Source organism: Piliocolobus tephrosceles, chromosome 19 (genome assembly GCF_002776525.5).
Source record: "Piliocolobus tephrosceles isolate RC106 chromosome 19, ASM277652v3, whole genome shotgun sequence".
NCBI classification, from domain to species: Eukaryota; Metazoa; Chordata; class Mammalia; order Primates; family Cercopithecidae; genus Piliocolobus; species Piliocolobus tephrosceles.
Genome location: NC_045452.1, coordinates 6,785,335 through 6,841,339, shown reverse-complemented (window position 1 = coordinate 6,841,339; position 56,005 = coordinate 6,785,335). Strand labels below are relative to the sequence as shown.

At 44.8% G+C, this 56,005-nt stretch overlaps 1 protein-coding gene, 2 pseudogenes and 4 gene segments (V, D, J or C); all 7 read right to left on the bottom strand.

Moving 5' to 3' along the window:
• Positions 1-3,113: 3,113 nt before the first annotated feature.
• Positions 3,114-3,903, bottom strand: LOC116418543. The segment is given in 3 exon segments: positions 3,114-3,220; positions 3,368-3,715; positions 3,838-3,903. Coding segments are annotated over 3 exon segments (501 nt in total).
• A 6,186-nt stretch (positions 3,904-10,089) lies between these two features.
• LOC113223387 lies at positions 10,090-11,049 on the bottom strand (annotated as a pseudogene).
• Positions 11,050-11,264: 215 nt separating this feature from the next.
• LOC113223385 lies at positions 11,265-28,486 on the bottom strand. The segment is given in 3 exon segments: positions 11,265-11,287; positions 27,821-28,219; positions 28,330-28,486. Coding segments are annotated over 2 exon segments (537 nt in total).
• A 3,452-nt stretch (positions 28,487-31,938) lies between these two features.
• On the bottom strand, positions 31,939-33,924 carry LOC116418542. The gene is made up of 3 exons (XM_031934655.1): positions 33,356-33,924; positions 33,119-33,206; positions 31,939-32,054 (listed from the first exon to the last, which is right to left on the bottom strand). Exons 1-3 carry the CDS (start codon positions 33,875-33,877, stop codon positions 31,939-31,941), a joined length of 726 nt encoding a protein of 241 aa, XP_031790515.1. The 5' UTR covers positions 33,878-33,924.
• A 10,069-nt stretch (positions 33,925-43,993) lies between these two features.
• On the bottom strand, positions 43,994-44,668 carry LOC113223386. The segment is given in 2 exon segments: positions 43,994-44,421; positions 44,545-44,668. Coding segments are annotated over 2 exon segments (459 nt in total).
• A 6,511-nt stretch (positions 44,669-51,179) lies between these two features.
• On the bottom strand, positions 51,180-51,809 carry LOC111529234. The segment is given in 2 exon segments: positions 51,180-51,545; positions 51,633-51,809. Coding segments are annotated over 2 exon segments (390 nt in total).
• Positions 51,810-53,506: 1,697 nt separating this feature from the next.
• On the bottom strand, positions 53,507-54,705 carry LOC113223388 (annotated as a pseudogene).
• Positions 54,706-56,005: the final 1,300 nt, after the last annotated feature.

Genomic DNA, 56,005 nt, shown 5'->3' with positions numbered 1-56,005 from the left:
AAAGAGCAAAGATGCTCAGTCTTTGAAGATGGGAAGAATTAAAACTTTAACGTGGTTTGACCAGAGTCTGTCCTCAGGTGAGCCTGATATGTGGCAGCTCTTAGCATCGAGCCCCCAACTAGGATTTTTAGGGAAAAATTATGGTTCACATTTAGTAGTGAGTATTGCAGGGCTGGGGGCGGGGGGGGGGGGGGGGGGGGGGCGGGGTGGTGGAACTTAAAGATGATAGAAATTATTTATCTTTGATCTGTAATGACATCTAGAATCTAATAAGCTAAAAACAACCAGCTTAAGAAAAAACGTAATTCTGTTGATCAAAATGAAAAATGAAACAGGTTATGTCTACGACTGCATGAGTTCTAGCATGATACATCCTGGACTCTTAACAAATATTTGTTTGGGGAATTTTATGGGGATGGAGGAAAACAGCTGGATGGTTATGTTGATGTTTCCACTGGTGAATGTATCACCAGGCAGTTGCAATAGAATGAGATTTTAAATGCTCCATTTAAAAATGGAACAGTGAGATTTATTACAGATCTTTAAATAAAACCAGTCCATATATGGAACTGAAATATAATGTATGCTTTGTTTTGGGATTGCATTTCTTTTTTTTTTTTTTTTTTTTTTTTTGAGACAGAGACTCGCTCTGTCGCCCAGGCTGGAGTGCAGTGGCCGGATCTCAGCTCACTACAAGCTCCGCCTCCCGGGTTTACGCCATTCTCCTGCCTCAGCCTCCCAAGTAGCTGGGACTACAGGCGCCCGCCACCTCGCCCAGCTAAGTTTTTTCTTTTTGTATTTTTTAGTAGAGATGGGGTTTCACCGGGGATTGCATTTCAAGCGTGTCATTACTTTAAATGTTCCTTTTAGTGTAAGCCATGTTCCTTTACATAATTTTTATAGTTTTTAAAAAATGCTTATTGCATTTACATAACACATCAGGCATATTAAGTTTTATTTATTTCCAAATAGAAACAAACTGTTAGATCTGGGCTTCGCTTCCTGTTTCCTTCTCATTACTGTTTCCTTGGTGATGCATAGATGTCCACAGTGAATTTTGTTTTCCTTTCCTCCCACTGTAATGAACAGGGGGTCGCCGAGGCTGAGCGGTGTCTCACATACAGGACAAGGCTGCCCATGGCCCCCTCCCTGCCCATGGATGTGCTTCCTGGTGGGTGCCCCATCAGCTCTTAGGCTGAGGACAGAGAGAAGAACAGGTCCACAGCTAGGGAACCTGGACACCCAGAGAATCCGGGAGGGACCAGCTGGGACAGTGAGCCCTGGACAGAGGACTCTGACCATGGATTTTGTATGTGATCCTCCTCAGGGACCCTCAGAGGCAGACCAAAACCCCAATCCCCATGTGTCTTTAGGGCCCAGGTCCTTCCAGGTCTTCGTTTTACCACCGCAGTAGGCCCCGGGCCACCTCCTCCCATGAGTTGCAATGTACAGTCTCCTCTTCAGGCTGCACCCTCCTTATCACATCTGACCCCACACCGGTCTCCTCATCCCCCCTATAAACCATCCCCTGTTCACTTCCATTAGCATTTTTGCATCACTCTGGGATCACAGCCTCCCCAAGGATGTCTCTGCAGGATATCCATGTTGCAGAGAGTGCAGCCCCTTGACAGGACAGCTGGGCCTGGCCCACCCAAGGCTGAGCATCTCTCTTGCTTCTCTTCTACACCAGCTCTAGACAAAGCCAGATCCAGAACTTTCAGAATGCTGAGCCCACGTTTTCTTAAGCATCAGACTTCCTCTCTCACATCTGTGGGTCACACAGGCTGGATTCTTCATTCTCGTCATTTCTCCCAGTTTCCGAGCTCAGGAAATGGTCAGCATACCTTCACCAAGAGGAGGGGATACCTATGGGACCAGGCTAAGGGCTCCTGGGCCTCTGGGTCACACAGGCTGGATTTTTTCTTGTCCCTACCTCATCCGCACCCACCATGTGTGGGAGGCTCCTTTTGTTTCTAGAAACAAATTGATTCTGTTTGCACTCGGAAACCAGTAAGAAAAGGAGTTATTTTTACTGAACTTTGTGGTCTGTTTCAGTAACACAAGTGACAGCAGAAGCCTTGGCATGAACTGCCATTGGTCACAGGCAGGGATAAAGGAGGGACGGGGCAGAGAGGATGAGTGGGGTGGATCTTCTCTCATTTCCCTGTGGAACAGGAACCTTTGGCAACATGGAGTCAGGATGCAGCTGTGTGACACTGATAACCAGCCAGGTCCTCAGGCTGGAGCCCAGAGGTGGTCTGGGAGGCTATGGGAATAAACCCAGAGCAGGAGGATCAGGCTGGGACCCCTGAGGGACCATCACTGCTGTCCTAGGTCATAAACTTAGGGGCTGTCTCTGGAAGGCCTCCATAGCCATTTCCATAGGAATGCCCAATGGTTTTGCTGCTCCCTGTGCAGAAAAAGGAGACCTTGAGATGGGGACTCCTCAAGAATTTTCCAGGGAGGAGTCACTTGAAGCAAATATTGGGCGGTTTCTGTTCCCAGATATTCCACAGACTCACCAGTAGACCCTGACACAGCGAGAAGCTTCAATGGTGTAAGAGAGGAGGAGAGAACACAGTCAGGCCCTGAAGGATCAGGAAACCCACCCTCAGCAGTTGCCGTGGTACTGAGTGCGATGAGCTGCAGGAAAGTCGCATCCCTGGGACCTACTTCCCCCATGGCCAAGGAGCAGCCTCAGCCTTGTCTCAGCCATGGTGGAGCCTCCCCTTGATTCTCTCATGTCCTACATAGGGGTTCAATGGCCTCAGGTCCACAGTTACCCTCAGACCTAACCCCATCTCCTGACACTGCCGCTGAAATGCAGGCACCCAGAACTGAGCCAGGTCAGCTCTATATCCAGAATTCCTCCCTGACCTGTGTTCTCAGGCAGCATTTCATATTTGAGTGCCTTATTCCTGAGACATAGTGAGCCTCAGACAGACCTGAGAACAGACTACTGGGGATGGAAGGGGAGGTCTCTGCTTGTACGCTGGAAGAGCAGAGTCCATACTGCAGGGGACTGTTCACCTGCTAGGATGTCCCGTTCACCTACTAGGATGTCCCTGGGCTTCAACCATGATGTGAACTAAAAAAGGCTCATTTTGCTTCTTTCAAGAAAAATAGTCCAGCTTCACAGGCACTGGTGTCAGCACACATGGACATGCAGCCAACACTTCAGGGTCATCAGATGCTTTGGCTTTGTTTTGTTTTACTGAGACTTCAGAAGAATGAATGGGAAATTGACAGAAGAGCCTTTTACAGCTATAAAGTACTTCCAAATGTAGTTTGTGCCTAGGCCAGTTATTTTAAAGTTTAAAAATTGTTACGGAACAAGACCTAAAGCAGGGTGAGGTTTTTGTCCCACTTCCCCATGTGTGTGTGTCACTGTGAGAAGCATTGCTTGGCCAAATCATACAGTAATAGTCAGCCTCATCCTCAGACTGGAGCCCGGAGATAAGTAAAATTCCTGTATTGGCCGAGGCATCTTTGGATCCAGAGAAGCGGCTGGGGACTCCAGAGCCCTGGTGCTTATCTGAGTCTGAGTAGTAGTACAGGAGATACCTGGGAGGGCTCCCTGGCTTCTGCTGATACAAGTATATGTTGTAGCTACCAACACTGATGTCACTGGACAAGGTGCAGGTGAGTCTGGCAGATTCTCCAGGAGATGCAGAGAAGGAAGGTGGCTGAGTCAGTACAGGCTGGGAGAGGGAACCTGCAAACACAGACACTCATGGTTGATGGGCAGGGTTCAGGTTGAAGTTTTTCGGGGATCCCTACCAGAAAAGCCAGAATCAGGCTGGGTGGCTGGCCCTGGTCTCTGAGGCCTGTCCCTACCTGTGCAGTGAGAGAGAAGCAGGAGAAGGAGAGGAGTCCAGGTCATGGTGGACACAGCCTGACATGCACAGTGGGGCTGGGCTGCCCCAGGCCTCCTTTTCTTCCCACCCTCTGCAGAGGAGGGGCTGCTCATGCAAATGTGTTCCCACCCAGGGACTGCCCAGCCCCTCCCTGAGCCCTGGGGATGCAGCTCAGCTCACACTGCAGCCTGAGGAGGAAGATGTTTTGCTTTTCCCCTTGGGAGGGCTCTGGAAGAAAACACCTACTGAAACCATCCACACGTTCCTGCTCAGGAGACTCTGCCACACCATGGGAGGACATAGATGCTAAGTCCCCATCAGTGAGCACAGGGTCTTAGCCCCTAGTCTTGGATTTCTTTGAGTGAATGGTCCTTACTGAGCAGCTGTGCAGGGACCATAGGGCAGTCCCCTGCATCCCATGCTGGTTAGAGGACACTCACCTCCCCACGGCCCAGCTGATCTCTGTAGCTTATTAGTCACTGTCTCTATTCACACCTCCGTGGTCTGATTGCTAGACACTAATTCCACAAGGCTAGGCATGATTATTGTGATTTCTCACTCCCAGAATGAGCCTTGGTCCATGGGATGTAGACATGGACATATATAACTTTTAAAATCTAGAAAAATCTAACTGCCCACATGTGCCATCAGCGTGGGCATCATGGAGAAGGGGCCAGCTGAGGATCTGGGTTGAGGGGCAGCTAGGGGCTGTTCAAAAGGATGGTGAATAATGAGAATTTTGCAAGAAGAATAAAAGATCCATGACATGTTAAAGGCAGCAATTCAGCAAAAGTTATCTCTACAGTGGTTTCATACGTTTTATAGAGCTTTTTACTCAATGTAGTGACATAGGGAAATGAATAGCATTGGTAGACTTACTTTTACCAGTGAATAGTGTGACATATTTCTCATTTTATAAAGCCAACCATCATCTCCATAAGTAAAACTTGTTGTTTTCTGCACAGTTGTGTCCCTGCTTGCCCTGAACAATTTTGGCTCTGTTCCCAGGGCAGCCTGTTCCAGGAACCAAGGACTTTCTGATTTTTTTTTTTTTTTTTTTTTTTTTTTTGAGGCAATTTGACAGTGCTGTTGCTGTGGGCTTTCTCTAAGGGCTGACTCTGAGGAAACAAAGCTGCATTCTCTCAATCATTGTCCCTGAACTGAGACCTGGGCCCTGGTTAGCAGCAGCCCAAACAAACGTGAACACAAATGGTAAACAGCCCAGTTTTCCTGGTTGTAGGTGGTGCTGTAGGGTCGTGCTCCTAGAAGACCTGAAATATTCCTGTCTCACTTCCCCACAGACTGCAGAGGACTGTCTAAATCCAACATTAGTGACCAGCCTTGTCCTCAGCCTGGAGCCCAGATATGCTCAGGAAGGTCTCCTTTACGGACCGATCACTCAAGAATCAGTTCTGGATCTGCAGGTGGACATTTACATCTATGGATCAGAGGTTTAAGAGCACTTCCTGGTCATTGTTGGTACCAGGACACAATCCCAAGACCCTTATTGCTGCTGTTTCCAGTGCAGGTGACTGGTTTAGCCACAGACAGACTGTGCAGGCTACCAAGTGAGCCCTGACTGCCCAGGACTGTGACAGCCAGGAGAGAGACACAGGTATGGCAGGTGACTCCTTGAGCCAAGGGAGAAAGGCAGAGCCCTGGTCCTCCCAGTGCCAGCCCCTGCCTTTCTATCTCCAGCCTCCTGTGCAGACGCTGAGGAGGGTGAGCAGCAGAGGGATACAGGGCATGGTAGAGAAGTCTCTGGAGCTCTGCTTCCTGAGCCACACAGATTAGGGGGAATAGCCGCTTTTCCCTGGCCCCTCTTAGAGGAGGGAACTCAATGCAAGTCTAACCTGTCCCCATGGTTGTTCCCCTCACATAAGATGCTGAGTCTGATTATACTTCTTGAGGACTGGGTGGCTGAGAGGTAGCAGAGCATGCTCAGTGACTCTTCAGGCACCCTGGGAGGATGCAGCTGCTGGACCCTATGAATACAAAATAGAGACAGGGAGACAGGTGTCTGGTGTCCCAGCCAAGTCCAGCCATGAACTCACTTTCCAAGCTGCACAGAAATCCATGGATCTCTCTTCCTTCTTGATTCTCACTACATTAGCACATAAGGCAGAGTGGTGAGGATTGGGGAGAATAAATTAGCATGCTTGTGTGGTTCACTGGGTTCACTGGAAAAGGAGAGGACTCCAGGAATCAGAAGGAGAAAAGAAAGGAGAAGGAAGAAGTGCTAGCTGAGGCAAAACAGGAGAATCAGCTAATTCTGGGCTACCTCAGAACTAGGGTATCAGAGAAGCTCGTAACAGAGAAAAAATAGGCTGGGCACAGCAGCTCATGTGTGTAATTCCAGGACTTTGGGAGGCTGAGGCGGGTGGATCAGTTGAGCTCAGGAATTCAAGACCAGCCTGGGTAACATGGGGAAACCTCATCTCTACCAAAAATATAAAATATTAGCAGCGCGTGGTGGTACGTGCCTGTAGTCACAGCTACTTGGGAGGCTGAGCTGGGAAGATTGCTTGAGCCAGGAGGTGAAGGTTGCAGTGAGTTGAGACCACAGCCTGAGCAACCAGGGTGAGACCCTGTCCCTACCTCGTCCACCATCCCCAACAAAAAAAAAAAAAAAGAGAGAAAATGTATGAATGTCCAATTCCAAGAAAAAAAATCTGGAAAAATACCAGTAGGTTTCCTGTTATAAAGCTCTTGATAATTCACTCAGGAGGATAGAGGGGAGAAGTCATTGACAGGAAAAGGAAGAGACCCAAGAAGGGAATTCAGGAATCAGAGATGTGGGAGGGGAGAGGGTAAGGATGGACCACACTACAGAAAAGACTGGATGAGAAGCCAGTAAGAATGTTGAACAGGAGCCAGAGTGGAGGTCAGGTTTGTTGTTTGTTTGCTTTTGTTTCCTTTCTTAAGAAAGGGTAGCCTCTCCCCACTTTGCAGCTGTCCTCCCTGGTCATATTCCTGCATGGAGTGTGAGTTCTTCCATCTTGGCTTACCGCAAACTCCCCTTCCCGTGTTCCAGTGATTCTCCTGCCTCAGCCTCCCGAGTAGCTGGGATTACAGGCTGCGCCACCGCGCCTGGCTAATTTTGCATTTTTAGTAGAGTCAGGATTTTTCCATGTTGGCCAGGCTGATCTCGAACTCCCCACCTCAGGTGATCTGCCCGTCTTGGCCCCCTAAATTGCTGGGGTTGCAGGCGTGAGCCACCGTGCCCAGCTAACTGTGGGGTTCTTCTATCATCCAAACACATTAGTTTCCTATGTCTGAGATATATCTTAGGTTATTGCCTGCCAAGGATTCTCCTTATTTTATACTATTCTTATGAATTTGTTATTGCCATTTTGTTATTAGAGGCAAGGTCTCACTTTGCCACCCAGGCTGGAGTGCAGTGGCATGATCATAGCTCATTGCAGCTTTGAACTCCTGCAGTGAAGTGACCCTTCTGCCTCAGACTCCTGAGTATCAACGATGACAAGCATGCCACACTATGTCTGGCTAATTCATTTTTTATTATTTAAAAACATGTTTTGTAGAGAAAAGATCTTGCGATGTTACCCTGGCTGGTCTCAAACTCCTGGCCTCAAGTAATTCTTTTGCCTCAAACTCCCAAAGTGCTAGGATTAGACACGTGAGCCTCTTCTCCTAGCTGGACTTGTTATTATTCAAACATATGTGGATTTTGTGTGGTGGGAACATTTTAGAAATGCAGAGACTGTGTCCTCACCCCAGAGCCACTGAATGAGAATCTGCATTTTGTAAAATCCCCAGAAGATTCATATGCGCAATAGAATTTGGGAAGTGCTGTGCCAACACATGCATGGAGACACTGGTGTAGTTTTGGATATAAATTATTCCTCATGCCTTAATCTGTTATGCTCCTTCTTACATGAATCAGAAACTCTTGTTTCTGTATTTAGTGCATTATGAAGTCAGGTATAATGTACTCAAGGCTTTCCATTGGAAACTTCAGGCATTTTTTTTCTGACCTCACAAAATCCACAGAAGTTACAAGGAGTGTTTTAATAATAAGATAATATCACATCTTTTTTTGAGTAGCAAACAATGAGAATTACCTAAAAGTGATAATATTTCACTGCTATTCAAATAAAAATAAATTTAGCAATTATTCAAGTATTTTATCCCTTTTAAGAAATGGAACACTACTTACATTAACCTGAAATGACAAGAGCATAAAGGGGTGTAAAAGCAGATGAAAAATCACAAGGCTTGATCACTATTTTGGAAATACTGAGAACAAAAATGAAAGAATGCATCCAAATAAAAAGAAGTAGTCACATTGATTGTTTGAAATAAAGAAGCTTTGCAGAGAACTTGGTGATTTTTAAATACTTTCTGATTTTATGTAATAGGCATGTATTGCTTTGAATGTAACTCAATAAATAAATTTTAGTAAGTTTAGAAAGTTTCTTCTCATTGCTCTCAGCTCAGAAAGCCCATCCTTTGAAGATGCTACTGAGATCCCTGCATGAAGGGGGTGTGTCATGTGGTGCTTTATGCAAATCTTTACCACATTCACCACCTTTAGCACCACCCAGGTTCTCAGCCCTGCGAGCAGCTACACTGTGAGGGGACAGCCCATAGTGGCTGTGTGTTGCCAGAGGAAGCAGCTGCTCTAACATTTTACATGACCCAGTGAGCAACTGTGCAGGATTCATTCAGTTTGAACCCCTTGAGCTTCTTATGATGCAGAAGACCTAGACCGCCCCCTGGTGGCTTTCCTGGACTGAGCATGTATTGTCAAATAACTTGATTTATCTTTTTGACACTGTCACTGTAAATTTCCCAGGTCAATTCACACCCATTATTTGTCTGTTTTTTGCTCATCACTATGTGTACTACTTTCTCTTCCTGTTGTTGAAATCCAACCCCAGTGACTATAATTTGAGTTTAGTGTTACATGGTGTTAATTTTTATCTGAATGTCTTGAATGACTAAAGGAATTGTTTCAATGACCCATTGGCTTTTCGACACTATTTTTGTTGAGTCTCATATTGGATAAGCAGCTAGCTAAAGTGAGCATTTCCAAAATAATTTATTTTAAAGAATTTATTAAAAAGAAAATGACCAAATATTTAAGGTTGAAGTTTTATTGTCAATTCAGTGGAAATTCAAGTCAGCCATAAGGATGATCAACAAGGTCTACATAAGCAACCTCATCCCCAACTCACACCCCCAAAAAAACCTGCCTGGACACCAAGCTTCGGTGAGCTTTTCTGACTGGCAATAATTCATGCATAGAATCACACTGCCAGGAGAATGCAGCATTGTCTATTACTTTACTGGGAGGGGACAACTGGATGCTTGTGCTTGGAATTCTCCTGAACTCTGCCCATGTGCCTCTTCCCTTGAATTATTTTAATCTGCATTCTTTTGTTGTAAAAAATCATATCAACAAACATCACAAGTTTCAGTGAGTGATGTGAGTCCTTCTTGGGAATCATAAGAAGTGAAGTGTTGTTGGGGGAGTCCCTAGCTTACAATTAGCATCAGAATTGACAGTGCTGTTGGGAACTCTTAGATTTTGCAGGTTCTAATGTCACATTATTTTTAACTTCAAAACAGATTTTATTTGGGAAGAGTTTCTCATTTTGTTAAAGCTGCAAGCAACCTTCTTTCACAATTATTCTTCTAGAGATCTAGTAGTTTCAGAGATCTCAGTGTTCAAAGATATATTTCAAAATTAATAACAAAGCCAAACCCACCCCAAAAAGAAATCACTTTTAGAATGATTTGGAATGTACATTGATTTCTGGTATTCTCAGAAACAAGCTCACCAATTCCTTGGAAAACGGGTATCATAGAGTCAGTGCCCACCGAAGGAAATGTCTTTAAGTAAGTTAGTTACATGGACAAGATTATTCACTCCTTAGAAAATACATCAATGTAAGAAGTCCCAGCTGGCAGGGCATGCAGTACAGCACCAATTTCCCAGAGGGCTTAGTGGATCTTGGGATGACCAGTTGTTGGTTTAAGGCCCACAGAAGAAGAGCAGTCACCGAAAGTGGAGAAAGAATATCGGCAGGCAGGGAACCTCTTGCAGTCGTACCCAGACTTTTAACTTGCTCTAAGGAGAGGCTGTGTTCCATAGCATCTTTGGGAGAACATTTGAGACAGTTAAAAGCAACAACAACAAAAGCCCTACAGTATTATTCCCCAGAAAGTCCGTATCTGAAGAGAAAGAGGGACCCATTCAAGATTCCTATGGAGGACTGTGTTTCCCATCCATTTCTGTCTCCAGCAGGTACAAGATATCAGCCAGAGTGTGCTCTACCACAGCGTCCCATCCCATGTCACTCAGGGCGGTAAGTGATATCATTTTGAGGATACTTGAAGCACAGTCCAAAGTTAATGAAAACCATGCAGTTCTTGTCCAGTGTGATGGCTAGAAAGTAGACACCCTCAAAAGTATTTTTGTAAGTCACACCTTGATTGATACCTTTTTATAAAATATTATCTCACTACCAGGAGTCTGTTTTAGGTTCTTCTCTGCTTTAGCAACAATGTCTTTTTCTTCAAAATACAAATAATTCTTGTACTTTATCAAAGCCTTACGTTCATAAGTATTAGGTATGACTTAGCTGTTTCCGTGTCTTCAGAAAGAGTAGTACAAAATTTAAGATGTCTCCCTTCCATAGCTTGAAAAGTAGTGTTTGCCAAGGGACTGGTAAAACTTGAATCTTTTTTGCTCTGCAAAGAATACCTAAATTTACTTATTGTTTAAACAATGTTATTTAGCCAAGTAATTATTCCAAGTGTCTGAATGGTCATCATGCACTCCCCGTATTTATCAATAAATGGTATAATACCCTTATCTTTAGAGAACATTGCCTTTAAACATTCGTCCCATGTTTGGGACTGCCATGTCAGGTGGGACAAAGCAGTAAAACACACTTCCTTCTTGTTTGCTTGCTACTGGAGGAAATAGATACTACTGCTATGATAGCATACATTGCAATGAAAACTGTAGTTGGTCATGAGATAAACAGGATGAGGTATCTATGCAAGACTTATCAACTGTGAGCCATTTTGTACAGAAGCAGATCCCCCTCTCCAGCTGGAGGGGCTGCTACCTTGCCACCAGCTTCATCTCCCCTTCTTTGGCCACTTTTGCATTTGTGGCTGCTCCTGGGCTGGGTTGGGCACCCACCACTAACATCATGGCCACCCCTAGACTTTCTCATATTATTCTGAGTCACCTGTAATGAGGCACCTCTGACTGTCTTAACTTGTTAGGATGCTGCAGGGCTGGCATAAAAGGAAGGGTGTCCTGTGTGCTGTGGGGCTGGAATAAAAGGAAAGGTGTCCTGGATACTCATGCACACTCTCCTACTCCTCTATGTATCCACTGTTCTTGGAAGTAGAGAAACGGCACCAAACATAAATCTTCCTCTTTTTTACTGTGGTAAAATAGTCAAACATAAAATACATTATTTTTAACAATTTTCAAATGTATACTTCAGTGATATTAAGTAAATTAACACTGTTGTACAACCACAATACCACCACTCATCTCCACAAAATTTTTATTTTCCCAAACCAAAACTTCATATCTGGGAAACATCATTTTACTTCTTGTCACTGTGGAGTTGACTCCTCTAGGTACCTCATATAAGGGCTGGCAAACAATTTTTGTCCTTTTGAAGTCAGCTTATTTCTGCTGGCATGATGTCTTAAAGGTTCATCCATGCCATCACATGGGTCAGACTTTCTTTTTAAGGCTGAATAATATTCCCTTGTGTGTGTATGATATATCTCGTTTATTCATTAGATGGACACTCGGGCTGCCTCCACCTTTTAGCTATTGTGAACAATGCTGCTATATACAAGGGTGTACAATTTTTTCTTTGAGATCTTGCTTTCAATTTTTTCAGGCACATTCCCAGAAGTGAAAATTCTGATAAAATGGTAATTCTATGGTTAATTTTATAAGGAACAGCCATAAGGCATCCACAGTGGATGCATCATTCTGCAGTCTCTCCAGCAAATGGTAACAGTTGCGATTTCCAAAAGTCTTTGCTGGAACTTTTTATTTTCTATTATTTGTTTAATGTCATCCTAATGAGTGTAGAGTTGTATATTATTGTGATTTGATTTGCATGGTACTAATAATTAGTGATGCTGAACATCTTTTGATGTACTTATTGGACATTCGTAGGTCTTTTTTTGTAGTAATATCTACTCAAGTCCTTTGTCATTGTTTTATTCAGGTTATTCCTATTTTTGTTGTTACTGTTGAGTTGTAGGAGTTCTTTCTATAGCTTTGATGCCTTATCAGATATAAAGTTTGTAACAATCTTTCCCATTCTATTATTTGCATTTTCACTCTGTTGGTAGTGTCCTTTGATGCACATAAGTTTTACAATTTGATGACATCCAATTTATCTATATTCTTCTTTTACTATGTTTTCCCTGTCTTTTTTGTGTCATATCCAAGAAATCATTTCCAAACCCCATGTTGTGGACCTTCTTCCCAATGTTTTCTTTTAAGACTTAGTTGTGGCTCCTCCATCTGCATCTTTGATTCTCTTCCAGATTGCATGTGGATATCCAGTTTTCTCAACAGCATTTGTTAAAAAGACTGTTATTGCCCCACTGAATGGTCTTGACAAGCTTTTTAAAAATCATTTGAGGTCGGGCGTGGTGGCTCAAGCCTGTAATCCCAGCACTTTGGGAGGCCGAGACGGGCGGATCACGAGGTCAGGAGATCGAGACCATCCTGGCTAACACGGTGAAACCCCATCTCTACTAAAAAATACAAAAAACTAGCCGGGCGAGGTGGCGGGCGCCTATAGTCCCAGCTACTCGGGAGGCTGAGGCAGGAGAATGGCGTAAACCCGGGAGGAGGAGCTTGCAGTGAGCTGAGATCCGGCCACTGCACTCCAGTCTGGGCGGCAGAGCGAGACTCCGTCTCAAAAAAAAAAAAATCATTTGACCATATAACTGAGAATGTTCTCCAAGGCACTCAATTCTATTCTATTTGTCTGTATGTCTGTCTATATGTACCACTCTGTTTTGATTAGTGTATCTTTTTAGTATGTTTTGAAATCAGGAAGTATCAGGACTCCAACACTGTTCTTCTTTTACAAGATTATTTTGGCTATTTTGGGTATCTTGATATTCTACACAAATTTTAAAATTATATCTATTCTTGCACCAAGTAGTATCGGAATTTTGATAAATATTGTGATGACTCTATAGTATATTTTATTTTGGTTTCTACTGGTATCTTAACAATATTGAGTTTTCCAATACATAACCAAAAACATCTTTGCATTTATTTGTGTATTCTTCAATTTCTTTTAGCAATGTTTTATTGTTTTCAATGTGCAAGTGTTTTACCTTCTTAAGTTTATTCTTAAGTATTTTACATTTATTTATTTATTTTGGACAGAGTCTCACTGTGTCACCTAGGTTAGAGTGCAGTGGCACCATCTCCTCTCACTGCAAACTCTGTCTCCTGGGTTCAAGTGATTATTGTGCCTCAGCCTCATGAGTAGCTGCAATCACCGAGTATGCCACCCACCCAGCTAATTTTTTCATCTTTTTTTTTTTTTTTTTTTTTTTTGAGACGGAGTCTCGCTTTGTTGCCCAGGCTGGAGTGCAGTGGCCAGATCTCAGCTCACTGCAAGCTCCGCCTCCCGGGTTTAGGCCATTCTCCTGCCTTAGCCTCCCGAGTAGCTGGGACTACAGGCGCCTGCCACCTCGCCCCACTAGTATTTTGTATTTTTTAGTAGAGATGGGGTTTCACCGTGTTAGCCAGGATGGTCTCAATCTCCTGACCTCATGATCCACCCGTCTTGGCCTCCCAAAGTGCTGGGATTACAGGCTTGAGCCACCGCGCCCAGCCTCATCTTTTTTTTTTTTTTTTTTTTTAGTACAGACAACTCCTGACCTCTGATGATCCACCGTCTCAGCCTCCCAAAGTGCTGGGATTGTGGGCACGAGGTACCGTGCCTCCCATATTTTACTCATTCTAATGATAAAATTTGAATTGTTTTCTTTTTTTAAATGTATAAGAATGTTCATAGCAGTTTTATTCCTAATAGCCAAAAAAACAAACCAACCAACAAACAAACAAACAAAACAGAACTGGAGAGAATCTACATGTTCCTCAACTGGTGAATGGTTAAACAAGCTTGATACAACCGTACCATGAAACATTACTCAGCAATAAAAAGAAACAAACTATATAATTGATACAATGCAACTCAGATATATCTCAAGAAAACTGTGCTCCTTGAAAAAAACCAGTGTTGAAAGGCTACATAATATATGATTCCATTGTTATAATATTCTTTTTTTCCCATAAGTTATTGGGAAGATGGTGTTTGGTTACATGCGTAAGTTCTTTAGTGGTGATTTGTGAGATCCAGGTGCACCCATCGCCCAAACAGTATACACTGCACCATGTTTGTTGTCTTTTATTCCTTGCGGCTCTCATGCTCTTCCCCCCAAGTCCCCAAAGTCCACTGTGTCATTCTAATGCCTTTGTGTTCTCATAGCTCAGCTCCCACATATCAGTGAAAACATACGATGTTTGGTTTTCCATTCCTGAGTTACCTCACTTAGAATAGAGAATAGTCGCCAGTCTCATCCAGGTTGCTGCAAATGCTGTTAATTCATTCATTTTTATGGCTGAGTACTATTCCATAATATATACATACTACAGTTTCTTTATCTACTCGTTGACTGATGGGCATTTGGGTTGGTTCCATGATTTTGCAATTGTGCTGCTACACACATGCGTGTGCAAGTATCTTTCTCGAATAATGACTTCCTTTCCTCTGGGTAGATACCCAGTAGTGGCATTGCTGGATCAAATGGTAGTTCTACTTTTAGTTATTTAAGGAATCTCCGTGCTGTTTTCCATAGTGGCTGTAGAAGTTTACATTCTCACCAGCAGTGTAGAAGTGTTCCCTGAAAGCTGCATCCATGGTAGCATCCGCTGTTTTTGATTCTCCAATTATGGCAATTCTTGCCGGAGTGAGGTGGTATCACATTGTGGTTTTGATTTTTATTTCCCTAATCATTAGTGATGATGAACATTTTTTCATGTTTGTTGGCCATTTGTATATCTTTTTTGAGAATTGTCTATTCATGTCCTTAGTCCACTTTTTGATGAGATTGTGTGTTTTTTTCTTACTGGTTTGTTTGAGTGCATTGTAGATTCTGGATATTAGTCCTTGGTCAGTTGTATAGATTGTGAAGATTTTCTCCCACACTGTGGGTTGTCTGTTTACTCTTCTGAATGTTCCTTTTGCCATGCAAAAGCTCTTTAGTTTAATTAGGTCCCAGCTCTTTATCTTTGTTTATAATGCATTTACTTTTGGGTTTTTGGTCATGAAATCCTTGCCTAAGCTAATGTCTAGAAGCATTTTTCCAATGTTATCTTCTAGAATTTTTATAGTTTCAGGGGTCTTATGTTTAAGTCTTTAATCAATCTTGAGTTGATTTTTGTGTAAGGTGAGAGATGAGGATCCAGTTTCATTCTCCTATATATGGCTAGTTAATTACCACAGCACCGTTTGTTGAAAATGGTGTCCTTTCCCCATTTTGTGTTTTTGCTTGCTTTGTCGAAGATCAGTTGTCTATAAGTATTCAGGTTTATTTCTGTGTTCTCTATTCTGTTCCATAGGTGTATGTGCCTATTTTTATACCAGTACCACACTGTTTTGGTGACTATGACCTTATAGTGTAGTTTGAAACTAGTGTGTGATGACTCTAGATTTGTTCTTTTTGCATAGTCTTACTTCGGCTCTGCGGGCTTTTTTTTTTTTTACTGGTTTCATGTGAATTTTAGAATTGTTTTTTCTAACTCTGTGAAGAATGATGGTGGTATTTTGATGGGGATTGCAGTGAATTTGTAGATTGCTTTTAACAGTATGGTCATTTTCACAATATTGATTCTATCCATCTATGAGCATGGAATTTGGTTCCATTTGTTTGTGTCGTCTATGATTTCTTTCATTACTGTTTTGTGGTTTTCCTTGTAGAGGTCTTTCAACTCCTTTGTTAGGTATATTCCTAAGTATTTTATTTATTTATTTATTTATTTATTTTGCAGCTATTGTAAAAGGAGATGAGTTCTTAATTTGATTCTCCAGTTGGTCACTGTTGGTGTATAAAGAGCTACTGATTTGTGTACCTTAATCTTGTATCCAGAAACTTTGCTGAATTCCTTTATCAGTTCTAGGAGCTTTCTGGAGGAGTCCTTAGGGTTTTCTAGATAAGTGATCATATTATCAGCAAACAGTGATAGTTACACTTCCGCTTTACTAATTTGGATGCCCATGATTTCTTTCTCTTGTTTGATTGCTCTGGCTAGGACTTCCAGTACTATGTTGAAGAGAAGTGGTGAGAGTGGGCATTTTTGTCTTGTTCCCATTCTCAGAGGGAATACTTTCGACTTTTCCCCATTCAGTATTATGTTGCTGTGGGTTTGTCATAGATGGCTTTTATTACATTAAGCAAAGTCCCTTGTGTGCCGATTTTGCTGTGAGTTTTAATCATAAAGCAATGATGAATTGTGTCAAATGCTTTTTCTTCATCTATGTAGATAATAATGTGTTTTTGTTTTTAATTCTGTTATCTGGTGTATCACATTTATTGACTTGCTTATATTAAACCATCACTGAAGCCCACTTGATCCTGGTGGATTATCTTTTTTATATGTTGTTGGATTCGGCTAGCTAGTATTTTCTTAAAGATTTTATCATCTATGTTCATCAAGGATATCGATCTGTAGTTTTCTTTATTGGTTGTGTCCTTTCCTGGTTTTGGTATTAGGGTGATGCTGGCTTCATAGAATTAATTAGGGAAGGTTCCTTCTTTCCCTATCTTATGGAATAGTGCCACAAAGATTGGCACCAATTCTTTGAATGTCTGGTAGAATTCTGCTGTGAATCCGTCTGGTCCTGGATTTTTGTTGTTGTTGTTCTTGGTAATTTTTAAATTACGATTTCAATCTCACTGCTTGTTATTGGTCTGTTCAGGGTATCTAATCTTCCCTGATTTAAGCTAGGAGGGTTGTACTTTTTCAGGAATTTATGCATATCTTCTAGGTTTTCTAGTGTTCACAGAAGCCTTGAATGATCTTTTGTATTTCAGTGGTATTAGTTTTACTATCACCTGTTTTGTTTCTCTGTGAGGTTATTTGGATTTTCTGTCTTCTTTTCTTGGTTACTCTTGCTAATGGTTTATCAATTTTATTTATTTTTTCAAAGAACCAGCTTTTTGTTTCATTTATCTTTTGTATTGTTTTGGCTTCAATTTCATTTAGCTCTGTTCTGATCCTGGTTATTTCCTTTCTTCTGTTCTGTTTGGGTTTGGTTTGTTCTTGTTTCTCTAGTTCCTTGAGGTATGACCTTAGATGCGCTCTTTCAGACTTTTTGATGTAGGTGTTTAGGGCTATGAACTGTCTTCTTAGCACCACTTTAGCTGTATCCCAGAGGTTTTGATAGGTTGTGTCATTATTGTTGTTCAGTTTAAAGCATTTTAAAATTTTATCTTGATTTCATTTTTGAGCGAGTGCTCATTCAGGAGCAGGTTACTTAATTTTCATGTGTTTGTATGGTTTTGAAGGTTCTTTTCAGAGTTGATTTCTAGTTTTTCCATTGTGGTCTGAGAGAGTACTTGATATAATTTCAATTTTCATAAATTTATTGAGGCTCATTTTATGGCCTATCATATGGTCTATCCTGGAGAAAGTTTCGTGTGCTCTTAAATAGAATGTGTATTCTGCGGTTATTGGATAAAATGTTCTATATAATCTGTTAAGTCCATTTGTTTCAATGTGTAGTTTAAATCCATTGTTTCTTTGTTGACTTTCCGTCTTGATGACCTGTCTAGTGCTATCAGTGGAGTATTGAAGTCCCCCAATATTATTGTGTTGCTGTCTATCTCATTTCTTAGGTCTATTGGTAATCATTTTATCAATTTTGGAGCTCCAGTGCTAGGTGCACTTGTGTTTAGCATTGTGATATCATCCTGTTGGAAAAGGCCTTTTACCATTACATAATGTCCCTTTTTGTCTCTTTTAATCACTGTTGCTTTAAAGTTTGTTTTGTCTGACATAAGAATAGCTACTCCTGCTCGCTTTTGGTGTCCACTTGCCTGAAATGCCTTTTTCCACCCCTTTAAGTTTATATGAGTGTTTATGTGTTAGGTGAGTCTCCTGAAGGCAGCAGCTAGTTGGTTGGTGAGTTCTTATCCATTCTGCTTTTCTGTATCTTTTAAGTGGAACATTAAAGCCATGTACATCCAATGTTTGTATTGAAATGTGAGGTACCCTTGCATTCATTATGCTCTTTGTTGCCTGCATACTTTGTCTTTTCTTTTTTGCATTTTGCTTTTTAACTTGTAATTTTGCTGTATAGGGTCCGTGTGATTTATGCTGTAAAGAGATTCTGTTTTGATGTTTTCAGGATTTGTTTCAAGATTTAGAGCTCCTTTTAACAGTTCCTTTGCTGCTAGCTGGGTAATGACAAATACTCTCAGCATTTGTTTGTCTGAAAATTGCTATATCTTTCCTTCATATATGATGCTTAGTTTCACTGGATACAAAATTGTTAGCTGACAATTGTTTTGTTTAAGGAGGCTGAATATAGGGCCCCAATCCCATCTAGCTTGTGGGATTTTTGCTGAGAAACCTGTTAATCTAACAGGTTTTCCTTTATAGGTTACCTGGTGCTTCTGCCTCACAGCTTTTAAGATTCTTTCCCTCATCTTAATTTTGGGTAACCTGATGACAATGTGCCCAGTTGAAGAGCTTTTTGCGATGAATTTCCCAGGTGTTCTTTGTGCTTCTTGTATTTGCATGTGTAGGTCTCTAGCAAGGCCAGGGAAGTTTTCCTTGATTACTCCCCCAAATATGTTTTCCAAGCTTTTAGAATTGTCTTCTTTTTCAGAAACACTGATTATTCTTAGGTTTGGTCGTTTAACATAATCTCAAACTTCTTGGAGACTTTTTTCACATTTTCTTAATCTTTTTCTTTGTCTTTCTTGGGTTGGATTAATTCAAAGACCTTGTCTTCCAGCTCTTAATTTCTTTTTTTTACTTTTCAATTCTATTGCTAAAACTTTTCAGAGCATTTCTCATTTCTAAAAGTGTGTACAAAGTTTCATGAATTTTTGATTGTTTTTTCTTTAAGCTATCTATTTTCTTGAATATTTCTCCCTTCACTTCTTGTATCATTTTTTTGGATTTCTTTGCATTGGACTTCGCCTTTCTCTGATCCCTCCCTGATTAGCTCAATAACTAACATCCTGAATTCTTTTTCAGGTACATTAGGGATTTCTTCTCGGTTTGGATCCATTTCCGGTGAACTAGTGAGTGTGTTGTGGGTGGGGTGCGGCGGGGCGGTGTTGATGAGCCTTGTTTTGTCACATTACCAGAGTTGGTTTTCTGGTTATTTCTCATTTTGGTAGGCTCTGTCAGAGGAAAAGTGTAGCACTAAAGGCTGTTCAGATATTTTTGTTCCGTGGGGTGTTCCCTTGATGTAGTACTCTCCCCTTTTCCTGTGGATGTGTCTTCCTGTAAGCTGAACTGCAGTGATTGTTGTTTCTCTTCTGGATCTAGCCACCCAGCAAGTATACCCGGCTGATACTTGGGGTTTCTGCAGAATCCTGTGATGTGAACTATCTATGAGCCTCTCAGTCATGGATACTAGTGCCTGTTCTGGTGGAGGCGGCGGAGGGTGCAATCGACTCTGTGATGGTTCTTAGCTTTTGTAGTTTAATGCTCTATTTTTGTGCTGGTTGGCCCCCTGCCAGGAGATGGTGCTTTCTTGAAAGCATCAGCTGTAGTATTGTGGAGAGGGACAGGTGGTGGGTGGGGCCCTAGAACTCCCAAGATTATGTTCTTTATCTTCTGCTACTACAGTGGGTAGGGAAGGACCATCGGGTGGGGGCGGGGCTAGGCGTGTCTGACCTCAGACTCTCCTTGGGAGGGTCTTGCTGCAGCTGCTGTGAGGGATGGGGGTGAGATTCCCAGGTCCCTGGAGTTGTATACCTAGGAGGACTCCTTAGGGTTGCCTCTGCTGAATCATGCCAGTTGTCAGGGAAGTAGGGGAAAGGCAGCCGTCACAGGTCTCACCCAGCTCCATGCAAACCAAAGGGCCGGTCTCACTCCCCTCACTGTGCCCCTGACAATAGCCCTGAGTCTGTTTCCAGCCTGAGGGCGAGTATGGCTTGAAAACTTGCCTGAGGCTTTCTGCCTCCCAGCTGTGAAAGAAAAATGCTTTAGTTTTTTTTCCTGCTGTGAAGTCTGCAAGCCGAATTGTGCCCTACCCCAAATTCCCACCAGGAGGTCCCTCACCCCATTCAAATTGTTGCAAAGTTCAGCTAGGAAGTCCTCCCCGTGGAGTTTTACCCACTGCTCCTCTGCCCTCCTTCCTGATGTATCCCTGTGGTGCCAGGCAGGAATGGGTTGCTTGGGGATTCAGCAAGTCCCCAGGGCCTCTCTGCTACCTCCTACACCCCTGTATTTCACTGAGCTTGGCTGTTTAACTTAGCTCCGCTCCAGGTAAAGTTGAGAACTTCTCCCACAAACAGACCTTCAGATTCTCCAGTAGGGGTGTGTGTTTGGGAGAGGAGGGTCTCCCTTTCCCACTTCCGCAGTTGAGGCACTCACAGTATTTGGGGTGTCTCCCAGGTCCTGTGGGTGCAGTTCCCTTCCTTCAGAGGGTCTGTGCATCCTCCTGAATTGTTTTCTTAATTTCATTTTGGGTGATTTGCTGTTTGGTTGTTTAAGTACAGAAATATAAGTGACTTTCCTTCCTCTTTATTTTGGTAGAGACAGCTTCTTGCTTTGTTGCTCATGCTGTTCTTGAACTGTTAACCTCAAGCAATTCTCCCACCTTAGCCTCCCTAGTGTTGGGATTATAGGTGTCAGCCACCATGTCTAGCCGTGAGATGTTCTTAAATAATTCTTTTTTTTTTTTTTTTTTTTTTGTCTGAGACGGAGTCTCGCTCTGTTGCCCGGGCTGGAGTGCTGTGGCCGGATCTCAGCTCACTGCAAGCTCCGCCTCCCGGGTTTATGCCATTCTCCTGCCTCAGCCTCTCAAGTAGCTGGGACTACAGGCGCCCGCCACCTCGCCCGGCTAGTTTTTTGTATTTTTAGTAGAGACGGGGTTTCACCATGTTAGCCAGGATGGTCTCGATCTCCTGACCTCGTGATCCGCCCGTCTCGGCCTCCCAAAGTGCTGGGATTACAGGCTTGAGCCACCGTGCCCGGCCGTTAAATAATTCTTTCAGAATTATTTTCTGGGTCTTTTAATGGCATTCTACATATGATATTATGTCATCTGAAAGCAGAGATAATTTTTTACTTTCAATTCTTGTTTTTTTTCTGCTTATTTCTTTTTCTTGGCTAAATGCTCTGCCTAAGTCTTCCAATAATATTTGCAATTGAAGATGTGAAAGTATGCATCCTTGGTTTGTTCCTGATATTACAGAAAATACCTCTCATTATTCAGATTTTATATGATGTTAGCTATGGGAGTTTCATAGATGGTCTTTACTATGTTGAGGTAGTTTCCTTCTATTTATAATTCATCGAGTTTTTGTCATGAAAGGGTGTGGAGTTTTGTGAAATAATTTTTCTGTAGCCAGGGTCTTAGTGCTTTGCATCTGGATGAGCCACTCTGCTCTACACCAAACCATACCATGTCTATTACATGCCTGGCTTTAGATAGGAAGGGATACCTTGTGTACTCCACAGGTCACTCCTCCAGACCCACAACAGTAGTAACCTGCATGAGGAGGGAGGGGAACAGAAGAGGCCCTCTGTAGATGTTGACTGAGATGGAGGTATCTCTGCCACCCTGGACCCAGACATGGGCAACGTGTTTAGGGACAGGAGGGGAATGGGCCAGAATCAGAAGCAATAGAAGTAGGGGACTGGCTCAGGCTCCTGTGGGTAATTTGGGGTGACAGTTATAGGGAGTCACCCCATTTGTCCCAGAGTTGGTGGCTGTGTTGATGAATCTCTCAAAAAAGTCAATTCCTTTCTCACTCTGACCACCACCTGCTGATAACCCCTCTTCCTTTAGATTGATCAGGCCTCAATCAGGCATTAATCCTTTACGCCCCCCAAATGTAGGAGACCAGCTGGACTTCTATGAATGGCCCCAAAGTTTCTATTAATGGGTTTTAGGTGAAGGAAAGGGGGTGAAATGGTTCTTTCATGCAAATCAGCCCCCTCCCCATATCTCCCAAGCCCTTAGTAGAACCTCACCCCAGACAGTCACTTGAATACATTTCCCAGGTGGGGTGGAGAAGGCCAGGCTGGCTGCAGTCAGCTTTCCTGTGAGGACACAGCCACTGATCCAGTGAGCAGATGAAACAAGGTCACAGCAGGGGCTGGCTTCCCAGCTGTCATCATCTGCAGACTGCTGCAGGACAAACCCATAGCACCCAGTGCTACCTCAGTTCGAGACCCATTGAGTCCTTCAGTTTCTCCATACCTTTGTCTATTTCCTTTTTCACCACAGATAGAACTGTGGGGGCACTTGTTAAGATGCATCTGCACTTATTGCTGTGAACACAATTCCTGTACCATGATATGCCTGTCTGGTCCACTTTGCTAATTTTAGTAAAGTCCTGGGATCTTGGCCTCCCTGAAGGAGATTCCCTGACAAACATCAGAGCCCTGAAGTTTCATCTGTCATTGGATAGAAGGAGAGCCAGTCTGAGCTCTACTAATTTTACGTGTTATTTATGCCCTCCTGGCTGAAGCCATTCTGTGTGGGGACTGAAGAGCCCCATTGCATCTGGTTGTGACAGGACATGAGGTCCCAGGTCCAGACCTCAGGCTGTAGCAATTTCTGGGAAGGCCCTGAGTCTGCAAACTTAAAGGATAATGGAAAGAATTAGGGAAGTGAGTAGGGATCATTAATTGGGGATCATATCACATGTGTTTAGTGCCAACTGACATGCTCACTTGAGGGTAGCTGTCTTAGAGAAGCTCTGTCTTTGAGGTTAAGCACCTAGACCTGGCATCAGGAAGGGCAGGCCTGTCTCAGCTCTGCCTCTTTCAAGCTGTGAACCCTGTGTGGAGTTTCCAGATAAAATGCAGGGCACCCAGTTGTTTGTATTTCAGTTGAACAATATTGTGTGGGAGATACACATACTGATTCTTTATCATTGTTTTTACTGAATTCAAATGTAACTGTCCTCCAGTGTTTATATCAGGTTGGTGCACAAGTCCTTGTGGGTTTTGCCATTACTTTTATTTGTAAAACCTGCAATTACTTGTGCATCAATTTAATATTTGATAAATTTTAGAACCTTACCTCCAGGCCACAAACACTATCTCTTCACTCAGGGCCTACTGCCTGAAAAGCAATAATAAAGCTTGTCGGGATTAAATGAGGGCACACCCTCAGGAATTAAAAAGCTGTTGACTGATAGTAAGATTGCAGTTGTTCTAAATCTTAATGCAACTAATCAAAAGCTCTGGGATACAGCAACAGTGGTGCTAAGAGGAAAGTTTATAGCATTAAATACCTACATCAGAAAGTCTGAAAGAGCACAAATAGACAATCTAAGGTCACACCTCACAGAACTGGAGAAACCACAACAATCCAAACCCAAACCCAGGAAAAGAAAATAAATAACGAAGGTCAGAGCAGAACTAAATGAAATCAAAATTAAAAAAAAAAAAACAAAAGATAAATGAAACAAAAAGCTGGTCCTTTGAAAAGATAAATAAAATTGGCAGACCATTAGTGAGATTAACCAAGAAAAGAAAAGAGAAGATCCACATAAGCTCAATCAGAAACGAAATGGGAGATATTATTATTGATACCACAGAAATACAAAAGATTATTAAAGGCTACTATGAACTCCTTTATGTACATAAACTAGAATCTTAAAGGAGATAGATGAACTCCTGGAAATATACAACACTATTAGGTTAAACCAGGAAGATGTAGAAACTCTAAACAGACCAATAACAAGCCGCTAGATTGAAATGGTAATTTAAAAAATTGCAAACAACAAAAAATTCAGGACCAGATGGATTCACAGCTGAATTCTATTAGATATTCGAAGAAGAACTGGTACCAATCCTATTGACACTATTTAACAAGATAGAGAAAAAGGGAATCCTTTCTAAATCATTCTGTGAAGCCAGTATCACTCTAATACCAAAACCAGGGAGGACATCACAGAAAAATAAACTACAGACCAATATTCCTGATGAACCTAGATGCAAAAATCCTCAACAAAACACTAGCTACCCAAATCCAACAGCTGTCATAAAGACAATCCACCATGGCCGGGCGCGGTGGCTCAAGCCTGTAATCCCAGCACTTTGGGAGGCCGAGACGGGCGGATCACGAGGTCAGGAGATCGAGACCATCCTGGCTAACATGGTGAAACCCCGTCTCTACTAAAAAAAATATAAAAAACTAGCCGGGCGAGGTGGTGGGCGCCTGTAGTCCCAGCTACTCGGGAGGCTGAGGCAGGAGAATGGCGTAAACCCGGGAGGCGGAGCTTGCAGTGAGCTGAGATCCGGCCACTGCACTCCAGCCCGGGCGAGAGAGCGAGACTCTGTCTCAAAAAAAAAAAAAAAGACAATCCACCATGATCAAGTTGCTTTTATACCAGAAATGCAGAGATGGTTTAACATCCACAAGTTGGTAAATGTGATACACCACATAAAGAGAATTAAAACCCAAAGTCACACGATTATCTCAATAGATGCAGAAAAGGCATTTGACAAAATCCAGCATCCTTTATGATTCAAACCCTCAGCAAAATCGGCATAGAAGGGACCATACCTTATGGCAACAAAAGCCATCTATGGCAAACCCACAGTCAACATTATACTCAATGGAGGAAAGTTAAAAGCATTTCCCCTGAGAAATGGAACAAGAAAAAGATGCCCACTTTCTCCACTTTTATTCAACATAGTACTGGAAGTCTGAACCAGAACAATCAGACAAGAGAAAGAAATCAGGGGTATCCAAATTGATAAGAAGGAAGTCAAACTGTCACTGTTTGCTGATAATATGATTGTATACCTAGAAAACCCTGAAGACTCACCCTAAAAGCTTCTAGACCTAGTGAAATAATTCAGCAAGTTTTTGGATACAAAATTAAGGGACACAAATCAGTAGCAGTGCTATAGAACAACAGCAACCAAGCTGAGAATCAAAGCAAGAACTCAACCCGTTTTACAATAGCTGCCAAAAAAAAAAAAAAAAAAATACAAAACTTAGAAATATACCTAACCAAGAAAGTGAAAGACCTCTACAAGGAAAACTGCAAAACACTGCTGAAAGAAATCACAGATGACACAAATGGAAATACATTTTATGCTCACAGATGTATAGAATGAGTATTGTGAAAATGACCATACTGCCAAAACAATCTACAAGTTTAGTGCAATTTCCATCAGAATACATCCATCATTCTTCACAGAGCTTCGTAGAACTAAAATTCATATGGAACCAACAAAGAGCCCACATAGCCGAAACAAGTCTATGCAAAAATAACAAATCTGAAAGCATCACATTACCTGACTTCAAACTATACTATAAAGCCATAATGACCAAAACAGCATGGTACTGGTGTAAAAATAGGCACATAGACAAATGTAACAGAATAGAGAATGCAGAAATGGAGCAAAATAGTTAGAGCCAACTGATCTTTTACAAAGCAAACAAAAACATACAGTGGGAAAAGGAGATGCTATTCAACAAATGGTGCTGAGATCATAGGCAAGCCACATGTAGAAGAATGAAAATGGATCCTCATCTCTCATCTTATACAAACTAACACAAGATTGGTCAAAGACTTAAATCTAAGACCTGAAACCTTAGAAATTCTAGAAGATAACATTGAAAAAAACGCTCTAGACATTAGCTTAAGCAAACACTTTATAACCAAGAATCCAACATCAAATGCATTAAAAACAAAGATAAATAGATGGGACTGAATTAAATGAAATAGCTGCTGCAGAGCAAAATAAACAATCAGCAGAGTTAACTGACAACCCACAGAGTGAAAGAAAATCTTCACAATCTATACATCTAATAAAGTATTAATATCCAGAATCTGCAAAGAACTCAAACTAATCAGCAATAAAAAAACAAATGATCCCATCAAAAAGTGGGCAAAGGACATGAATAGACAATTCTCAAAAGAAGATATGGCTGACAAGCATATGGAAAAAATGCTCAAGATCACTAATGATTAGGGAAATGAAAATCAAAGCCACAGTGTAATACCACCTTACTCCCTCAATAATGGGCATAATAAAAACATTTAAAACAACTGATGTTGGCATGGATGTGGTGAAAAGGGAACACTTTTACACTATTGCTGGGAATGTAAACTAGTACAACCACTATGGAAAAGAGTGTGGAGATTCATTAAAGAACTAAAAGCAGATCTACCATTTGATCCAACAATCTCACTACTAGGTATCTACCAAGGGGAAAAGAAGTCATTACATGAAAAAGATAGTTGAACACTCATGTTTATAGCAGCACATTTGCAATTGCAAAAACATAGAACCAACCCAAATGCCCATCAATCAACAAGTGGATAAAACAAATGTGATATATATATACACACAGACATACATACTGTGGACTACTACTCAGCCATAAAAAGGAATGAAATAATGGCCTTAACAGAAACCTGGATGGAATTGGAGACTATTATTGTAAGTGAATTAACTCAGGAATGAAAAGGCAAACATCGTATGTTTTCACTCGTAAATGGGAGCTAAGCTATGAGGACGCAAAGACATAAGAATGACACAACGGACTTTGGGGACTCAGGAGAAAGGGTGGGATGGGGTGAGGGATAAAAGACTACACATTGGGTGCAGTGTTCCCTGCTTGGGTGATGAGGGCACCAAAATCCCAGAAATCACAACTAAAAAACTTATTTATATAGCAAAACACCATCTGTTCCCCAAAAATGTATTGAAATAAAAAATTTAAAAAACACCAAAACCCTTAAAAAACCAAAATAAAATAATTAATATAAAAATGTAAAAAAGATGAGAAACTCTCCCATTATAGAGAGAATCAGAGGCAAGAGATGAAGAAGCAGGAATCCAGACAAGCCCTCACTGACTCCTGTCACCTTAGATGAACATCACCCGTAGAGTTTGATTTGATGGACAACAAATTCAAACATTAAAATACATAAGTAAATAAACAGAATCAGAAAAAAAGTCCTAGGACCCTCCAAGGTTGTAATGAGCCCTCTGCAGAATGGGATGCAATTCAGCAACAACAGGGAGAATCTCAAAAGAAGCATGCAGAGCGAAAGAAGCTCGAACAAATGGGAAGATGGTGTTTGATAACACTAGTGAGTTTCAGAAAATGGAAACCATACAGTAGTGGCAAAGGCAGTTTCCTGGCTGCCCAGGCGGGCATTCGGGGAGCGAAGGAGATGACAAAGTATCCTGAAGAGCTGCTGTGGTTGGTCACAGGTTGTATAGCTCAGGGGTGGTGATATTTTCAACGATCCAGAAAAATGTCAAAATGGGCCTAATTTAAGGCTATAAATTCAGCTGGTTTACTAGGTGTGCATTTTTCCTTCATAAAAGGAGTTTTGTTAAGAAAACCAATAGGCTCAGGAGAAAAGAAACACAGGGACTCACAATGAGGAGCAGGGAGAGGAAGACACAGCCCCGGAAACTCCTGGAATTGGGGGAAGGAGAATAATGAATACATGGGTTCCCCATCAGAGGTGGGTCTGAGATGACACAACTGGACCTGCCACCTGAGCCCAGGACTTCAGTGTAGAGACCCTGTGTCCCAAGTTAAGGGAGAGGGACATTCTGTTTCCTGGATTCCCTGTTTCTGACTCTGAGGACAGAAGGGGAGGAGGAGCCTCCACTCCCAGGCAGGGCTCTGGATGCCCCTGGGACCATGAAGGAAGCAGCAGCCACAGAAGCCACATACCAGGCCTGAACAGCAGCTACCGTGCCCTCACCCTCCTGGAAGAAGAGGAAGTGGGTTCTTGTCTCAGTTCCCTCCGGGCCTGGAGCACTGTGTCAGCATTCAGGCTGCTGTCATAGGACTGGCAGTAATAATCAGCCTCATCCTCAGTCTGGAGCCCAGTGATGGCCAGGGAGGCTGAGGTACCAGACTTGGAGCCAGAGAATCGGTCAGAAACCCCTGAAGGTCGCTTATTATTTTCATAGATGAGGAGTTTGGGGGCCGTTCCTGGGAGCTGCTGGTACCAGTGCACATCATAACTTCCAATGTTGGAGCTGCTCCCAGTGCACGAGATGGTGACCTTCTGCCCGGGGGTCCCAGACACTGAGGGTGGCTGTGTCAGCACAGACTGGGCCCAGGACCCTGGAAGTGGGAGAGACACAGGAATCATGATTCTGCTTCTAGAGACAAGAGGAGAAACCAGTCATTCACGAACTTCCCAGGGCCCCTCCCCTGGACCTGTATCCAGTCACCTGTGCAGTGAATGAGAAGGGTGAGGAGGAGAGGAGACCAGGCCATGCTGGAGACTGTCCTGAGTGCTGCCTCCTGTGCCCACAGCTGAAGCAGAGCTTCCCCAAATCTCTCCCTGCCCCTCTTCATACTCTGAGAGTGGGAGGGTCCATCCATGCAAATCAGGCCCCCAGCTTTCTAATCCCACTCTGGGCTCTGGGTCAGGCCTCTATGCCTGAGGATGTCAGGGGGTGGCAGGAGTGGGGTTGTGTGGTCCCAGGGGGTGGTGAGGACACAGCTGTGAGCCCTGAGCAGAGGACACTAGACAGCGCAGGTGGCTGGTTCTGCTCTGATCACCCCCAGTCTTCTCAGGAATGGTCCCCAAGCGCCCCCTGGTGTCTAGACCAAGACAAACCGTTGTAAGACAAGGTGACCAGAACCTCCAGAGACACCTCTGCCTCCCCGCTGTTCTGTCCAATGCCCCTGCTCAGGGCCAGGCCAGGAGGTGCTTGTGTCTTCTCCCTGTGACCTCAGGGCAGTTCTCCCACTTTACTGGGCTCCTTATGGGTGAATCTGTCTGCGGCGCTCTCACTGTTTATTGTAGAGGACTCAGGTGGTGACTACGCAATGTCCTCATACGTCAGATTCAAACCCACACCAGGGACCGACTTTCATGGACTCACTTTCCCACGTGTGGGGACACCTGGTCCTCTCATGTGGCTCCTCCGTGGTGTCCAGAGCTCTCCTTCCTCTGTGGATCCTGCAGCACTGAGTAGGAGGGAAGCGCTTCCCTCTAGGATGCCCAGGGCACATTCCCAGAGGGTTATTCTGGTCAATTTTCACTCTCTACTTCCCCAGAATTGCAGTCATCGTCATCCGGATCTTGTGACCGGGCTGAGCCGTGCCTCACATACAGGACAAGGCTGCCCAGGACCCCCTCCCTGCCCAGGAATGCTCTTCCTGGTGGATGCCCCATCAGCTCTTAGGGTGAGGGCAGAGTGAGGAGCAGGTCCACAGCTACCTCTCCCAGGTCAGCCCCACCCTGGGTCCAGCATAATGTGGCCCATGTGATAAAAGGTAGGTTTCTGCCAAATAGTTACTGAGCACGTATCTTTTGCTGAGCATAGAGCGCAGGGTTAGAAATGCCATGTTGATCTAGGCAGCCTAATCCCTACCTTGTGCAGCTGCCCTGATGAAAACACAGGCATAGGAGGGGCCCTGGAGTCCTCTCTTCTACCCCCTTAATCCCTGGGGCAGAGACCAGAGAAGTCCCTGCTGCACTCCAGGGTCTGAGAAGAGACCTCGACTAGGTGTGATCACAGGGGAAGAAGGAAGAAGGGACTACAAGAGAAACAAAGGAATGTGGACATGACCTGAAGATTCCTGAGGTTCAGGAGAAGATGTAGGGAAGTCCACCAAGTAGATACAGATGTATAACATTAGATAAATAACAGGATCTAGGAGAAGTGGATTCCCAGGAAGGAGTGATTGTGATTGAGAAAGACACCCTGGCAGGGCAAGTCCTCAGAAATCCAAGAAGATGCACTTTTGTTCCCCAAGTCCAGGAGCTTGCTCACTGCTTGGGCCTGATCTGCTGGGGCCACTGGAGAGGAAGGCAGGGTGGAGCCACGTGTCAGTAGGAGAGGCATGGAGAAGGGGAGAACGTGGGCAGAAAAAGAGGAGACTCCACGTTGGGAGAGCCTGGATGGGAGGTGTGCGATGGCAATGTCCACATGTACAGGTATATTTCTAGATATTTCATATAAATGGGATCTTGTTAATTTTCAGATTACTGTGAGAGAAGAAGACAAATTCCAACTATCTTGCTATTTTTCTAAAAGACAGTGTATCTTCAGCCAAGAAAATTTGCTTCACAGGTGCTATCCTGGTGGACTATAAGCACTGTGTTTTAAAAAGGCTTTTTTACATTTCTTTTACCATCATACTGCTTTTTTTCAGAAATATATATACCAATTAAAATTGTTGACATAAGCTAATACTACATTCTTGTGAAAGTTATGCACTTAACTTTTTGAAGCATATACTCTGGACCTTTCAGAGGTTATTCGTTGAGAACATTCACTACCTAATGTATTCATGCTGTCGTTTCTGAGGAGTAAACTCTTGAATCTCTGGAATTAATTTTCTGAGATCTTGGAGTAATTCCTAAGAGGTAATGACACTTTTCTTTCCTAACCCTGTATTTGTCTAAGGAACCCTCCCCGCTCTCTTTTTTGTGACAATGGGCTGTAGATACATGGTTGGCATCATTAGCTGCTGAGTGGAAAATGAGCCATGACAGGAAATGAGAATAGAAGGGTGAGTATAGAATTTTGGAAATCAAATAGCTCTAGACCTGAGAAAACAACATGAAAATTTTAAATAGAGATGACACTTTCTAATAGGACATTGAGAAGGAGAATCTAAGGTTTGAATAATCTAGGAGAGTTCAGTTATGGCTTTAATAGTTGGCTTTGTGTCCTGAAGGGGCAGGGTCACGGCTGAATCAAAGCCAGGTTGCTGCTGATCCCAGACCCTGTGACCAGGACCAAGGGGAGACTCTCAGCAGTGACACAGCTGGCCTGGCCAAGCAGTGCCTTGAGATGAGAGCAGAAGGAGGCACCGTAAGAGTGCATGGAGAGAGGGGTCGGTCCACATGCTGTCCCACGAATCTGGTCCTGACTGGAAAGAGGGGTAGATGGATGACAGGGGCCACGGTGATGGTGATCAGTGGCTTCTAGTGTGGCTTCTTGAACTTCTTTCCCTTTCTTTTTTCTCCTCTGTGCTTAGGAGGCCAACATGAGGGTGTTTATCTGCTTCTTGTCTCTCCTGAGGTTACCTAATTCTCCTGTCAATGCCTCTTTGATGAGAATGGATGTGTCTTGGCCCAGGATTGATCTGTGAACAGAATATCAGAAAGGCCAGAGAGCCCAAGGTGGAGATTTGTGGGTCAGAGACTCTCTTGCTTGTGTCCCAGCCCAGCTTTCCATTTTCACAAGACAACACCCACCACAAACTGAAGATGAGGCTGGAGGATGCAGTGGTTCACACAGTGTGGCTACTTAGGCAGAGCTCCTGGTCTTTTTCCTTTTCCTGTCATATCTGGACCCCAGATCTCCCGGCCATGAGTTTAGCATGTAATTGTCCCCAGCTGCAATGTTAGGGACAGGCAGTGTGTGGCCCAAACCCATAAGATAAGCTGCCTGGTCACCATGACGCTGTCATGGGAGATGGCATGGATGATTTAGTCCGTTGGTCTTGCAGGCTGAGATTCCTCACCAGTGGGTCAGGGAGGGCAGATCTTTCTCATTCAGGAACTTTTTTGTAGTGAGGATGTCATATGTAAAACTGGAGAGTCATTTTGTTTCCAAATAGGAATTCAGCCAGGGGACAGGAGAGGTTATGGAGAACTAACATCTCATATATCTCAGAGATAAGTTTTCCTCCCATTGCCATGTGGAAAGGAGAAAGGCCTGTGATGCCTTTGAACAAGGCTGGGGAACTGTTGTCTAAGTTTCCATTGTGACAATGAGTTCCAGTCTTCCTGCAGCCCCCTTGCGCTTGAAGGACACCCCCAGCAGTGTGATCACTGCGCACCCCTCAGGTCCTAAGGCCCGCCTTGCACTCTCCCTTCACCCAGGCTTCAGTCCCTCCTCCCCAGACACCAGGGCTGAATCTGACCACTCTCTCCTGGTGACCAGAGCTGCTCCCATGGCTTTCACACTCCCTACCTCCTTGTCCGTCTTCGCTGAAGCATGTGGAGTTTTCCTCACAAACTTAGCTCAGATTCTGTGTCCTCCTTGTCCAACCCTCTAATGGCTCCTCTACCCTCCCCCACCCAAGCTCTCTTCTCCTCACTGTGGGATGCCACCTTATTACTTCAATATTTTAACTTGATTCTGTTTTCCATGAGTCAGTGTCAGCTAGAATATTCTGGGATTATCTATCAGCCTTCATCCATTTTGGTGTCAGTGCTGGGCTCTGCTACGAGGGCGTAAGTCTTAAATGTCAGGGTCTGGGAGCTTCAGTACAATCAAATTCCCTGAAAGCCCCCGATTCTATTGGCCTGAGAGTGTGGCTCAGCCTCCCTTCAATGCCTGAGTGGGCAAGAATCCTCAACAAATTCTTATCTGAGGAAAGGAACCTCTTCAGACTTTTTAAAAATTCTCTTCTTACCCAAACTGGAACACAAGAAAAAATGAGTAGATGGCTCAGGAGATCTGGTCCACCATCTGAGCCTCAGTTTATGCCCCTCCTCCTCACTTTAGCAAGAGTGTCCTCACTATTTTCTGGTTCCAGACACGTCCACCACCTCCCTCCATCATCTGAAGGACTGGCTTGCGCTGCTGCCTAATATAATGTCTGCACCTCGCCATGCCCTCTGTGGCTGTCTCCTCTTTTTTTCTGTGGAAGGAGGAAGCCAGGGGGTGGCTGGGAGAGAGAAGAGAGGGGAGCCCTGAGTAGATTCCTGATTTCTAACTCTTTCTTCTCCTCATTGTGGCACTGAGAGGTGAGGAGCAATTTGCAAGGGGTGGGGTTGGTGCCCTCTAACCCTGTCCTGGGCATATAGAAAGAAATGTTTTCTACAGATTCAGAGACAGCCCTTACAGAGTTTGGAAACAATGCCCGGGATGGAGGCCCTGCGCTGAACAAGGTCCTCAGGTAGCCCTAAGCCTTCACCTGGCCATAGCTATAGTGATCAGAGTGATGGGAGGAGGGTGACGGAAGGAGTCCAGGTCTTGTGAAGCACCTCTACACCCTCAGGTCTCTAGTGAAGCTCAAAGGCCCACACCTCCTCCCCCGTCCCCTCACCATGGGCAGGTACAGGAAGGTCTGTGAAGACACAGCTGAACCTGCCACCTTGGCCCACGATATCAGTACAGAGACCCTGTGTCCCAAGCTGCGGGAGGAGGATATTCTGTTTCTTGGGGTCCCTGTCCCTGACTCTGAGGACAAAAGTGGGGGAGCCTCCACTCCTAGGCAGGGCCCTAGGGGGGAGCTGCAGCAGAAGCTACAGGTCAGGCGTGAGCAGCAGCTGCAGGCACTCACCCTCCTGGCAGAGGAGGAAGGAGGTTCTTGTCTCAGTTCCCCATTGGCCTGGAGCACCATGTGAGCACTCAGGCTGTCATCCCATGCTAAGCAGTAATAATCAGCCTCATCTCCAGTCTGGAGCCCAGTGATGCCCAGGGTGGCTGAAGTGCCAGACTTGGAGCCAGAGAATCGTTCAGAAATCCCTGAGGGTCGCTTATTATTTTCATGGATGAGGAGTTTGGGGGCTGTTCCTGGGAGCTGCTGGTACCAGGATACATATTTTCTCCCAATATTGGAGCTGCTTCCAGAGCAGGAGATGGTGACCTTCTGCCCTGGGTCCGCAGACACTGAGGGCGGCTGCGTCAGCACAGACTGGGCCCAGGACCCTGGAAGCGGGAGAGACACAGACGTGGTGATTCTTGGTCTAGAGAGAGAAGGAGAAAGCAGGGCCTCATGGGCTTCCAGGACCCCTCCCCGACCCTCTGTCTGGGCACCTGTGCAGTGAATGAGAAGGGTGAGGAGGAGAGGGGACCGGGTCATGATGAAGATTGTCTCGAGTCCTGCCTTCTGTGCTCACAGCTGAAGCAGAGCTTCCCCAAATCTCTCCCTGCCCCTCTTCATACTCTGAGAGAAGGAAGGTCCATCCATGCAAATCAGACCCTCCAGCTTTCTGATCCCACCCTGAGCCCTGGGTCAAGCTCCTCTGCCTGAGGATGTCAGGGAGTGGCAGGGGTGGGGCCATGTGGTCCCAGGGGGTGGAGAGTTCACATCTATGAGCCCTAAGCATAGGGCACCAAGCAGGACAGGTGGCTGGTCCTGCTCTCATCACACCCAGTCTTCTCAGGAATGGTACGCTGGCCCCCCCCCTCGTGTCCATTGTGCACCACCATTGTATGACAAGGTGACTAGAGCCTCTCAGAGACACCCCTCCCTCCCTGTTGTTCTGTCCATGGCCTTCTCCATCAGGTCCAGGTCAGGCAGCTCCCTGAGTCTTTTTTTCGTGACCTCAGGGCAGACTTCAAATTCTACTGGGTTCCTCAGGGGTGAATCTGCCCATGGCTCCCAGGCTATTCACTGTATAGGACTCAGGTGGTGACTACACAAAGTCCTCTTACGTCAGAATGAAATCGAGAGCCCTGACCAGCCCCATGGACTCATTTCCTCACCTGTGGGGTCACCGGGTCCTCTGCTCTCGTGTCGCTCCTCCCTGGTGGCCAGAGCTCTCCTTCCTCTGTGGATTCTGCAGTGCTGGGTAGTCGGCAGCTCTTCCCTCTAGGATGGCCGGGACACATTCTCAGAGGGTTATGCTGGTAAATGTTTGTTCCCTATCTACTTTTCCACACTTGCAGTCATAATCATCTGGGTTCTGTGACCAGGGATCTCACTCAAGGAGTCTCTTCTCCATCACTGAATGCCAGTCTTCAGGAGATCCTGGCAAATGACTTTGCAGTGTTTCGCTTAAGAGCAAAAAACCAAATTTGCTCAGTATTTGAAGATGAGAAGAATTAAAACTCTAACTTGTTTTGACCGGAGTCTGTACGCTGGTAAGCCTGACACATGGTAGCCTTTAGGATCAACCATTCCAACTAGGATGTTTAGGAAATAATATGGCTCAAATTCAGTAATGAGTGTTTTGGGCATGTCTTAAAGATGATAGAAATTATTCATCTTTGTTTTGTAATGAAATCTAGAATATGATACATTAAAAACAATAAACTGAAGGAAAAAGATAATCTTGTTCATTAAAGTGAAACAGATTGTATATATGACTGCGGGAGTTCTGGCATGATACATCTTGGACTCAACAAATCTTTGTTTGTGGAATCCCATGTGGTTGGAGAACAGCAGGATAGTTATGTTATTTACTCTGGTGAATCTAACACCAGGCAGTTGTAGTACTATGAGGCCTTAAATGCACCATTTAAACAATGAACTAGGCTGGGTGCGGTGGCTCATGCCTGTCATCCCAGCACTTTAGGAGGCTGAGGTGAGTGGATCACTTGAGGTCAGGAGTTTGAGACCAGCCTGGTCAACATGATGAAACCCCATCTTGGGCCAAGTGCAGTGGCTCATGCCTGTAATCCCAGCACTTTGGGAGGCAAAGGTGGGCAGATCACAAGGTCAAGTCATCAAGACCATCCTGGCCAACATGGTGAAACCGAATCTCTATTAAAAATACGATAGTTAGCTGGTCATGGTGGCTGGTGCCTATAGTCCCAAGCTACTTGGGAGGCTGAGGCAGGACAGACAATTGCTTGAATCCGGGAAGCGGAGGTTGCAGTGTACTGAGATTGCACCGCTGCACTTCTGCCTGGCAACAGAGGGAGACTGTGTCTAAAAAAAAAAAAAAAAAAACAAAAAAAAACAAAAGAAAAGAAAAGAAAAGAAAGAAAAGAAAAAAGAAAAAAAGAAACCCCATGTCTAGTAAAAACACAAAAATCAGCCAGGCATGGTGGTGCATGCCTGTAGTCCCAGCTGCTTGGGAGGCTGAGGCAGGAGAATTGCTTGAACCTGGAAGTTGCAGGTTGCAATGAGTCGAGATTGTGTCACTGCACTCCAGCCTGAGTGACAGAGCAAGACTCCGTCTCAAAAACAACAAAGGAGCAAACAAACAAAAATACAGAATGAAATAGTGATATCTAATGTAGACATTTAAATGAAACCAGCCAAGGCATGTAACTGAAATAAGGTATATTCTGTATTTTAGGATTGCATTTCATGGGTGTCATTATTTGAAATGTTCCCATTTATTGTAAACCATGTTTTTTAAAATATTTTTATAGCTTTTGAAAAATGTTTGTTGTGTTTACATAACACAGCAGGCATATTAAATTTTATTTCTTTTAAAGTAGAAAGGAATTGTAACTGGGCTTGCACTTCCTATTTTTTTGTCACTGCCTCCTCTGTGACGATGCATAGATGTTCACGGTGAATTTTGTTTATCTTTTTCTCCCACCTTCATGAACAGAGCTTCCCCCCAGGCTGAGCAGTGTCTCCCATAGAGGACAAGACTGCCCATGGCCGCCTTTCTGCCAAGGGATGCTCTCCCTGGTGGACGCCCCATTAGTTCTTAGCCTGAAAGCAGAAGGAGGAACATTTCTACTGCTGCCTCTCCCAGTTCAGCCCCACCCTGGCTTCAGTTTACTCAATGTTGGGAACGCCATATTGATCTAGACAGCCTCATCTCTGCCTCATGAAGCTGACCCTGATGGCAAGACAGGGGTGGGAGCGGCAATGAGGACCTCCCATTCTCCTCATTCATAATTGAAGCAAAGAGACCAGAGAGGCCCCTGCTGTACTCAGGGGTCTCAGAAGGGATGACTTGGTGGGATCACAGGAGAACAGAAAGCAAGACATTTCAGGACAACTGAGGAAATATTGACATGGCTTGAAGATTCCTGGGGTTCAGGTGAAGATGTCGGGTCCTCCACAGAGTAGACCTAGATGGAGTAACACAGAGATGAATAACAGGATCCAGCAAAAGTGGACTCCCGGGAACAGAGGGATTGTGATCCAGAAAGAGACCCTCGTAGGGCAACTCCTCAGAAACCCAACAAGATGCACTTTTGTTCCCCAAGCCCAAGAGCTTGTTCCCCTCGTGGGCCCAATCTGTGGGGGGTACTGGAAAGGAAGGCAGGGAGGAGCCATGTGTCAGCAGGCAGATGTGTGGAGAGGAGCAGAATGTGGGCAGAGGGATTCCACTTTGGGAGAGGATGGATGGGTGGTGTTAGATGGGAATATCCAAATGTACAGTTATTTTTTCTAGATATTTGATATAAATGGGGTGATTTTAATTTGTAGATTGTGAGATGAGAACACAAATTTATAGCTATGTTGCTATTATTCTAAAAGACAGTGTATCTTCAACACAGAAAATTTCCTTCGCAGGTTCTATCCTGGTGGAGTATAAGCACTGAGTTTTTAAAATGCTTTTTTACATTTATTTACCATCATACTGTTTTTCTCCAAAATATATAAGCCTATAAAAAATTATGACATATACATTTTTGTGAAAGTCATATCTTACCTTTTTGAAACGTATTCTCTGATGATTTCTGAGGTTATTTATTGACAAGGCCAAGATGATTCACCACCTAATGCATTGCTGCTTTTGTTTTTGAGTTATAAACTCTTGAAGTTCTGGAATGAATTTTCTTGGATCCTGAAGTGATTCCTAAGAGTTACTGTAACTTTTCTTTGCTAACCCTGTATTTATCTAAGGAACCCTCTCCCCATTTTTCATGACAATGGGCTGCAGACACATGGTTGGCATCATTACCTGCTGAGTGGAAAATGAGCCATGACAGGAAATGAGAACATGAGAGTGAGTATAGAATTTTGGAAATCAAGTGGCTCCAGACCTGAGGAAATGCCATAATATTATTGGTTAGAGACAGAACTTCCTAGAAGGATACTGAGAAGGAGAATTTAAGATTTAAGTAAACCACTAGAGTTCACTTAGAGCCCTGATAGTTCACTTTTTGTCCTGAAGGGGCAGGCTCACAGCGGAGTTATAGCCAGGCTGATCCTGATCTGAACCCCTGTGACCAGGACCCTGTGAAGACTCTCAGCAGTGACACAGGTAACCTGAGGGGGCAGCAGTCTTGGGATGAGCGCAGAAGGAGGCACCTCACGGTGTGAACAGATGAAGACGTGTTTCTCTAGGCCTCTGAGTCTGGTCTTCACTGAGAGAGAGGCAGATGGAGAACAGGTGCCCAGGTGATGGTGGGCAGTGACCACTTATATTTCTTCTTGAATTCCTTTCATTTCCTTAACTCCTCTGGGCTTAAGAGCTCAACATGAGGGTGTTTATCTGCTTTCTGTCTCTCATGAGACTACCTGATTCTCAGATCGCTGCCTCCTGCATGGACTTGGGCTGTGTCCTGGCCTGAAATTGATCCATGAAAGGAATATCAGAAAAGTCGGGGAGCCCAAGATGAAGCATTGTGAGATGGGGACAGACAGGCCCATGTTACTGCCCAGGTTCCAGCCTCAATGAGACAGCACCCATCATGAACGTAGGATGAAGGTGGAGGGCAGAGTGATGCACGCAGGGGGCCACATAGGGAAGACTCCTGATCTATTCCTCTCTTTTCTGTACCATAGATCACTCAGTCATAAACTTAGCCTGTAATCATCCCCAACTGCAATGCCAGGGACAGGCAGTGTATGGCTGAAATTAATCAGAGAGCCCCCCTCCCCCAGTCACCATGATGGTGTCAGGGGAGATGGCATGAGGGATCTAGTCCAGCCCTCCTGGTGTCCGGGATTCCTGGCCAGTGGGTCAGAGAGGGCAGATCTTGCTGATTCTGGAAGGTTTTCTCTGAGGGTGTAATGCTGGGCACTGGGGAGTCACTTGTTTCCAAATACAGATTCATCCAGGTGACAGGACAGGTCATGGGAAGGGGCTTCTCATGTATCTCAGAGGGAGATTCTCCCTGTTGCCATCTGGAGAGGAAAAGGTCCCCCTCAGCAATAGGCTCCAGGTCCTCATCCTTCTCTCACCCAGGCTTCAGTTCCTCCTCCCCAGAAACTTGTGCTGAAGGGGTGGAGGCTAAACAGAGAAGACACATTACTGGGAAAACAGAAGGTTTTCCTCCCACCTCCCCACTGGCCCAGAGCACTCCATAACCTTGGATGCTTGTGTCTCAAGATGCGCATAAGAATCAGCTTCCTTCACTGCCTGGAGCCCAGAGGTGCTCAGGGAGGCCATGATGCCCAACCTGGGGTCCAAGAACTGGGCTGGGACCTGTGCTGACCGATGACTGCTGTCATAGATGAGGAGTTTGGGGACACTGCTGGTACCAGGACACAGATCCACACCCAGCCTTGCTTCTGCTTCCAGTGTGATAGATGGTGGCAGTTTGCCGCACCCACATGAACACTTCCCACCACTGGGTCAGCACAGACTGGACCAGAACCTTGACATCTGGACTAACACAGGGTGAGAGAGGTGGGTCAGTGGAGAGGGCAGCATGCAGGGTCCTCGTTCCATTCACCCACAGCCCTGATGCCCTATCCCTATCCCTATCCCTAGTCACCTGTGCAGTGGATGAGAAGGGGGAGAAAGGGAGGACCTGAGGCCATGGTGAGGACCCCCACACAGCTCTGCATCCTGATGACCCTCAGCTGGGCCTGAGCTCCCCCAGTCCCTATTATTTCCTCCAATATCCCAGGATGAAAGAGGGCCTCCTCATGCTCACCAGCCTCCTCCCCTGGGCTGCCCAGGTCCCACCCTAGGCCCTGACTCTGACCCCTGCCTAGAAAGCTGAGCCTGGGATGGGGTGGACCTGGGTGGGGCTGTTCTGTGTCTCCCTGAGGACCTGTAAGGACACAGCTTCTGGTCCCCGTGGGCAGGGGCAGAGGGCTCCAGCCTAGGCCTAGAGGTTGGCTCCCAACTGGGATTCATAGCACAGGCCTCAGAGACAGCCCACAGCACCCTCTGCTGGCTGAAGCCCACACAGGCCTGAGAATCTGGCTTTCTCCACTGTCCACTTTGTCCTTTCCCTATAGGATGGAGCTGGACAGTGTCCATGTCACTAAGCATCTGAGTCTCAGGTCTCCACACAGCCCTCGTGCCCTGGACTCACTTGCCCAGCTCACTGTGTGCTTTACAAGACAGTCCTGAAGCTCATCCTCCCTGAGGCGCCTCCCTTGGAGACCACAGAGCAGGAAGACCAGCAGGGACAGGGCGGTGCTTGCCTCCAAGACACCAGGAGCTGCTCCCTGTCTTCCCTCCCTGGCTGACCAGAGTCTGCTCCCAGATGACTGGGACCTGCCCTCAGACCCAGCCTCTGCCTCTGTGCCTTCCCCTTTCTCTCAGGCCCTCACTGACAGATTGCAGACTGGTAGATAAGTAGGTAGGTAGGTAGGTACGTGAAAATATTTGCCCATCTGAGGAATAAATTCTAGAATAATGTAAACACCAAGTGCAATTAATTAATTGTTTTGTAGCTCCTACCCTTCCCCAGCAACCCTGGCACATCCTGGCCTTGGTGCTCTCCCAGAATCAGACTCTTTATGGCTTTGGTCTGTCCCAAGCATCTCTCTACCAGTCTGATCTCCAGATTGAGTGCTCTCAGTTCCTCAGAGAGGTTTCTCAGTTCCTCAGAGAGGTTTCTCAAGCACTCTGGCCTCCAGTATCTAAGCTTCCATCTCCTAGTAGCAATGGAGTGACTTTGTATTAATCCTGTTTCATCTTCCCAACACCTTTACTAAGTGGGTATTTTCATCATTATCTCCATTTTTCAAGAGAGGAAATAAAGGAGGAAAACTTGGGTTGCTCAAAGCCACATGGCCAGTAAATGCCAGGACACAAACTCAAATGATTATTTGTTTATTTGTTTAGAGATGAAGTGTCATTCTGTCACCCAGGCTGGAGTGCAGTGGCATGATCACAGCTCACTGTAACTTCAAACTCCTGGAAGTAAGTGATCCTCCTGTCTGAGTCTTCCAAAAACTTGGGACTACAGATGCGCACTAACATGTTTGACTTAAAACCCAAGTCTTAAGATTCAAGATCTAATACTCCTTCTGCTTCATCTCATAAAACCTACTCTCTTTCTAGATTTAGGATTAAGCCCCAGGATTATTTCATCTAGGCCTTTCTAGACTTATCTATCGGCCGTCTTCCATTTTGGTGTCTGTGCTGGGCTTGGCTAAGGGTGCTTATGTCTTAGATGCCAGAGTCTGGGAACTTCAATCCTGTCCAATTCCCTTGAAAGCTGCAAAATCTTTTGGCCTGAGAGCGAGGCTCGGTCTCCCCTCAACTCCTGACTCAGTCCTCTAAGGATTCTTGGCTGAAGAAAAAAACCTCCCCAAAGACTTTTTTGTCCTATTCTTACCCAAGGTGCAACAGAAGAAAAAATGAGTAGATGGCTCAGGAGATCTGGTTCATTATCTAGGCCTCCGTTTTTGCCACCCCTCTTCACTTTAGTAAGAGTGTCTGTGCTATTCCCTGGTTCCAGACACCTCCACCACCTCCTCACACCATCCTGGGTGACTGCCTGGCTCTGCTGCCTTGGATATTGCTTAGCACCCCCCTTGCCCTCTGTGGCCACCTCCTCTTTATTTCTGTGGATAGAATAAGCCAGGGGGTGGCTGGGAGAGAGGAGAGAGGGTAGACCTGGGTAGATTCCTGATTTCTAACTCTTTCTTCTCTTCACTGGGGCCCTGAGAGCTGATGAGCAGCTTGCAAGACATGGGATCAGTGTCCTCTAACCTTATCCTGGGCATGTAGAAATCTGTGTTTCTACAGTTTCAGAGATAGCCCTTACAGAGTTTGGAGACAATGACTGGGATGGAGGCCCTGAGCTGTGCCGGGTCCTCAGGTAGTCCTGAGCCCTCCCCTGACTGTAGCTGCAGTGGGGAGAGTGATGGGAGGAGGGTGAAGTAAGGAGTCCAGGCCTTGGGGAGCACCTCTGCTCTTTCAGGTTCCTAGAGGAGCTCAAATGCCCACAATTGCTCACCCATCCCCACCACAATGGGCAGACACTTTCTTCTAAATCTTGTTTTTCATACTCAGCTGTATATGCCCCACTCTGGGCACGGAAGGTGAACGTGCTCCTGGGGGCTGGTGCTGAGAAAGCGACTTCAGGGAAGAAACCTGGACACCCAGAAGCTCTGAAAGAGACAGTAGCTGGGACTGGGAGCATTGGACAGAGGCCACTGACCATAGTTTTTTAATGTCATCCTCTTCAGGGACCTTCTAGAACAGACCCAAGCCCCTGTGCGTCTGTGTCTCCAGGGCCCAGATCCTTCCACATCTTCTATTTGTCACCGCTCTGGGCCTTGGGCCTCCTTCTCATAAGGCTTTCAAAGACAATCTCTTCTCCAGGCTGCACCCTCCTTACCACATCTGACCCCACACCTTTTGCCTCATTCCCCTGTAAACCGTCCCCTGCTCACTTTAAATAGCTTCTTTTGCATCATCCTCAGATTGCAGCCTCCATAAGCATATTATTGCAGAAAGCCCACATTGCAGAGAGCTCAGCCCCTTTTCAGGATGGCTGTGTCTGGGCCACCCAAGGCTGAGCATCTCCCTTGTGTCCCTTCTACATCAGCCATAAGCCAAGACAGAGCCAGAGCTTTCAGAATGCTGATTCCATGTTTCCTTAAGTATCAGACTTCCACTCTCACATATGGGTCTCTGGATCACACAGGCAGGATTCTCCTTTCCTGTCATCTCTCAACCAATCTCAGAGCTCAGGAAATGGCCGCCATGCCTGCACCAAAAGGAGAAGACACCTATAGGGCCAGGCAGAGGACACCTGGGTCTCTGGGTCACACAGGCTGGATTCTTCTTTCTTGTCACCCCCACCTCATCCACACCATGTGTGGCCTGCTCCTTTTGCTTCTAGAAACAAATCGATTCTGTTTGCATTGGAGCACCAGTAAGCAAACACGTTCTTTTCATTGAACTGATACTCCACTTTCAGTAACACAAGTGACAGCAGAAGCCTTGGCGTGAACTGGAGTTGGCAACAGGCAGGGATAAAGGAGGGATGGGGAAGACAGGAGGAGTTGGAGACAAATCTTTCTCTCACTTCTCCATGGATCAGGAGCTTTTGGTGAGATGGAGTCTGGATGCAGCTGTGGGATGCTTATAATCACATTTGTCCTCAGCCTGGAACCCAGAGGTGGTCAAGGAGGCAATGTGGATGAACCCAGAGCAGATGAATCAGGCTGGGACCCCTGTAGGTCCAGCACTGTTGTCCTGGGTCACAAATATAGGGGCTGTCTCTGGGAGCCTCAGTAGCCATTTCCATGGGACTGCCCAATGTTTCTGCTGCTCCCCATGCAGGAATTTAACATAGAGATGGGGACCTTCTCAAGAGTTTCATGGGGAGGAGTCACTTGAAGCAAATATTGGGCAGTTTCTGTATCCAGATGTTGCACCAACTAGACCCTGACTCAGTGAAAAGCTCTAATGGTGTAAGAGAAGACATGTGAACACGGTCATGCCCCAAGGGATCAGGAAACCCTCCCTCAACAGTCCCCATGGTTCTGAGTGGGATGAGCTGGAGGAAAGTCACATGCATGGAACCTCCTTCTACCAATGGCCCAGGAGCAGCCTCAGCTTTATCTAAGCCATGATGGTACCTGCCACCTCCCCAGCCATTTACTCACTCATGTCCTACAAAGAGTTTTGCTGCCCTCAGATCCAGTTACCCCCACACCTCATCAGCTCTCCTGACATTGAAACTGAAAATGCAGGTACCCAGGACTGGGACAGGCCAGTTTTATGGGGAATTCCTCCCTGACCTGTGTCCTCATGAAGAATTTTACATTTTCATGCTTTGTTCCTGGGACACAGTGAACCGTTGACAGCCCTGAGCACAGACTACTGGAAATGGAAGGGCAAGTCTCTGGTTTGAACCCTGGAAAAGCAGAATCCATGAGGCAGGAGACTGTTTACCTGCTAGAATGTTCCCAAGTTCTGACTACAATATGAGCTAGAAAAGGCTCATTTGGCTTCTTTCAGCAGAAAAAGGCCCAGCTCCTCAGGCACTGGTTTGAGCACATCTGGACAATCAGCCAACATTTTAGTGTCATCAGGTGGCTTGGTTTTGTTTTTGTTTTGCTGAGATTCAAAAACAATGAATGGGAAATTGAGAGAAAAGCCTGTTACCACAAGAAAGTAATTCCAAATACAGTTTCTAAACAGAAAAGTTATTTTGTCAATTTGAAAGTTGTCACAGAACAAGAGTGAGAGCAGGGTGAGGTTTTTGTTCCACTTCCCCATGTGTGTGTGTCACTGTGAGAAGCGCTGCTGTACCACACAGCACAGTAATAGTCAGCCTCATCTTCAGACTGGACCCCAGAGATCAGTAAAATCCCTGTATTGGCTGAAGCATCTTTGGATCCAGAGAAACGGCTGGGGACTCCAGAGCCCTGGCCCTTATTTGAGTCTGAGTAGTAGTACAGAAGGTACCGGGGAGGACTCCCTGGCTTCTGCTGGTACCAGTATATGCTGTAACTACCAACACTGATGCCACTGCCCAAGGTGCAGGTGAGTCTGGCTGATGCTCCAGGAGACGCTGAGAGGGAGGTTGGCTGGGTCAGCACAGGCTGGGAGAGGGAACCTGGAAACACAGGCATTAATGGGTGATATGGCAGAAAGCAGGCTAAAGTTGTTCAGGGATTTTTGCCAGAAGAGTCACAATCAGGCTAGGGTGCTGGCCCTGGTCTCTGAGGCCTTTTCCTACCTGTGCAGTGAGAAAGGAGCAGGAGGAGGAGAGGAGTCCAGGCCATGGTGGACACAGCCTCTTTCCCCGCAGTAGGGCTGGGCTGCCCCAGGCCTCCTTTTCTTCCCACCCTCTGCAGAGGAGGGGCTGCTCATGCAAATGTGTTTCCACCCAGGGACTGCCCAGCCCCTCCCTGAGCCCTGGGGATGCAGCTCAGCTCACTCTGCAGACTGAGCAGGAGGAAGGTTTGCTTTTCTGCTTGCAAGGCCCTGGGAGGAAGCACCTGTTGAGACCATACACGTGTCCCTGCTCAGGGAGCTCTGCCAGGCCAGAGGGGACACAGCTGCTGAGTCCCCATCGGTGAACACAGGGCCCAGTCCCAAGGGCTGGATTTCTCTGAGTGAATGGTCCTTACTGAGCAGCCATGTAGCAAGAACAGGGCAGCTCCATAGCATCCAATGCTGGTCCCAGGACACAGACTTTCCCATGGCTCAGAGACTTCATAATCCAGCTGGTCTCTGCAACTGTCCAGTCACTGATAGTGTTCACATATCTGTGGTCTGATTACTAGAGACTGTTTCTTTTTTAAAGAGCTAGGGACTCTTTTAAAGGATGGTGAAAATGAGAATTTTCCGGGAAAACTAAAGGATCCATGATATGTTGAAGGCAGCAATTCAGCAAAAGTTATATATACAATGGTTTCATGCGTTTTATGGAGATTTGACTCAATTTAGTAATGTAGGAAAATTAATAGATTTGGTAGACTTACCTTTATCAGTGAGCAGTGTGACAAATTTCTCTGTTTTATGAAGTTAGCCATTATCTCCCTAAGTAAAACTTGTCATTGTCTATACAGTTGTGTTACATTTTTGGTCAAGAATTTGTCTTAGATGTTATACAATTTGTTTGTATTGTGATATGCCACATGTATTTTTTGATGGGATGTTTTCAGTTTATTAGAAAGGTCAGTATGTATTTTTCCCTCAAAGTTCTCTTGCAAGTGAGAAGACAAGGGCAGCGACCATCACTTCTCAAAGTAACCACGTCTACTGTTGTGCTAACTGTGCAAACAGCCCCTGGATTTCTAGACTCATAAGGTGCTTTAGTGAAAAATCTAGAATCAGGATCACTCACTTCCCTCAGACACTCTCTCCTCAGGACATTCAGAGAGATCCTGCTCTTTCAGATGGGGCAAGGAGGGCACTCCCTGACTTAAACCCCTTCAGTAACTCCTCATTTTTATAAAACCTGAGCCCTGGGGCCTCCGCAGTCTGCCCCTCACACTGTGGCCCCTGCACACCCCCACAGCCCAACTCACATACCCTCCTTTTACTTCTGGGGCTCTGGACTCACTCGCTTCTCTGTCCTGGGAAATCCTAAGCTCCTGTCTTTTCCACATTCTCCACACCAGCTTCTCCTCTGCCTCTTTGGAGAAGATGGGCTTCTACTTGAAGTCACAGTGTAAGCTTACATTTTGTCCACGTTGTACACCTGTTAAAAGCAGAACATAAGCATCTCATCACAAACAAGGATATTTCCAACACTGGTTAGCATGGAAATTGTTGAGTCACAAAACATACTGATAATTTTCTAATGAATTGTTTGTACCCTTCAGCCAACTTTGACCATCATCAATGTGGTTCATGTTGTTTAACTTTTCAACGCCTGTTTCCCATCAACTTACCCCCTTGCTAGGTGATTTCTACGACAGATCAACGAAAAGGTATTTTATCATTGGTACACAAATTGACAAATATATATATTTGAAATGTTCCCTAATTTTTGCACATTAAAGCAACAGATTTCAAGGATTCTCACATTAATTGATTTGTTTTTTGATCATCCATATATAAAGTTAATTTATTGTAATAAGTGGGAAACTGAAGGAAACACAATGAGTGTTAAGATTTGCAGATGCAGGACTCACAGCATTGCATATTGGAACATAGTAAATTCCAGATGGGCACCTACATTCCTAATTATTTATTGACTTTACCCAGTCCTCCTAGTGCAGAAATATCTCTTCTATGGACACAGAGCTCATAAACCCATCATTCTTCCTTCAAAAATTTCCTCAACAAAGCCTATTATGGGACTTCTGGTTGATGAGTTTAATGTTTGAATTGCATTGATCACATGGCTGCTTTGAAGCTCTGTAATGAATATTGTGTTGAAGGATTGCTAATGTAAAGTTTCTGAGTTGTATAAACATTACCATTTTTCCAACTCGCACATATTCTGCAGTTTATTTGCTCTCAAGGGATTTCTGTCCCCCAAATTTGCTTTATGATCTACTGGTTTCCTGTGGTTTCTTTAAGCAGGACTGGGAAAGCCCATCACGCCCTCTCCACTCTCTCCACACGAACCCATGGTATCCAGCATCTATGCATTCATGGGAATCAGACCATAAATGAGTGAAAAGAGGCCGTGATTGGCAGCTGCAGAGACCAGCTGGGCTCTCAAGTCCCTGGGCCATGGGGAGATATGTGTGATATATTTGTATTTTCATATTCATATCCTTCTCCTGCTAACCAAATCTGAAGGAAAATGTTCTCACTTAATATCTTCTGTTGAATGAACTTTGAATCTCAAACACAAAATTTCCAGAATTTTTAAAAAAAAATTATTATCTTGACCTCAGATTTGTACCTCTTCCTGGCATTCCAATGTGGGTGAACTCACATATTTAACAAACATGTTTTGAGTCTGTCCTTAGTGCCAGGCGGTGTTATGGGCTCTGTAGCTACAGCAATGACAAGACAGAAAATAGCAGCAACTACAATGAACAATCTCATGGAGCTGAAATCTCAGCAGGGGAAACACAGAGAATAGAGTCACTAGCTGTAAAGAAATATCTTCATGTGGCTGATCCCACCCTGACCAGTTAGTCACCCTGGGATTTAAAGCCCGTTGCTGACAACTGAGAGACCTGCATTTCTATAATTCTGAAGAATGGATTGACTTCTGCAGAACTTGATGGTTTTATTTGACTATGTGTGTTATAAATCATCCCGTGTAAACAGAATGTGGTCATTCATCTTGGCCTCACAAATGGCTGGGATCTTACTGTAGGTCAGAGGTCAAACAGAACATTCCCATCCTTCAGAGGAATTCTTCATGGTAACTAGACAGCTGAGTGTGAGGAGATAGCTTTGTCGTCACATAACCTCCCCACTGCTCTGTTTGTGATGGATAAAGAGAAGCAGAGACACCACAACCCTGGAAGCCTGCCCTGGGAAGGTGGCAGGGAGGAAGGAAGGTAAAGAGAAGGGTGAATAAGGATGCCTGGGTGGGGGCTGGACCTCCTTTCCTTGTCCAGACACAGAATCCTGCCTTTCCACTGCTCTCTAGCTTTTTCATTGACCTTTACCCACCCCTACCCCCCATCACTGAGGAGGCCACAAGCACCCTGCCCCATAATGACAGCTTGGGAGCCTTTTGCCTGTGCTGGGCCTCAGTCCTCAGACTCCTGCACCTGCACAGACTGCAAATCAGTGTGCTCCCAAATCAGCTACTTCAGCACTGACACCTCAGCTCTCATGGTTTCTGACAGAGCTCTGGGAGGTTTCATCGTGAGCTTTAACAGCAGCAGCCCCTTGGATGTGTAGGGGATCATCCCATGTGCTCTACAATGCTCTGTCCTGACCCTTGGGGCTTTTGCTCAATAGAAAGTAACCAGGTCTCTTTTCAAGTGTGAAAAGTGATCGTTCATGTTAATCTTATTGAATAGCAGGGAAGGGCAGCAATGAGTCCTGAGTCCTGTGAGCTTTCCAGAGAGAAGAGGAGTGTGACACACTGGATCACAGCTACAGGCTGTTGTCAGGTTTCCATCATAAGGACACACTCAGGGCCTCAACCATTCGCCTCTTTCCTCTAGTCCTTCTCACCATGGTGTGGGTCACACACATTCCTCCCCGCTCAGCTGCCACATTACTTGCCAGAGACCTCATCTCTCACGTGTACAAAGCCACCAGTCCTAACTGGATCATCTGCCTTCACTCTGTCCCCTCCTTTTTCATCTTCCTTAGAGAAGCTGGACTTTTCCTCCTGAATCTCAAACCAGAGTCTGTGTCTTCCTTGCTTCCAACCTCCTAATGGCTTCTTGTTCCTTACCATCTTCTGGCCCATGTCAACCCTTGTATACCTCACCATACACCCTATTCCTGTTGACTTGCTGGCTCTCAGTCTTCTGTGAGGCATTATCCCTGTAAAGACAGGAACCCTGTCTGTCTTGTAAATTCTGTATCCTGAGCCCTCTCCTGAGCCTGGCACATAGTAGGTGTTTAGTAGACAATAAAGATGAACAGACCTTTGCATTAGCTCACATGCCTGAGGCTGACCCAGCTGGATTCTGTCCCTGCTTACCCTGACTCATCTCGGGTCTGTCCCCAGGGCAGTCTGTTCCTGGAATCAAAGACTTTCCGATTTTTTTGAGGCAGTCTGACAATGCTGTTGCTAAGGGCCTCCTCTGAGGGCTGGCTCTGAGAGAACAAAGCTGTATTGTCTAGATCACTGTCCCTGAACTGAGTCTTGGGTCCTGGTTAGTGGCAGCACCAAGAAACCTCCACACAAATGGTAAACAGACCAGCTGTCCTGGTTGTGGGTGGTACTGTTGGGAGGTCATGCTCCTAGAAGACCTGGTGTGTTCTCATCTCACTTCCCCAGACTGCAGCACTGTTTGGACCTCCGGGGGCTGTCTGAAGCCAATGGGAGTGATCAGCCTTGTCCTCAGCCTAAAGCCCAGAGATGCTTAGGAAGGCCTCCTTGCAAGACTAGGAGCCTGAGCATCCTTCCTGGATCCCTGCAGTCAGATATTTACTTCTATGAATCAGCAGTTTGGAGGCATTTCCTGGTCATTGTCGGTACCAGGTCACAATTCCAAGAACCTCATTGGTGCTGCCTCCAGTGCAGGAGATGGTGGCTGATTTAGCCACAGACAGATGGTGCAGGCTACCAAATGAGCGCCTATTGCCCAGTACTGTGGGAGTCAGGAGAGAGACACAGGGTGAGGGAGGCACCTCAGTGAGTCAGGGGAGCAAAGCAGAGCCCTGGTCCTCCCAGTGCCAGTCGCTGACTCCCTGTCTCCAGCCACCTGTGCAGCGACTGAGGAGGGTGAGGAGGAGGGGGTGCAGGCCATGGTGGAGATGTCTCTAGAGCGCTGCTTCCTGAGCCACACAGATTAGGGGGAACAATGCCTCTTCCCTGGCCTTTCTTGGAGGAGGGGACTTAATGCGAATGTCTCCTGACCCCTGGCTGTGCCCCTCACATAAGATGCTGAGTCTGGTTATTCTTTTTGAGGATCGGGTGGTTGGAAGTTGGGAGAGTGTGGCCCATCGCTGTCCAGGAAACCTGGAAGGACACGGCTGCTGAACTCAATGAACAGTAAAGGGAAACAAGGAGACCAGTGTCTGATTTGCAAGCTGAGGTCGGCCATGAACTCACTTCCCAGGCTGCCAGAAATCCATGGGTCTTTCTTCCTATTTAATTCCTCACTAGATCAGCACATAAGGGAGAGTGCTGGAGCTTGGGAAGAATTAGTTAGCCTATTTGTGTGGTTCACTGGATACATTGGAAATGCAGAAAACCCCTGGAATCAGGAGAAAGTGCTGGCTGAGATAAAAACCTAAAAAGGTAAATATAAAAGAAGTAGCCAACTTTGAGCTTCTTCAGAACTAAGAGTATCGGAGCATTTGAGAAGCACGCTTCTGATACACGCATGAAGACATTGTATGTAGTTTGGGATATAAATTGTTCCTGATGCCTCAATCTCTTATGCTCCAACTGACACGAGCAGGAAAGTTTTATTTCTCTATTTTGTGCATTGAGAAGTCAGGAATAATGTTTTCAAGGCTTTCCACTGAAAAATGCAGGCATTTTCTCTGACCTCACAAAATCCACAAAAATGACCAGGAGTGTTTTCATAACATCATATAACATCATTGACTAGCAAACAATTGGAATTATGTAAAAACTAGAATACTTCCCTGGTAGTCAGTTAAAAATACAAGGAGCAATTACTAAAATATTTTATCCTTTTAAACAAATGGAACACTACTTACATTAACTTTAAATGACAAGGGCATCAAGGTGTATAAAACCAGATCAAACAAGGTTTGTTCACCATTGTGCAAATGTTAAAAATAGAAATTAAAAAAAATGCATCCAAATGAAGAAAGGTCCTTATTCTGATTGCTTGGGATAAGGTAGCTTAGCAGAGAATCTGGTGATTTTAATACTTTTTGATTTTAGGCATAAAAGGCATGTATTGATAATTGATAATAGGCATGTATTGCTTTGAGAGCAACTCGATAAAATAAACTTTAATAATATCCACATAAAGAGTTTATTCTCTTTGTTCTTAGCTCAGAAAGTCCATCATTTGAAGAAGCTTCTTTCTGGAAGAAATGAATTTAGACTCAGCCTTTAGATCTGATCCTGCTGTTTTGTTGTTGTTGTTGTTGTTGTTGTTGTTGTTTTTAATATAAAACAATTAACTTTTGCTTTCTCTGATTCAATTCCTGCAAATCACTCTCGCATTCCCTCCACTTCAGAGCACGAGAAGGGATAGGAATCAATTCAGACCCTTTTCTTCCCCTTTCTATGGCTGCTCCCCATGTAGGCTGTCTTGGGAGCTGGAGTGTCTGATCATGTGATCTCCACATCACAAGGACCCAGGGAGGTTTATGTCTTGGTTCCTCTTATGAGTCTGTCACTGTGCTGAGCACCACTATAGTACAGCAAGCAGTAATAGTCAGCCTCGTCCTCAGGCTGCGCACCTGACAGTGTCAGGACAGCTTTGCCCCCAAGGATGGAGCCTGAGAACCGGGCAGGGGTCCAGGAGTATTTGCTGCTTGTAGCATAAATCAGTGCCCTGGGGACTTGTCCAGGTTTCTGCTGGCACCAGTTTGGATAGTGACCACTGGTGACTGCTCCAGTGCTGGAAGCACAGGTGAGAGTGACTGTCCCTCCTGGGGACACAGTCAGTGAGGGCTCCTGAGTCACTACAGCCTGAGAATTGGACCCTGAAACAAAAAACAGACACATGTTAGAAATTAGAAGGGGAGACACAAGGATCCCTCCAAAGGCTGGTATTTGAAATATCTCTTAACCTGGGCAGCAAGTGAGAAGGAACTGGAGGAGGAGCAGAGTCCAGGCCATGGTGCTGATATTGGAAGGGACCCCTGGCTCCAGAGCTGGGGCTGGATTCTGATGGCTCTTTATCTCCTATTGAGCTCTCCACAGGGAGGGGGTGTGTTGTGTGCTGCTTTATGCAAATCTTTACTGCCTTTATCACCACCTAGATCCGCAGCTCTGAGAGCAGCTACATTGTGAGGGGCCAGCCCAGGGTGGCTGTGTGCTGTGGATTTGCCCTGTGGGAGGAAGCAGCTGCTCTAACATTTACATGAGTCAGTGAGCAACTGCGCAGGGTTCATTCAGTTTGACCCTCTTGAGCTTCTTACAATCCAAGAGACCCCGACCACCCCCTGGTGGCTTTCCTGGACTGAGAATGTGTGGTCTTACACTTGTTTAACAAATAACTATTGATTTATCTTTGGACATCACCACAATATTTTCCAGGTCAATTCACACCCATTACTTGTCTATTCTTTGTTCATTCCTATTTGCTCTGCTTTCTCTTGCTGTTGCTGAAATCCTGCCCCTGTGACTAGTTCGATTTTAGTGCTACATGGTGTTCATTGTTATCTGAATGGTTTGAATGACTAAACAATTGTTTTAATGACATAACTGACTTTTTGAAACTATTTGTGTTGAGCATTATATTAAATGAACAGCTGGTTTAAGTGAGAATTTTTTTAATAATTTACTTTAGAGAATTTTTAAAAAGAAAATGACCAAAGGTGGAAGGTTGAAGTTTCATTGTCAATTCAGTGGAAACTCAAGTGAGCCATGAGGATAATCATCAAGGTCTACATAACAACCCCACTCTCACCCACTCCATCACTCAAAAGTCCTCTGGACACCAAGTCAGGGTGAGCTTTGCTGGTTGGCAACGCTTCCTACATAGAATCACACATTGTTGCCAGCAGAATGCAACCTTGTCTATTACTCCACTGGGAGAGGAAAACTGGATGCTTGTGCTTGGAATTCTTCTGAACTCTGCCCATGTGCCTCTTCCCTTGAGTTATTTTAATCTGTATTATTTTGCTGTAGAAACATTATATTAATGAATGTCACAGTTTTCAATGAGTTATGTGAGTCCTTCCAGGGAATCATGAGAAGCGAAGGGCTATTGGGAGCCCTTATCTTACAATCAGCTTCAGAATTGAGAGTGCTCTTGGGAATCTTCAGACCTCCCAGGTTCCATCTCACATTATTCTTTTTTTTTTAACTTCAAAACAAGTTTTATTTGGGAAGAGTTTCCCATTTTGTCAAAGCTGCAAGCAAGCTTCTTTCACAATTATACTTCTAGAGATCTAGTAGTTTCAGAGATGTCAGTGTTCAAAGGTATGTTTTAAAATCAATAACAAAACCACAGCCACACCAAAAGGCAATCTCTTTTTGGTTGGTCTCAAAGGGACAGCCACCGATTTCAGTTGTTGTCAGAAACAGGCTCACCACTTCCTTGGAAAACAGCGTGGAATCAGTGCCTACAGAGGAAATGTCTTTAAACATGTTAGTTATTTGGACAAGATTATTTGCTCCTTAGAAAATACAGTAAGATAAACAGTCCCAGATGGCAAAGTGTGCAGCACGGCGCCAGTTTTACAGAGGGATTACAAGATCCTGGGATCAGTAGCTATTGGCTGATGGCACAGAATATAAAAGCAGTCACCGGAAGTGGAAGAAGAATGATGACGAACAGGGAGTCTCTCACAGTCTTATTCAGCCTTTTAACATGCTAAATGGATATGCTATGTTCTGCAGCATCTTGAGAGAACGTTTGAGAGAGTTCAAACAACAACAAAAGCTATCCAGTATTATTCCACAGAAAGTCCATATTTGAAAAGAAAGAGAGACCTGTTCAGGATTCCCATGGAGGACTGTGCCTCCCATTCACTTCTGTCTCCAGGAGATACAAGGCATCAGCACTAGTGTGCTCTACCACAGCGTCCCAGCCCATGTCACTCATAGGGGAGTAAGTGGGATCCTTTGGAGGACACTTGCAGCGCAGTCCAAAGTTAATGCAAACCATGCAGCTGTTTTCCAGTGAGATGGCTGGAAATCAACTCCCTCAAAAATATCTTTTTAAGCAACATCTTTATTGACACAACTTTTATAAAATATTATTTTACTGTGCAGAATCTGTTTCAGGCTCTTTTGTACTTTATCTAAAATGTCTTTTTCCTCAAAATACAAATAATTCTTGTACTTTATCAAACCCTTATCTTTGTAAGTATCAGGCAATAACTTGGCTGTCTTTGTGTCTTCAGAAGGATTAATGTAAATCCCAAGAACTCTCCCTGCCCAAAGCTAGAAGAGTACTGTTTTTCTGTGGACTGGTGGAACTTAATTCCCTTTTGCTCTGCCAAGAGTAGCTAAATTTATCATAACCTAAGGGAGATTGATATTTACCTTAAGGCTGAGACCAACCCAGTCAGGCAGTGGTGTCTGGTGACAACTCATCCATGGTGATTTCAAAGTACCAGGTCCCTTTCTATGGCCCGTGAGAGGCCTTACAGAGTAGTCCTTCTCTCCAACCACAGTCAGCCAGCTGGCCGTTGGAGATCTTTACCTGGGGAGCTCAATCAAGTTAGGCTAACAAAACCTGTTCATAGAGGCAGTCACTGTGGAGGTTTCCAGGAATAAGTTTTCCTGCCTGAAAGTCTTCAACCTTCTGAGGACCAAGGTTGCGTGGATCAGGCTCAATTAGAATATACCAGTAGCCATCTTTGTTAAATGGGTGTTCTAAAAGGTGTAAGGGGGAAGGCACTGAGCAGAAAGCCAAAGGGTCCCTCTGGACCTTCTTGGTGTTCTCTGAGATCTCATCCTGCTGTTAGCACTAAGCTCCTCTTCCTCTTTTCTGCTGCTTCCTGTTCAGTTCCCCCATTCAGATTCCTACTCATAGACAGGTCACTGCTTTGCTTTTGGTTGTTCATAAACAGGATCAGTGTTACCAAGGTCCTGATCCAAAAGTCCACATCTTGGGCAATCTTCTTTCAGGTCTTTACTCCCTGGATCCAGGTGTTTCTTTACCAAGAATGAATCTCCTTCTTTCCTCATTGTTTTAACAATGTTATTCAGCCTAGTCATTTCCCCAGGTGTCTAATGGTCATCATGCACTCCCATTATTTATCAAGAAATGGTATAATATTCATTCTATTTTGGGAACTCCCATGCCAGGTTGACCAAAGCACTGAGGGACATTTCCTTCATGTTTGGTTGCTTCTGGATGAAATATGCCACTATCATTGACATATCTTTGCCAGATATATCAATTATGAACCATTTTCATAGGACAGCAGATGGCCGTCTCCAGCTGGAGAGGCTGCTACCACTGCCACCAGCTTCATCTCCCCTCCTTTGGCCATTGTTGCACTGGTGGCTGCTCCTGGACTGGGTCAGGCACTCACTGCTACCATCATGGTGACCCCAAGACTTTCTCATGTTATTTTGTGTCACCTGCAATGAGGCACCTTCAACTCTATTGGTTTGTTAAGATGCTGTGGGGCTTGCACAGAAGGAAGGGTGTCCTGGAGACTCAGGCACACTCTCCTAGTCCTGTTTGCTTTTATTGTTCTTGAAAGTAGAGAAACTGCACCGAATATAATTTTCTTTTTGAGTGTGTTAAGTTATTCAAACACAAAATACAATATTTTAACCATTTTCAAGTGTATGCTTCAGTGTCATTAAGTAAATTCACATTGTTGTGTAAGCACAGTACCACGATTTATCTCCAGGTATTTTTCATCTTCCCAAACCAAAACTTCATACCTGGAAAACATCATTCTACTTTTTGCCTCTATGCATTTCACTACACTAGATACCCCATAGAGGGACAAGCAAACAACTTTTGTCCTTTGAAACCAGCTTATTTCTGCCAGCATCATGTCTTTAGGGTTCATCCATGCCATTGCATGGGTCAGAACTTTCTGTTTAAGGCTGAATAATATTGTCTTGCGTGTGTATACTATATCCCGTTTATCCAATAGATGACATTTGGGCTGCCTCCACCTTTTAGCTATTGTGAATAATGCTCCTATGAACAAGGGTGTATAATTATCTCTTTGAGATCCCGCTTTCAGTCTTTGAGGCACATTCCCAGAAGTGAAAATTCTGATAAAATAGTAATTCTGTGTTTAGTATTCTAAGAAACTGTCATCAAGGCCTCCACAGTGGGTGCATTATTTGATGGTCCCTCCAGCAACGCATAACAGTTATAATTTCTATACATCTTTGCTAGAACCTGTTATTTTCTATTATTTCAGTAAAACCATCTTAATGGGTATGGGTCCTGATTTTGTTTTGGGTTGTTTCCTGTTTGCTCAAATATTGAAATGTAAGAGATTTATTTTCCTTCTTT

Excerpts from the sequence above, each read along its gene's own strand:
- LOC116418542 (XM_031934655.1), bottom strand. The coding sequence starts at position 33,877 with ATGACCCGGTCCCCTCTCCTCCTCACCCTTCTCATTCACTGCACAGGT. Across the intron at positions 33,207-33,355 it reads CTTCCTCCTCTGCCAGGAGG|CTTGGGACACAGGGTCTCTG; the intron begins GTGAGTGCCTGC and ends CTCCTCCCGCAG. Across the intron at positions 32,055-33,118 it reads CCTTCCTGTACCTGCCCATG|CGAAGACGGACAAGGAGGTA; the intron begins GTGAGGGGACGG and ends CACATGCTTCAG.